The sequence below is a fragment of the Fulmarus glacialis genome, unplaced genomic scaffold (assembly GCF_000690835.1).
Source record: "Fulmarus glacialis isolate BGI_N327 unplaced genomic scaffold, ASM69083v1 scaffold28226, whole genome shotgun sequence".
In the NCBI taxonomy this organism is placed as follows: domain Eukaryota; kingdom Metazoa; phylum Chordata; class Aves; order Procellariiformes; family Procellariidae; genus Fulmarus; species Fulmarus glacialis.
The window spans coordinates 1-66,983 of NW_009217919.1; the positions used below are offsets into that span (position 1 = coordinate 1).

The window sequence follows — 66,983 nt, forward strand, 5'->3', positions numbered from 1 at the left end:
GGGCACCCAGGCCCGGCCTGTCGCCTCAGCTCAGCTCCAAGGAGGCCTCTCCCTGCATCCATCTTCTGCTCTGAAGGGAGATCTTGGCCCGTACCCGGCGCTGGTGCGGAGGGTGCCGAGAGGGGTACGGGGGGTGCTGGGGGGGGGGGTAGGAACAGCTTTTCTGCACCAGAGGGAGGTGTTGGCCTGCCTGGGATCTGGCCATGGATGTGGACCTTCTGCACCAGTTGCCCCATTGACTTTGCCAGTTGTTGGGCATTATGCCACTCGAGTTGTCTTAATAAAAGGCCTCTGAAGCTTTCACGTGAAAAAACACATCACAGACCCTCGAGCAACAGTGGCTGCACGATGTTTTCGGCACAACTGTTTTATGCCACAATGCAACTTGATGTTTGGAGTTAGGGGATATGTGTGCTGCCATGTTGCTTCTGCAGTCTTATTCATTCTACAATCTTTTTGCATCCCTATTCTTGGAGTGAGATCCATGAGTATGTTTCCGTGTCCCATCCGTGCACTCTGTGTCACTCACTTGCTTTTCATTATGTTGCTTTTTTCCCGGAGATGTTTATCTTCAAATAGTGATACTGTGTCGTAGAATGCAGAATGAGAATTTCTAATAAATTGCACTAGAATGAGAAATTCTAATGAAGCTGGAAATTCTGAATCATCTGCCACTTTCCAAATAGTGACCCTGAATACGGGCAAAGTGTATTTTCTTTTCCACCTTTTGAAATAATATTTTTGTTTTCTTCTTGTCATATTCTACTCATGGCAGTAAATGTCATGTCCCAAGCTCTTGCTGAGTGTAAAGCTAGATAGAGTTAATAAATACAAATGTTCCTGAAGTTAAGGTCATAATACTGCTAGGTCTATGTTAGATGCTAAATTCAGCACTAGCCGATATGATGAGGAGGACCCTTCCTTGTGGTCCTAGTCTTCCATAAGTGTTCTAGACGTGATTTCTTCAGCCTTCCGCTGAAACATAAGTTACTGTCTATTAATGGACATCTAGTTGCAGGCATAATTTCAGAGGGACAAACTATAGTCAAGTTAGGCGTTCATTTGAATTCTCTTAGTGTTTATGATTCTGCATTCCAGAATCAAAATCAGAAAGTTGTCTTACTAAAAAACAAAAAAGTAACTTTGTCAGGGGCTGCTTGTTATATAATGCATCAAAAGAAATGCGAAATAATAAAAAAACCCCTTAATGTGTACATTAAGATGAAGCAGCATCTAACATAAGGTGCTTAAGTAAGTTTGATCATACATAATTTTATAAATAATTTTGGGTTTCATGCTACTTCTGTTTTGTGACAAAGTGTTGAGCAGCCTGAAATATGGTATTCTTTTGAATCTTGTTTAATTAAATTTTGGGTGTATCTAGTGCCTAAAACTGCGTTTCTGTCATCAGCTATTCTTTTTTTTCCTTCCACTATTAATTAGTTTAAACTTACAAATGCACACTTTTAGCTCCGAGAAGCTTTAATAACTTTAAAAGTTTATATGTTGTTGCTAATCTCAACATTTTTTTATGTTTTCTTAAAAATAATCTTGAATTTCTGTATAAAAATAATGCATTAACTGTTTTCAAAGGAGCAAACATGATTCAATACTATTAACTTCTTTTTTGGAATAATGAATAGATTTCAAGTTATCGTTGTCCTCCTGCATAACTTAACTACATTTGTTTCAGATCAGTAATGTGCACTCTAAGGAGGCATTGGATATAGTTAGTGATAGAAATATGAGTTAGTATTTAATAATTATGCAATATATATTTTTTTCAAGTTTATGCTATACCGTTTCCAGCTTTGTTCTGTGTCAGTTTCAGTTCAGCCTGAGAACTTTTCCACTAGCTTCAGCTCAGATAGGAGCTTCTCTTCAGTAAGTTACTCCAAGCAATATAGTGTGTTTCCAAGCAATATAGTGTGTTTCCCTTTCTAGGTAACTGCCAATGGTCGTTTATATTATTGCTTACAGGAAAGAAAAAGATCATTCTGTTTTAATGAGCAATGGGAGTCTTGTAGTGGGATATTTATGACATACTTAAAGATTTTTTAAAATTAAATTCCTAATTATTGTATTCATTTTTATACTTCAGGGATGCAATCTGAAAAAATGTAAAAATGAAGTAACTTTTTGTTAAGCTTTCTTTTTTTAATTTGTTGAAAGGAATGTAGCAAAAGGAGATTGGATTTCTAATGTTTGTTAGGTTGATGGGCAATATTGAGATATTCAAACCTAGATAAATGAGCTGGGGAGGTAAGTCCTAACTTCTCTCTAAGCAAATTGTGAAAACATCAGTGGAGTATTAACCCCTGTGTATTTCTTCTCTGAGGTTCATTGGCCTTTCACTTATCTACAAGAGCTGTATTCACACAGCATGAATTTCCAGTAAATCAAAGAAAGATCAAGGCGCCTCTGAAAAATACTTAAGCCAGGGGTTGACTTAGGGGGTGCCATATTCAGCCAACAGGAAGCGTTAGGCCTAAGGACCTTTCTTTATTAGTGCTCTCTGTTTACCAGAAATGTACCTTCAGATGCGAAAAGCCTGCTCTTTCAGCAAAACTGAAGTAACTTAACTTGCTTTGTTTCTGTACATGTGACTATCTGTCCAATTGGCTTTCTTGTTCTTATTTGAACTTGTTAAGTTCAATTGTCCTCACTTCTTGCATCTTTTCTTCTTGTCCAGAGGCTCTCTCCTTTATAGAATCTTAGACAAACCATGGAAGGTGTGGAATTAACTTTAGATATCAGTTCCAGGCCGTTAACTAATAACATCAGCAAAAAGCACGCAACATATGACTTTTTTTAAAGAAAAAATCTCGGCATTATGCTACAGGTATTACATTCTTCCTTATTCTTCCCCAGAACTCTTTGAAACAGATCATGTGTCTTCTAGGAAATAGCACAACCATTCTATTAAGCAGTGAAGTGTGAAGAAGGAGCTCCTGTTTCCCTGTTTGCCACTTTTTGAGGTTTACAACCTTTAAATATTCTGGACTATGGCTTATAGTTTTCTTGCAGAATCTACTGAGCTACTTTCTGGTGATCGCACTTTCTTTATTAGGAGGAATGTTTTTATTTTCCAAATTTTTTCTCCTCCATTCTCTTCATTATTCAGTTTTATTTTTTAGGAGTGCTAAATTCTGTAGCATTACACAAATACAGTGAGTCAGCACACTTTTGAAAGTGGACTGTAAGATCAAGTATTAATTACACCACTTTTGCTTCACCTTTCTTCTTTTGCTTTATAGGAAACTGAAAAAATAGCTGTCCCAGTCTCTCCAGGTGAGTGGGGCAATGATTTTTTCCTTTAAAATACAAATTTTGATTTTATTTAGTTATGTTACTTCTTATTAAGTAGTGTATTCTGTATAGTAACTTCTGATTTTTACTGAAAGCAAAACTTGCGAGTCTGCCTCTATCGAAAATTGTGGAAATAAAGATAGGCTTAAATGTAGGAGGTGATTAAAATTTATTCCGTGCAATGCTGCATGCAAGTATTGAAAGTATAAAAGGTGCCCTGTTCATTTTGATTTGCATTGATTTGTTTGGTTGCATGAGAAAGCCATCTCTTTTAATTTTGAAGTGTTTAAATTTGGAAAACAAAAATAGCTACTTTTTTTTTTTCCCCCTTATCTAAAGAAGCATGTCTGTTAAAATTCTTGTATGGAGCCAAGCAAAACACTAAATTCAGCTCTTCAGGTAACCATTAAGAGAATGCTATTCTTTACTGTGGCAAATATATTCAGTCTGCTTTACTTTGAAAAAGTATGCACCTCAAGTGGAACTCTTAAAGTTGATAAAGACTTGGAAAAATTTTGACCTTGCCCTTTTATGCTTCAGTTTACTATTATAAAATGAAGAAGCTTTAAAATAAAATCTTAAAAATCTTATACTACCTAAAGCAATTACACACTATGATGAGATCTACAGAAAGGCTTATTAAGAGTTAATAATTCGATATACAGTGAGGGTTTGTATCTTGCAGTAAAAAGGGGCACAATCCCAGATCAAATGTAAAGAATAAAAGGAAATGTTGAATAGACATGATCGGTCTTGAGGAAATGCAAACATCCGCAGGAAAATACATTACTGATGCTGTAACTTAAGCACGTTGTAATGTATAGACCCAGGGGAGACTTGATGCTGATGGAATACTGTAATTCTGATTTGTCTCAATTGCCTGATACAGTTTTTGTCCAACTTTCATTTTTTTCAAACCAGAATGTACAGATGTTTCTTGAGTTGGAGCCACATGCGAGTGGTCAGTCTAGCTGCAGAACTTGGGTTTGCATCACATGTAAGCGGTAGTAGATAAATCAGCTACAGTAGCTGGCAGGCTGTCAGATTGCCCTCTATGGACTGTTCAGTTTAGGCGGGTGACACACTTGTGAGAATCTCTTCTTGCTCGCTCGCCAGTGGAGGAATGCTGACATTTAAAAGTTTTAAGGTTTTTCTGGGTTGTGGGTTTGTTTTTTTTTTTTGTATGTTTATAGTTGTCTGTATTTTCTGTGTTCAGGCTGTTTTCTTCCATGGTGTTTGTGTCAGCCCTGACGTTACAGGAGGGCCGTCTCTATATTGCTACAGTATTTAGAATAAGTAATCACAGGGTAAGACTGCACAGCCCATGAGCAGGTTAGTGCATAGAGGTCTTTTGGCATACAGCGTGCTTTATACAGATAAAGCGTTCAGAGGCTTTAGCTACAAGTCTGATGAATCTTTACTAGGTATGTGTGAAGAATGATTTTTCTCAGCAAATTTGGAGAGGTTTTTGCAAGGATTATTAACGTATACATTTTAAACAGCTATTTAAATGTTTAGCAGAAAAAAAATTTGAAACGAGGTGTCAGTTGTGTTTTCCATGCTCCTGTATGTAGGGAATTAAGAAAAAACAGAAGGACCTTTACCTGTAAAATAACCCAAGACATTGCTTAAGTCAGTGTATGATTCTGTTCTTTTACAAATTGTGTACAGGAAGGTATTTTAGAAGCAAGCCTCTTGAGTATGTAGTAATAGTTTCCAGAAAATGTACCTAAGATGTTTAATTAAAGTCTTATAAAAATACACAAATAATTGTTGAAGCTATTTTTGTAGCACATTTAGGTAAACATTAGTGTGATGTTTTATGGAAACATCTTTATTTTTTAAATAAGCACACTGTCCTAAATAATAGTAAATTGCTTGCAAACCTGTTTTTATTTCTCTGTATAATATATATTTTAAACATGTATATATACTTATTTATATGTTTTACTGTACTGTTTGCATTCCAAAAGTGATAAAAGAGGCTTATGACATTTTAAATAGGGGTGATGTGAAAGTATTTTCCCTTTGCGTTGAAAGTATGGAGCAAACACCAAAAAAGTGAGATTACTTTCTGATTTAAGTACCAAAGTTGATTATACTGCCGAGAATATTTCATGGTTTTCCCATGTTCAGCTCTGATCCTGTTTCTCAGTGTAACTCAAAAGAATTCTATGTATGGGTGTCTTTATGCTACTGAAAGGAATTTAGGGTTGGAAGGCTTACAGAAGAAAGTTGCAGTTCAGTGGACTGTAGTAAGAATCATTTCACTGAACTGTTCAGTTTATCTGAAGAGATAAGTTAAGGCTGGAGTTTCACATTCAGGTTGGATTTCTTCAGGAACCATCTTTTTTCTATGGGACAAAGTGTTTGCTGTTGCCTGGGTAACAATCCAAGGTAGCTATAATTCATCTCTATTGATTGGGTTAGCAATTTACATACTTTATTGCTCATTTGGTTGGGTGAGTAACATTTTTGTCAAGATGGCGTTTAAGTTGCTATTTTGGTAAGTATTTTCTAAGTTATTCTTTCTTACTGTAATATTCTCTTAGAGCAGTCAGTCTCCAATAGCCTTTTGAAATCAGAGTGGCAATCACAAACTTCTTTTCTGAAAATTTGCCTTCTGTGTGTTAGTCTTGTTATTCCTGTCAGGCAACAAACAATCCAGAAAGAAAAGAGGAGGCAAAGGATGGGGTTGGTTTGTTTGTTTGTTTTCCCTAGCAGCAACAGTTTTAGTTGTTGGGCTGTAAAGTTAACTGCACTAAGTCTTCTAAAGCTGTTAGAACATTACCCAAGTTTGGATTGTCTTTTGCTATTGTTCCCCTCTGTTTCTAGCTATGATGTCTTTATGGTATACTTCAAATTTCAGAGTTATCTTGGATTGCTCAGAATTTCATCCACTCAAATTTTGAGAATCTCCAAGGATGGAGATTCTACAGCCCCACTGGGCAACCTGTTCCAGTGTTCAGCTGCCCTCTCTGTGTGATGTTTTTTTTGGGTTTTTTGTTAATTTTTCCCCTCCCCTCCCCTTCTACTTGCTCTTAACCTTCTTGGTGTGTCTTGTGAATGTTGCATCTCATCCTTTTATTGTACACTACCCAGAGTCTGGATCTGTCTTCTCTATAACAATACATTAGGTAGTGTAAGATGGCAAGTAGATCCTTCCTTAGCCTTCCTTCTCCATGCTGCACAAACTTTGCTTCCTGATATTCTTCTTGTATGTAATAGCCCGGCCTCCTAACTATTTTGGTGGGGCCTATGCTGGTTTCTTTCCAGTTTGTCATCTGTCTTGAGGGGCTCAAAACTGGACACAGCACTCCAGCTGTAGCCTCATGAGTGCCAGATAAAGGAGAATAATCACTTCCCTTCATCTGGTTGCTATGCTCTTGCTAATTCAGCCCAGTAGGCTGTTAGCTTTCAATGCTGCAAGCAGCGTGATGCTGAATCGTGTTCAGTTTGTTGTCCACAGGAGTTAGAGATTCTGTCCCAAAGCTGCTTGACAGCCACTTGGCCCTCAGTCTGCGCTGTTGCATGGATTTATTTTGTTCTAGGTGCAAACTGCATTTGTCTTTGTAATAGGTAAATACAATCCTTACTGATTTGGCTACGCTAACAAACGTGAGCCCTTTGTTTTCCCATCCTGTCAGATCCAGTTTCTGTTTAGATTTATAATGTCCAGGGTCTTGCTAGAATGCATGAGTGAACTTCTTTTCTCTTTTAAGTGCAAAAATTTCAATGCTTCAAGATACTTTTTTTTTCCTCAGATGTTAGCTGGAATCTCTTTACAAGGCATTACCTCACAAAATTCCTTGTGGCTTGCAGTCAAATAATATTACAAAGATCAGGAAATGAATTTATCTCCAACTTTTTTCCAGTAAATTTGCCAGGAGGATGACACTTTTTTTCTTTTTCACAAGGATTGATTTTTAGTTTATAAATCAGGCATTCAAAATTGACAGGCTTCACAAACCAAAACATGGAACCAGATAACAACTTCATATGCAAATACATGTTTTGGTAATATTCCTTTAAAAGAGAAAATGAGCAGACTAGAAAAGTTGATCTTTACAGCTTATGACCTAAGAAAAATACTAACAGTGTGGATGGAGTAGATTTTATGGCTGATACTATGCACTTGTCAAAGACTGACAACACGCTATAGTAACAGAGTGGAAAAAATGCCCTACATGCACTTTTGTTAATCAAAATCTTCGTCCTTCGGATTAAAAAAAAACCAGAATTGTTTCTTACACCTTCAGACATTTCTGATATGGATATAACTCTTTTGTTCATGATATATATCCATATGTGCGTATTGTAGCCATATATAACTATATGGTGCCCCATGATCAAGATTTAGCAAAGCAAATTCCTTTTGAGATCTAAAGGAGACTGACTCTCTCAGTTTTGAACCTGCATTTAAAAAAATCTGACTGTTGCATAGCTGAATAAGGATAATAAGCTCGTGGGATAGCTTTTAAGTGTCAGTTGAAGTTGCAGATAATGTAGGGATGTAATCCTAAAGCTTCATTGATAAAGGCCTTATTTTTTACCCTGAAGCCTTAGTCATGAGTATTCAAACTTGCCCATAACCTTGTTAATACTCTTTATTGGTGACAGTACCAAGTTCATAATTTGAACAGTTCAAGAAATATTTCATCCCTTCAGAAACTTGAGGCAGGTTATGAACTCTGCAAAGAACAGCAGAACAATCTCCATCCCTGATTTGCTTTGGCATCCTTTCTTTGGGACATAAATGTTTCCCTGAGTTGTCAGTGCCAAAGACTAAACCTGGCAGCCATTCATCTCTCCTTGGCTTGTGATCTCAGCTCAGTATCCTCATTCTGTTGAATGTATATATTTAGAAGTGACACTCTGGAATCTCCTCCACCCCATGTTTTGCTTCTTTGCTATTTAGTGCCCATGACCAAAGACACTGGGATCTCCTTCTTCTTGAAGTAATATCCAAAAAGTCTATACAGTAGTTTTTTACTGTACAGGTGTAGGCAAACGGATCAGGTAACGTGTTCCCTACAGATCTCCGAGGTATTAAGTCTTAAATGATTTGCATACACTTACTTGATGTGTCTTGTGTCTAGTGCTAAATGGTGTACCAGAAGTATAGATTCTTAGGATGGTTAGACAGTTTCAGAAGCCTTGCAACTTTTCATGACCAGCCTGTTGGGGGAGAGATGGATTTATTCTGCTTATGATCTTTAATCATAAAGACATCTTTATTCATCTTTATTTGCTTCATCAAGCTAAGCAGTGTTTAGAACTAACATTGTTAGCTCTCTATACAAATACTCATATTTAAAGATGAATGTATTTCCTCCAGGGTAAAACCACAGATGGGTTGAGAGTGCTTGTCATCTCCTGGCTAATTAGCTAATTTGGTACATTCATTCCTCCCCCTCCCCCTGCCTGCCCTGTTACTTGACCTTAAAATGAGGTAACTTTAGTGTTGAGATTAGTTACTCATCACTATTGGGTTTAGTGGTGTGTTAACGAAATCTTGATTTTATATGTTCATTGTACCAGAACTTTATTATTTTTTGTCATTGGTGTCACAGCATCCACGTACTAGTTTTATGCATTGGCCAGCACAGGTTGGCTCAATCCTGTCTGTGTTCCTCTTTCTCTTCCTGAAGCAGAGTGATGCTACCTTGTGATGTTTGTTCTGTGCTTGCAGGATGAAAGAGTAGAAGCATCTCTTTCTGTCTGAGAGAAGGCTTAATTAGTTAGAGGATGCATGGAAGTAAACCATTTCTTTGAAAAACTGTTGTGTTTCATGGGTGAATAGTGGGCATTATATAATTTATCTTTTCAAAATCATGTGTTATTACATGTTTAGAATGCGTAGTAATTAATATATTCTTTCGATTACAGTTCATTGCCATGAAAAGGAGGATATGATAGTTTGTCCTATGAAACAGGTTTATATGTGAAATCTGGCAGGTACGTGTGTTAGTATGTGTGGTGAGTATGCAAAACAGCACAAAATATAATTAATAGCTATTACTTCTTTCTTAAACATTTTTTAGCCTGTTGGTAATTCAGTTGTATAGCTGAAACATTACTAAAGTACATGTTTTTGTAGTTAAATTTGTAACAGTTTACTTAAAGGGCTATCTGATAACTTATCTTTAAAGATGAGCTGTAAAGATTATGAAAAGACTAAGGAATCGACCACTTTTTTTCATCTGTTGGCACTGTATCCTTGACTACTCGGTATTGTCTGCTGCTTTGTTCTTTTTTTAATTGTGGGAATCGGATCATTATTACAATGTATTTTTATTTCAATAACAAGTTGTCTTACTATTTTTTCAGATACTTTGTGCAATTAGTCTTGTTACGTACGAATACTTGCCTTTCTGATGGAGATGTATGTTCAAAACCTACTATTTCTCTATTGGGTTTTGTGTATCTTCCTGACAGAGCTTGGAATCCAGGCTCTACTTGAATCTCGGGTATATTTAGATTCTCACTGTAGCCAGAATGCAGAAATTCTTGCCCATGGAATATTAAAATATCCCATGGATGTTGATGTATTGATAATTTGTTGCAATATTTGTAAATTCGTTCCATTCTCATTTTAATCCAGGTAGCACAACGACCTGTGGAATATGAGTGATGACAAACCCTTTTTATGCACTGCCCCTGGATGTGGCCAGGTAATGGTCTGACTTGAAGTTATTAACGTTGATCAAATAAAAGTAAAACAGTGAAACATATTTCTAGGGATCGAAGAAAAGGGGACTTCATAATTGGTAGAAAGTATCTATGTTTTGCTGAAAAGCAGGTGACAGCAAGAATTTCTAGCATTTTGTGTGTTTATTCAGAAAATGCTATCCATAGAAGAAAAAACCTAATTAAATTACCCTTTCTGAGCTGAAAACAATTTCATTTGTTAGCCCTGCTTTATTTGCTTTCATTAAAAAAAATCCTAATTTGTATTAGGTAACCTGTATTTTTCAGAATATTTCAATGTTAGTGGGGAGCTCATTGTGAATTGCTTGTAACTAATCTTAACAACTGTGGTGACTGCAAATATTTAATGGCATAATTTTTATTTATGTATATTTTTGCACATAGGAAGATACTAACAGTATGCATACCACAAAATGTATTTCAATTCCTATTGTAGTTTTAATGTATTCTGTTAAATAGCATTAAATAGCATAGTAGATATAGAGCTGAATGTGAGCAGGAAAGTGAAAATATTATTAAGTGTTTTAGCAGGTGGTTGCTTAAAAGGAAGCTGTCTTAACACTTCAATTTAGTAACCTGAAAATAAATGAATTTGCATTATCTGCTGCATGAGATGAATATCCCTGCATCCTTTATATAGAATTAATTTCTTAAACAAGCTGCATTTTTTCATGATATTATCTCTGCTGCCTTTATATAGAATTGATTTCTTAAACAAGCTGTATTTTTTCACTTGGATTTATTTGGATTTTTAGTTCAAAATATTTTTTCCATTTTTATTCTGAAAACTTAGTTTTTATGATGAATGACAGCATTAATGTTATATTAATGGAGCCTTCTGAATTTAAAGCCGGAAAGGACTAAGATTTCTTATTATGTCTAATATGTTCAGAGACATCAAAAGTAACAGAAGAGCACTGCTTCTCCTAAGCAACATGTTTGTCCCCATCCTATTTGAATCTCGTTTTGATGTATGCTCTGTCAGAAGTGTTTGGGCAACTAAATCTCATAGAAGATGCATCATGGGGCTACAGCAATCCTTGATTCCGGTGAAGGAGAAGAAAGAAGTTCATGTACCTGAAAATGGGCAAGACTTCTCCAGATGCCAGCTCATACTGTAGAATAGAGAGAGGAAGTCAGGATCTGGAGATCCTGTTCCCTCTGAAGGAGCCTGTCCGTCACATAGTGGGGACAGAAAGATGTACATAAGTCTTTTAGTGTGATAGAACACCAAAGTTTCTGGCTTATGCTGTATCTAGAGATAAGGCACAGGAGCTATGGAGAGCTGGGCATTTGGAACCCTTGGCAACAGAATTCTCACAAAAAAAGTGCCTGATCTGTATCGCCCTGTCTTTCAGTGATCCTGCATTTTTAATTTCCCTCTCAGCTCCACACATACATGTCCTTTCTCACAGAAATATTCTGGACGACTGTACTCTCAGGTCAACTAAGCTTTCTGTAATGTTTTCTGAGAGATGACACTCGGTGTATATCTGTTACAAGATACGTGTGGAGTGACTTAAATTATTGAGGAATAATCAGAAACATAATTTGGGACTCAAATGTTCACAAAGAAAAGTAAGAATTTGAATATTTTGTAAAATGCGTTCTTTTTAGAAACCTGCATCTTGGGAAACATTTTCTTAGATTATCTCAATTGAAACACTAACTTTACCCACAATTACAGATGCATAGCAAATTTCAGGTCAGTAAAAGTAAGAATATCTATTTTACAGCACGTAGTTTGTCTGCTTACTGCTTTTTTTATAGAATGTACCCCAAATCTAAGGGGAAGTATGCACAAAACTGACATACTTCTGAAAACTTGAGATATTTTAAAAATGCTGATAAGTTTAGTTCTTTCACAGCTTTTCAGTTGTCTGACATTGTTCCAGTGTTTCCCATTCTATCTGCCTCTTATCTTACATAGTAAATGGTCAAGGGCAGGAGCTATACTTTATTTTATTTTTACACTGTTAAATATAGTGAAGTCTGTGTTTGTGATTACAGATCAATTCTCATTATTGTGATAATACACAAATAGTGGTAATCAATTACTAAATATTGTCAAGATCCATTAGTATAGCAAATGGCTGTTTGCTAACGGTTGATGAAGTCTGCAGCACTCTGAAATTTTATCTTGGACTTTTGATGAATGCAGGTACTTATACTACCATTTCTATTACTATTTAGTTACTATGAACATCATTTGAGTTTTATAATATTTCTGCTTGGTACTGTTGACCAAGGAGCAAGATATATCTGCCTAAAAGGGTTGTCTGTTAACGTAGTAACGATAGTTTTACGTGTTGTAAAAATTACTTTCTGTAGAATTGCATTTATTTTGTTCACACTCAAAATTTCAACTATTTCTTAAAACTTTCTGCTGCAGCGTTTTACCAATGAGGATCATTTGGCTGTCCATAAACATAAACATGAGATGACACTGAAATTTGGTCCGGCTCGTAATGATAGTGTCATTGTGGCTGGTTAGTATATACTTTTATAACTAGTTTATTCATTTTTCTGCTGGAATGGGCATACATTTTATGTATTTTCTGTACATAATGCATAGACTTATGTTAAGAGGATATGAAACATTTTCTTCACTATAGTTGTCTGCAATGTGTGCTTAGGCAATATTTTCATACCTAATTAGCTTTTGTCAGAATTTTAAGGCAATATTATTCTCCATAAGTAACTTTTATTTGGATCTGATATATAATCTAAATATTTTTCAATTATCAATACTTTAATAATTGATTAAATTATGTAATAAGCATTCAGTAGGAACACACACTAATAAAGGCTATGCCTAACAGGATCTGTAACTAAATTAAACTGTATTTAAATTTTAATTATTCATTGATATTACTTGTCTCTTAAATTTTAAAATGTGTAGTGTTTTTTACATACTATAGTGACATTAGAAGAATGAGTCAGTAATTATTATTCTTTAAATGGGATAGTAGAAGAAAGATTTTAAAATTTTGTTTTAATTTTAGCTTAAATTCAAAATACTTTTACTGTATTTCCACCTCTGAATTCATGGCATACCCTTGGTCAGTTGTAACTAACTTTTTGTTTGTCCAGGATCGGAAGTAATCACCAATGGATGATTGATTGCATTATAAATTTTAAAGTTCTTGAATGAAGATAGCACATGCTAGTTATTCTAAAGTTATAGTCAGACTGGTTTTTTCAGTGGTGGAACAGCCTAAATGAACTTCACAAAGACTTTCAGACATGTTCAGATTTTTTTTTTTCCTTGTGAGTGGCTAATTTGTTAGGACAAGCAGACAAAAAAAATTGTTACTCCTAAACCAGCAGTTGTACATTTTAAAATTCTAAACGTGATCCTCAGCAATTATACCGTAAGAAAGGAGACCTGTCTAATAATCAGGTGTTTGAGAATGAAACCGTGGCAGTGCCTGTCTCTTCGCAGCCACATTCCAGTGTGTGAACTGTTAGTCATAAATGCCAGCTTACGTTAGTAGGGTGCACATAATACCACTTAACGATATTTTAAATGCAGGTAACTTTGTGGCAAATGTGGTTAATTTTGACCTGTAATAATAGTGAAATAAGGGGAATTTACGTAGTAACAAAAACTTTGTAGGAAGACTTTTTTGAAACTGCTTCATGCAGTAGTCAGCCACATACCAGAAGTCTTACAATTCCAGCTTGACTATACAGGCATCGTAGGAGTCAATACGATCTTGTGTACAATATCACAGTTTACTTCCTTTTAGAAGTTTCCATGCACTTGAAAGTAATCACTGCTGGTTTCAGTAGTGAAGAAGAAGAGAGAAACAAACCGTCTGTGAGCTGTGCACTTTTCTCTCTCTCGCTTTTTTTTTTTTTTTTTTTTTTTTAAATTAAAGCCTTCATGTAGGCCTTATCTTTATTTGAAAATAGCGCCTGCTTGCTCACTGAAGTGATCTGCTATGCTAGACTAGGCACTTGAGAATAGCTTGCTCTGGTTTCTGGATACAGACAGAAGAAATTATTTGATGCCCTCCCAAAGCTGTAAGGGGCTTACTGGTTTGCAAACTTCAGTTGCTTGTCTCCAGCAGGTGGAGTATGCCTTCTGGTTGGCCTCCCTGCAAGGCAGAAAGGAGCCTGCTTGCAAGGCGTTAGAGAGTTCTTAACCACGTCTTCTCTTTCTGTTTGCTTTTATTCTGAAAAATATTTACGATAAGTAGGTTCATAAATGGTATTTTAAAATAAAATTAAAAATAAAATTGTTCATTTCAGATCAGACACCAACACCAACTCGATTCTTGAAGAACTGTGAAGAAGTGGGCTTATTCAATGAACTAGCAAGTCCTTTTGAAAATGAATTTAAAAAGGCTTCTGAAGATGACATTAAGAAAGTATGTTCAAAAACTTTCTCTTCTCAGAGCTTCTACTTTTTTCATATCAGAAATTCCATTAAAAAAGCAAACTTTGGATTTATATATTGCCTTCTAAACTATACCAATAATAATTTGCCAGCTGCTTATATATGTTGTATGGCGAGAATACAAATCTAAGATTACTCTTCTGAAGATTAGTTTACCTGATTAATTTTACGTAGTTAGCATGGACAATGGGACACATTGACTTTGTCTTAATTCTTTAAGTATCTAGTCTATATATGTTGAAGTTAATCATTAGCTTGATTGAAATTTCATTAGGCCCTGAATAAGCACAAAATAAGTCTGAAAAGTAGAGTTTTTGCAGAAAGAAAAACATTTGCAAGAAACACATGTGAAAAGAATAGTATGTGAACACCGATTATTTTGATTAGTTTTAAAATACCGATGTTATTCTAAGAATCAATAGTAATGATAATGAGAGTTAAATACTGACTAAATTTAAAGAAGTGTCAGTAATTTGGTTATAATTACATTCACTATATGTTGAAATCACTTTGCCTAGAAATTATTGATCACAACCTAAACACCTACTTTTTTAATGTACAGATTGAAATATAAGAAAAATTTGGACTGTATCTGTTTAGCAACTTCATGTTTTTATGAGGAACTTCCCATACATTTAAATGTGGTTTCTTCTATCTATTTTAGTACTTCCCAGTCATAACTGGTTAGGGGCCCAAACATTTAAACACTTCTGCAAATGAAAAATTTTGTTCAATGTCCCCTTTGAATAATTTTGCCTTTTGTTGATTACCTGGTTGACTTCCATAGGCAGTGATAAAAATACCTTTTTATACTCATATACACAGATTTTGCGGAATTGGTGTCTGCATTTTCTTTGTTTCAGTAAAGATTTTAATAAATACTTGTGAATAGGATGATTATACATTCCTGACAAAGCCCACCCTTGCTTTGTTACCGCAACTATACCAAATCATGATTTTTAATTTTTTTTTTTTTAATTGGTGTATGCTAACTGTTCTTAAAACACTGCATATGGCAATACTGATTCTGGATTTACTAATACCATATTTTCTTGTAATTCACCACTACCTTGGAGGAGGTTATAGGTATTGCAAAATATTTTAAACGTCTTAACAATTTCTTTAATTGATAATGATTTTCCAAGCTGTCCTCTGTGTAATGAGAAGAAACATGGTCCTGCCATATCTCTGGTTGATTAATATATATAAACAATCATGGCAAGGGGTAGAAAAATTTACCATAATAGCACACTTTCTAGGGGTTGATAATTTAGTTTTTTTCTGTAGTATTTAATGTTCAGATGTGGTATGAAGAGAGATTCCACTTTTAACAGTCTTCCCGAACCATTAGTAATATATTCCATAGGAAAACTAGGAATTGAGTTGAAAAAAAGCATCTGGAAGAACATAATTAGAAGCTGAGCTATGGGGAAGTTTCTTCCAAAAGTATTTAGATAGCAGACTAGACAGGAGTATAGGCTTTCAAATCTATAGTATTGCTTTAAGTATTTTTGTAACTCAATTTCTTTGTGGCATTTCAGATGTTCTGGTGGTTATATCTGTGTAGCAATATAAAACTTGCTTTTTCAATAATTATTTGCTGCAATAAGTTTGGAATTAATTGTTCACAATAGCTTTATTAATTTGGAAATGTAGTTAGGATTTTGTGCTTTGTGGCATGTGATACAGTAATTTATAGAAGGATAATACCTTCCTTTAACTGTAATTTTTAAGTGTAGCATAGTCCTTCCTCAGCTATAATTTTTCTGTGACTCTTGGCAAATGAAAACTTTAAGAGTGTTTTTAATTCTCAAGAAGAAAATCCTGAGTGTGATATGGGTGTTGAAAGACAAAGTGTTACTGAAGATAGGTATTCATGCAGATGCTGGAAAAATAGCCTTTAGTGGTAATGCATCTGCATCAAGATCTTCCAAACATCAGCACCTCCCTGTTGTTATACGGCTGATATTTCTCTTCACTTGTTTAAATTTTCTTGCATATTTTAATTTTTTAGAGATTGAATAATTTTGTTTTACACTGTTGCTCTTAGATGCCTCTAGATCTGTCTCCTCTTGCAACACCAATTATAAGAAATAAAATTGAAGAACCTTCTGTTGTAGAGACAACTCATCAGGATAGTCCTTTACCTCATCCAGAATCTACTACCAATGATGAAAAGGTCAGAACCCTTTTTTTTTTCTTTTTTTCTTTTTGGAATTCCTTTTTCGAATCTTCTGATGATCTGTAAGTTTGTTGTACATGATGATAGCCACACTACTTAGCTGGTTGAAAGGAAAAGAATTTTCGTTTGCCATATTCCTGTGGATACATACTTAGTTTGTTCGATTCTTTAGTTAGCTTTGCTCACCAGAATTATTTCTTTGCCTCACACTGGCCATCCAATAAAGCCAGAAAGGAAATCAAATTTAATATTCATGCTGTGTTAGAAAAGGCTAAAGGGGCTCTTTATTCAGTTTTATGCATCATCATTCGTGAAGAAGCAAAGAAAGTTCAGTTTCTTTGTTTTTTGGTTTGTTTTTTTTTTTTTAAGTAATGTCAACAGTTTGAGACTCTTCATGTGACGATTTTTATGTTTATCCTATGTTTTACCATAAATTGTTTTGTCGAACAGCAGGGGATGTTCTACAAAAATGTACAGGGCTGAATGGGCTGTCTTTCAAAGCTAGGCATTGGATAATTTTGTTTCAAATTTTATACTGTTTAGGCTATAGCAGTATGTTTAAAGGTAATCTCAGGCATTTGCCTGTTTAGCGTTTACTTGAATACTCATAGAAGACTGAGGTATTGTCTGTCACTAGAGAATGTTGCAGTCAAATCAGTTTTATAACTATTGCTCTAAAGAAGAAATAAATGGTTTAATAGTAATGATAACTTCAATATGTGACTTGCAGTGTTTTCATCATATGGAGTTCTTCTGAAGAACACAAAATGAAGCAAAATCAGTGAAATGAATTAATTATTCCTACTTCAATAAATAAAAATATTAGGAGCAGAACATAATAAAGCAATATGGTTGCTCTAGTCAGTTTTTCTTCTATGTGCATCTTCAGTGGGCAGTCTGCATTTGAGGGACTTGTCTACCTTATTCCCAAAAATCAGCAGGACTTTGTAGGATCACAGGGTGATTCAGATTGGAGGGGACCACAGGAAGTTCCTGGTCCAACTTCCTCCTCAAAGCAGGGGTTAGCTCTGAGATCAGACCAAGTTACTCAGGGCTTTACGCAGTCTGGTCTTGAAACCTCTGAGGAGGGAGGCTGCACAGCCTCTCAGTGCAACCTGTTCCAATGCCAGGCTGTCCTTGTGGTGAAAGTGTTTTTCTTTGGACCCAGTCTGAATCTCTCTGGTTTCAGCTTGCACCCCTTCTCTTACCCTGCCAACAGGCACCAGTGTGAGAAGAGCCTTAAGTGTGTGACAGAAATTTAAGAGACTTTCAATTCAGATTTGTCTTTACAAAGCTTCGCCAAGTTTTATTAGTTAGCAAGGATTAGTAATCATAGGTGATCAAGGCAATCATGTAGTCTCAAAAATAGTAAAAGTAGTTTAAAGGAATACGTGTAAAGAGCTGCTTAGATTAAGCAAATCATAGTCCAAATCTTAAGTCTTCTTTATTTAATTTCTTCTTTATTTCAGAGGTTAGTTTGTATTTTCACTGTGAATACTTATTCTAAGTAGTCTAATTTTGGCAGGAGATAATATTAATATCTTTATACAGTAGTGGTTCAGTATCTCATTAGCATCATTACAAGTGAAAATTATATCTCAATGCTTGGCAGTACTTATAAACTTGTCCCATTCATGATGTAATTTCAGTGTTGTCACTGTAACAGTGCTGAAGTGAAAAGCTGCTGCTGCTCAATGCTGTTCTGATTGTAGAGACAAGCTGAGCAAGGATGAGGGTGCTGGTTGGAATGTGCTGCTGCTGAATGTGGCCTACAGAAGTTGAGAAATGTGAGCAGAGTGTTGCTGTTTTCTCAGTTAGATTTTTATATTCTCCTTCTATAGTTGTATTGAAGGAGGGAAGGTTTGTTTTTTCAGGGCATAGCTGGTTTTAAAATATATATGCCACTCTAACCATTTCATTGGCTGAATATATTCTAGTAGCCTTAAATTGTTACAGCCTGTTAATGTATGTGCAAGACAGTTGTAATTTTCCTTCTAGCTGTCAAAGGAATTTCTTAGAGACTCTTAAAAAAATTATGCTTAAGTCTTTTCCTAGTTTTCCCAGAGTCCACTGAGTTCTATTAGGCTTTAATAAGAGTTGATACTCTGCTTTGAATAGACCAAGATATCATTAGGAGTATATAAAGCCTTTTAGCCTTAAAATAATAAGCAAATGAAACCTAATTTATTCTTTGAGAGCTTTCAAACTCATTATAGTTGCTTATTAACAGTACTTTAAAGGGTTACCCTCAACAGAGTTTCACAAGTGGCTTAGTTGTTTTCAGATAGCTAATTGCCTAACTGAATTATTTTAAAACCAATTGTTTTCTTAAAGTAATAATCAATTACAGTATTAGTTCTGGACATACACATTTCTGTATAAAGAATTCTTGTATTCATTGATAGCATTAGGAAGTTACTGCATGATACTTGCTTTTAGATACAAAATGCTTGCAAATATGCATCTCTGAAAACACTTCTTAAATGAAGTAACTGTCCTCTTCTGTAAAATATTTTCCAATTCAGTAGTTTTTAGTTTCAAGAATAAAAGGGCTGGAGAGGTCCTTTCAATAAGTTTCCAGTATCTTTGAATAGGCTTAAACTTCTTTCTTGTAAAGGTGGGTTAAGGTAAGATCACTTTGGCATAATCTCATGATTTCAAATTCATCTCTATTTTTCTTGTTCTTTAGCAGAATATATTTACAAACTATTTTATTTCAGACAAAATTTATACTTCATTAGTGCAATGCTTTGATGACCAATTAGTATCTTCTATCAGACTGGTATGCCTGTGGTTTTGTATTTATATGCTAAGAAAATGACAGTTTCCCTTAGATCCATACTTCCTAAATCTGCAGTTTGTGTTAGTGCCACATCGTTGCAGTAACTAGCACATGCGTGCATTTTTCAGTGTGTAGCATAGAGCAAGTTAGTGTAGTAAAGTAGTAAAGAGGAAGTTGAAAATACTTTGTTTTCAACTGTATAAACACACTCATCAGTAAATGTGTTATTCTTTTAACGGTTGACGATTTTTTCTGATCTTTTAGACAAAGCACAAATGCTGTCTTTAATAACACACAGAAATAATTGTGTGCATGTGAGGTTTCTATTTTCAGAATTTTATAGATTTATTTCAGTATTTTATACATTAATCTTCTGACCATTGCTGAAATCTGGTTTCTATACAGTACTTTGTCTAAAAGTTGCAAATTGCCTTTTTCCTGGTAGAGAATCAAGCCAGGGAGAGACCCAGTTTTACAGTCAGTATTTATTAGAACACCCATTAAATAAGCTGTTGTTATTAATAGCCAATAAGTATTCACAGAGTGCCATAACTTATTTGCTCACTCGTACATAGTTATCTGGTTGCAGCAACAGTTGGGAGGCCAATCCCAGCTGCTTGCTCAGAGGTGGAATGCCGGTGACTTCTAGGTAGGTTTTCAGAAAGTGTTCAAGGTCAGGTTGGATGGGGCTCTGAGCAACCTGATCTAGTGAAAGATGTCCCTGCCGATGGCAGAAGGGTTGGATTGCAAGATCTTTAAAGGTCGCTTCCAACTCCAACCATTCTATGATTCTATGAAAGTCCTTCAAGGGCTCCATTCTTTCATCAAGTGTATATATAATCCTGTAGTCTTTGTTTGTATATAGCAGCCACCGTGCTTTTGGATGTTGTCTGAATTGTACAACATGTTCATGCTAGGGTATAGATTCAGCTGGTGTTCTGAGTTTATGAATCATTGCAAATTCAACAGGGCCGGTTTTCTCTGGAGCTTATCCATTCTTGGGAGACTTTCACACACTGCCTCTCAGCACTTCTCTTCTTGGCCTTCTGTATTTTGGTAGCTATTTCCCCATCCGCACACAGAGGTACTTAGAGAAACCACTCGCACAAACCCGTACAGAAGGGGCTGTTATGGCATTACTGTTGTTGAGAATGTGTGAATATCTGGTTAGTCTCCATGGCTGCTGTTAGCCAACTGTCTTTTTCCCCTTTTTAATGGAAATTAGAATTACTTTGCCATAGCTATTTATTCTGTGGTGTTGATATATCTATATACTTTTATATATATGTGGTTGCCATGTATGAAGATTTTTCGGGTGAAAGGAAGAACAAGAAAAAGAGCTCCTACACCTCTGTTGGCTGCTGGGGGCAAACATGGGTGTTCCTGTGTCAGATCCCTACAATGGGAATGGACTTTCTAGTGGCTCCCTGCTCACAGTAATGAGACGGGTAGTAGTGGCAAACAGCAGGCAGGAAAGGGTGAAGCTGAAACCAGTGAAGAATCACACAATATTAATTTCTGAATTGACCATTGCCAAAAGATTATCAGGGCAAGTATTCTCCCGTTATATCTTCCTCTAATTTCCCACAGTCAAGCAGTTCAGTCTCCTTTGTGTTTTCGCTGTGGCTCTTCTCACTGAATAAGATCTGTATAGCTGTTATACCAAATTCCTTATTTGCAAAGAACTGTTTAATCCTGTCCTAAGAATATGCATTAGTCAACTCTTCCCAATTTTTTTTCTGTTTCTGTTTTTTCTGTGGAACTCCATTTCATACTGGATGTTTCCTGCTTTTGACTGAATGCTCATCTGTAATTCTAGGTACTGTGTTCAAATATTGTAACATTTATAAATACACCAGATTGATACTAAAGAAAAAATTCTTGCTTTCCTCAATACAGCTCACTGTTATTCTCCAAAAACTCTTATTCAATGTAAATAGTCTTTTAGGTCCCTTGGGGAAAAGCCTGAATGAACTAACGAACCCTGGTGACAAATCTAGCCTCTGAGCTTTTGGTGGGAGAAAATTTCATCATCTAAAGTCCTTTCTTTCCTAAAGCCCACAGTTTGCCAGCCCACTTACAGTTCTATGAAGTGCTCAGAGGAGCACATACATTTTGCAATGGATGTATAAGAAGAAAAACAATCTGTAAGACAGCTAAGACCTTACTACTTAAAGCTTTGTGGATGAATTTTAAAAAATTAAGCTTAATTCAGAGCAAATGGTAATCAATGTAGCCTATACGACACAGGTATGAGATGTTCTCTTTGAATTACGGTTTAACAGTGGAGCAACTGAAGTCTGCTGGTCTTAAGAGTGTAGTTTTATGTGCCATTGATTGCAATAATGTCAAAAGACTAAATAACTTGGAAGAATCCTGTCTGAAGGTAAATCTGAAGTCTGGCAATATCAAGGGTTTCCTGAGAGGGAAAGCGTTAATTACAATAAGGCATTTCTAGGTTTCAAAACAGCAAATGCAGGTACTACATTCCAGTTGATAATGTACTTTACCTGATTGCTAAGCTAAGAACTATAGTCAATTCTGTCTACTATTTACTTGCAACTAAGAAAATTTAATTTCTGTGCTGAAATAATTTCTTCTGCATCAGGATATACATATATTTTGCAAAGCTATGAATGTAACACTCCAAGTATTTTTAACTTAGTAGCACTCTAGTTAAGAGAAGTACATGGGTAAGGGATAAAGGCTTAAAAAAAAGACGGTTTTTTTTTTTTCTTCTCCTTTTTACTAAACCATAAAACTCTTTTGTTTCTCTTGTTTAAATCCAGAACAATGGACTGAAACAGAAATGTACATAAGGACACCATAAAATGTTTTCCTTATTCAGAGTGTGTGTAGACGTGATGGTGCTGATAGCGCCATGGGTTTTCTTGGCAAAAAAAACCTTAATACCTGATCAAAACTGAATTATAAGTAATAGTAGCCTTAGCATAAATTGAACCAGGGCTTGTCATAAAACTAAAATCACTGTCGTTGGAACAATTTCACTTCGATGGTTTAAATGATTCATCCGAAGGGGGTTCTTTGAACGTTTTTAATTGTATAACTGATTCTTCTTGCATAATGTTATAGAAATTCTGATTTGTTCCATCAAACTGTGTTCATTTAACAGCTGGAATTAATGGTCTGTAATTGTATTTTAGAAACTGATTAATCTTTGTTTTTCCTCAGGAAGTGTCACTGCAGCAGACTGCACAACCTACATCAACAATAGTTCGTCCAGCATCGCTACAGGTTCCTAACGTACTACTTACGAGTTCTGACTCAAGTGTTATTATTCAGCAGGCAATACCATCACCAACGTCAAGTACTGTTATTACCCAGGCTCCATCCTCTAACAGACCAATAGTGTAAGTTACATAAATCTTAGTAAAATGTTTTCTTACAGAATTTGAAAATATTTTTGTCTTGTTTTCTTTCAGTTACTGCTTCTGCAGTTAATGTACAAATTTGAGATGCTTTAGTGTAATGTGGTGCTTTACTACATATGAAACATACAACTTTCACTACATGTGAAATATAATTCCATGTTCTCCACATCACTAAGTTCATATTTTTGATCTCCAAATAAATATTACATTACAACTGTAAACAAACAAACCAATTTAAAGTAATGTGTAAACTTGTTCTCTTCTCTCGATAAGTTTTCTTTTATATAGTTCATTCCTTTTTCAGTCCAGTTCCAGGTCCTTTTCCTCTGCTGTTACATCTTCCTAATGGACAAACCATGCCTGTTGCTATTCCTGCATCTATCACAAATTCTAATGTGCATGTCCCTGCTGCAGTTCCAGTAAGTAAGCATGATGCTATATTAATTTGAAAGTGGAGCAGATATGCATAAGTGCAGCATAGAACTTAGTTTTAAGCAGCTTGGTAGTTGTTTTGGCTTCAGAGTGTAGTGCTGTCATATGCTCTCTATTATCATAACATACTCAGGTTTTCTTCATTTTTATACTTTATCTGGTCAGCTTGTTAGACCTGTCACCATGGTGCCTAGTATCCCAGGAATCCCAGGGCCTTCCTCCCCACAGCCAGTGCAGTCTGAGGCTAAATTGGTAAGTGAAAAACTCTGTTATTCCTCAAGAAGACTAACTTGAGAAATTAATTAAATTCTATTGCTTTTTAAAAGAGCTTTAGTTTTCTTTTTTTAGTCTAAATTCTGCAATTACAAATTTAATAAAGACAGAAAAATAACAGCTGTGTTTGTTTTACGGTTATTTCAAGTTCCAGCCTATGTTAGTTCTGTTGTTAATGGTCATTTTGATCTTGCTTTCAATCATTCTTTTAAATGAACTAGTTTTTTAACTAAACTCCTTCTTGCTTCTTGTATTGGAGAATAGGAAATGTTAGTTAGAAGAAAGACAAGATTAGTAGCATGTTAACAGTGAACATCACCTTCAGAGAAGCATAATATGTTTCCTCCCAAAGGATATGATATTTCTTTAAAAAACTAGGAAAAGAAAAAGTTTTTTTAACAATGTTTTCAGAATCTCGGCTGAATATAGTCTGTTTGGCAAGAGTTTTATAATTAGATATGTATACTGACATACTTAGGAAATTGTTTTGTGTGGAAGTTGTTTCTGTTGTGTCGGGGCAGCTTTGGGGGTTTGGGGATTATTTGTGAAAATCATGAGTAAAACAAGAAGAAAGTTTATTTTGTTTTTTTAAGATATAAGTGATCCAGTTATGGTAGTAGTTTGAATTAATCAGTTTCTTGAAAAATTTTCTGCAACATTAGGTAGTTGCTTCTCTGTTTTTGCTGTCTTGTTTGTTTGTTCCAACTGTTCTAAAGCAATAGAAAATCTATTATTGAACAATAATTTACCCATTTATGTATTTACAAGATGCCTCTGTAAACAGTATGTATCTTGCGAAGGTAGTGTTCCTCTTCTGACTCTTACTTTGTGCTAAAAAAGAACCAGGGACATCTGCTAGATAAAATATATTTTTGTACATCAATATGGATAAGTGGGAGGATGCCCTTAACATCCTTTGATATCTCATGTCTCTTGACCTAAACCTGTGGTCTTTCTTTCCTTACCCATTTTCTCTCCTCAAACCACAATATGAAAAACAATGAGTCTGGGAACACTAATTATTCTGCTGTCTGGAGTAATGGGATTCCAGTATAGTGGGCACAGTAGACCACATGCACCAAATACTGAAACTATTGTGGAGAGTTGGTCACCAGTGCACTGACTTTTCCTAATGCTGTCAGGTCTTCCTTCATTTTCCTCCTCTGTTGATCACGATGACTTCTGAAATAGTGTAGAGAGGGATGGAAGGGAAGATGGTCTGTTTCTGTGCATCCTTGTCCCCCTAAGAATGGGAAAATGGATCCTTTAATACCTGAGGAAATATTTAAATGTAACCAGCTCTGAAGAGATGAATTTATCGTAAATCCAGGAGAGAAGAATGTAAGGAAGTGAAAACAAGAACTGTTTTCTCAGAAATTGCACATTCCTTAGAGTCATAAGACTCATGCGCTGAATTCAGCTTTGTGAAATCCAGGAGGAATTGGTTCCAAACGATTTTATAGATGGGCAAGAAATTAGGATTTTAAGCATATTACTGAGTGATTTGCTCTTACAAAGCTTTAAAGGGGGGAAGGAAATACATGTATGTGGTGAAGACTTTGATCTCATGTTGGAAAAAGCAATCACTCAGATGCAAAGAAAAACAAAGATCATTAGACTTAAAATTTAACAGTCTCATTAGTCTTCTCGTTAGAATTTAGCTAATATATGCACTTCAGTGATTGCTTATCTTTTTTTTAAGTGAGACTGTAAAAAGGGTATTTGCAGTATTTCTTCTTTCCTTTCTTGTCGCTTAATATGAAGCATGAGCAGAATTCAAGAATATCAGAATTATGTATATTTCTTATGCTCATTTACTTTTATATAGTGCCTATTCACAAAAATAAAAACCTTAATTTCTTATCACTCCTAAAGTAAAAGCAATTTAATGAGAAACTTTATGTAGAAAAGCTTCCAACAGGAAGACTAACTCACTATGTCATGCGATGCATTGTTGGCAGGTACGTGATGGTTTATTAACTGTGAAGTTCCATTTAATTTTTAAAATTTAAGTCTTTGTGATGCCAAATCCTTGTTTTTCATGTATCTCTTGAAAATAATTTTGCTTGCTACATACTAAATTCTGCAAAGGTATGGTAATCAGGTTTATTTTTCACTTGTGTTCCTGGTTAAGCCAACGGAAGACTTACTATTTAGTTTTACAGCTACTTGTTTGCTTTTTATTTCATTAATAGTTCACATTTAAAGTTGAAATATAAGCTATTGTACTGAATTAAATTTAATAAGTGAACAGTGTATGTTTCATCACAATATACTGCAATTCATGGATTTATTGGTATGTTTAAGTTAGCAGAACACTGGGAACGCTTCCTGTGTCCTTTTGCCTACCATAGCTACATTTCTGCTTCAAGTCTATCAGCCTAGTATTCTTAGTGTCTTTGGGACAGAAAGCTGGATGAAGGGGCGAAGCTGTGATATTCCCTTCTCAACAATCAAGGCCCAGGAGTCAGGATTTTTATATATCTTTGGAATTTTCTTGGCTGGTGCTTTATTTTATTTATTATTTGGATAATTTTTGTGTTGTTCTTTGTAGACAGACCTTGCAGTCTCACGGATTTTTTCATACTGTATTATAAAATGTACAAATAGAATATGTAGCAAATATAAAAAACATGCTCGAATAGTTTCCTAACATTGCAACTATTCCTCAGATATTGAGGTAAGTTTGGTAGTGTATGGGATGCAAAATTTGGAAAGTTAACGTGTTTTTTCGTTATCTCCAGAGGGTTTTGTCATATATGCTTTTGGCCATCATTGGTTGAATCTTTCTTTTATTCAAAGACCATACTTCCCTAATATGGTATTCTGCATTTTCTACTATCATATGTATGATAATACTATTTCAAGGTATTCTTAATTGACACGGAACTACGTGCTTCAGAGGTTGAGTAAAATTCTTGAAGAAGTGTTTGCGGTATCTTTGTCACTTTAAGATGCAATATCCTCAAACTGCTGAATTGTTATCAGATACAGATCTGTCCTGTATAGAAGGCACATCTCCTTATGTTTTGGATGAAATACCTGGCACAAACCAAGGCAGGAACCAGGCACTTTCCTTTGTTTGTGCTTTGTGCCTTTCTTTACAGAGGCTATTTCTGCAGTTTATTTCTTGCATGACATTTCAAGGAACTAATATATTTTAGAGTTTTGTAATAAGAAAAGCACTTTTTGCTCTCATTTCATTCCTCATCTCAATCATTGATTTCTCTTACCTGTTTACAAAAGGCTACTGTTGTGTAGACAGCCTTTTTTTTTTTTTTTTTAAGTGAAGGTGAGAAGTAATTTGGTAAAAATCAAATTAGAGATTGTAGTGCCATTATTTCCTAATGCTATGGAGTTTAATTATTTAAATACGGATTTGAGGAACTTAATTTCTATATTTTTGTTTATGTGAAAACAACACACTTTTTCTTCTATTTTGATGAATACCTGTTGTTTCCTTATGAGTTGCATATACCAAATTGTGCATAGAGTATCATATATTTCTTTATATAAAATCACAAACTTTAGTAAAACAAACTGATGTTTTGATTTCTAAAAGCTAAAGCTTAAAATAACTGGCAGAAGACGTCTTTGGTAATGTGCATAGGATGGTTTCCTGTAACACGATTAATATTTTTCTTCAGCTATCCTAGAATTCTTAAAACCTTTTGAAGATAAGGGAACTAACATACTTGATGGGTATTTTTTTCCCCACTATGGACAGCTTTTGGAGACCTTTTCAGTTCGTAAGTGGGCTCTCTTACGACGTTTGAAAGTGGTTTTAGATTAGAGTGTCCAAGCTTGATGCATAATAATCAGAACTGTGTAGTTATTTCCATATTTGATAAAGTTTTCAGTCTGAAGTGTCAAAACTCCTTCAGCATGGCAGTTTTGGTTATTCATATGAAGCGAGTTACTGAGATGTCACTTCTAGAACTCTGTTTTTCTTTGCTGAAATGCTCTTTGCTCTGAGTTGCCTGACACTAAATGATCACATGAATTCCACAGAGGAACAGTTGCATGTGTGAACAGGTTCGCTGAGTGAAATAGCAAATAGAAAAATGTATACCAACTGCAAGGAATAATGACTGGGAGGGGGGGAAAAAAGAAAAAAAAAAAAGCCATGAGAGACAAGAATTTTTAAAATGGCTATGCAGTGAGCCGTATCCTTATGATTGTGACATTATTGCAAGAGGCTCTCGACTGAAACAGCTGAAATTCAGCGGAAGAGTGTGTTAAGCCCAATCATATGTGTCTACTTCAGCACTGAAACATACACAGTGCTATATGTGTTTCAGTGCTATGGGATAATTATGTGCAATTAGATTGCATTTTAATTTTATTGTCCAATATTGAAGTTACTGTAGTGAACATAGCTGCTCCATTCACACCTGTGAAAGGCACCGTTACTTTAGTTTTGAACATTCTCGGATCCTTTTTCTCCTATTGCTTGTAGAACTGAAGTGAAATATGACTAGAGATTTTATTTAGACACAAGCTGTCTTTTACTACTATTCTTTTGAAGATATCCTCGTATCTTGTACTGAGAATGACATTCAATAGGAGAGAAAATGAGTTTCAGATTTCTGTGGCACACTTAATATAAATTGTTAGTTTTTCTGATGTGACTCCATATTTGTTGTTATGCTAAAGAAACTAACTTCCACATATTTAAGTAAAATCAAATGCAAAAGTCAGTTTTGTGGTATTTTAGAGAGGCTTAGAAGTAGATGTAATAGCTGCGTTTAAAAACACAACAAAACAAAAATACTTCCTTACTAAGATAAGGATGCATGATTCTAAGTATTACAAAATTGCTTCTGATCTCTTTGTGAGAAGATCTGTAATTGTGTGCTTTCTGTATATGAAATGTGAGCCACGAGCTACTCCTAGTTGTAAAACATCCTTTTTTTGAGTGTACAGCTTGTGGATGCAAACTTAATGTTCAGACCCTTCTGCATAGATTGCAGAAGTTTCTGAAGAACTTAAAAATTGCTTTAACACTGAATGTTTCCCTCCGTCTCTTCCTACCCATATAAAACCTTTTGTCACAATCTGAGAAATACCTTGCACACAGTGGGCAACCAGGAGGCTTTCTGCAGGAGGTTTCTACTGAGAAGTGACAGAGGGCAGCTTGGCAAATGTTCAGAAACCGACATTAACTTGCTAGAGCCCGGCATGGGACCTTGTGTTCAGCAGAATTCTTCTGACCTGTCTCTCTGCATGCCGAGCTAATCAGCAAACACCTAATGAGCCTACTCTAAAGAAACAGACCCTCTCACAACCTACTTCATTTTCATATGTTCTCTGGGGGTGGAGAGACAAGACTTCATAAGGACTGATGATGCTGCAAAGACCACAATAATGATAATTAACTTGCTGAATTTAGAAGATTATGCTGTTAATTAGTTGCAAAATAAAGATAAGTAATAGAGCAGCAGATGGTAGGATAACACCCAGGAGAAGGAGGGTTATTACTCTGATGAGCTTTTGTGGCAGATATGAAATATGGATCTGAGTTTTTCACAAATTGTTTCTGGAGAATATTCTCTTGTTTCTTGAGCTCTTGATGGAATGATCTAGTCCTACCAAATTTTGACAGATGTGGTGAGGATTTGTTTTCAAGGATATACATGAACAATAAAACCCTGCCAATAAAGACTTTAAAAGCTATTAAGCTATTTGAAAATACCACTTTTAGTTTGCCTCTAATAACCAAATAATATCAAACAAACCTTGGTTGTCATCAGGTTTCCCCACATAATAATGGGAAATAATGCTTGTATACATTTATTCTCATACTTGTTTCAATATATTTAATTTTTAAAACTGAGATTCTCGTCGTATTTGGGGTAACTATCTCACTACTCACCAGAAGCACAACATCCATATAGTATTTTACTTAAGCGTTACCTTCTAAAATATGAAACCTTTTAAATACATGAGCTGGATATCTCCTTGTGAAAATCTGTTGATATTCCTCAGATTTTCACAATATTTCTGCGTTTGTGGATGATTTTAATCATAATTATTTCAATTTCAACTTTTAAACTCTGTAATATAAAACTAATACAAATTATTTTCTATTTCTGCTTCCATAGAACGTTACATTTAACAATGTAATTTTCAAAAGGAGTTTGTTTACTTGTAAATTTGCAAAATTATAATGTTTAAATGTTAGCATTGCAATAGCGAAAGTTAAGTCCTACTTTGAGTGTTTGCACGTTCATTGTGCCTGATGATAGATCTTTTATAATGTAGATAGGATTGTGCTATTTCCTTCGCTTTCTACTGCCATTTTCAAATTAAATGTAAAATATACAAATTTAATAGCATGAACTTCCTTTCTTTTTAGGTTAGCTTTGCAAATATTTCTTTAATGCAGAAGTAGAAAGAATGGAGCTAAACAATAATAACAGTTACTTGCCTTATGTGCACATTAAAAAACCAAAACAAACCCTAGTTAGTTTTGTTTCATCTCCCAAATCTTCTGAACTTGTGCTCCCTTTCATTAAGGAAATGGATATGCTAGTGAAAATTTTTCGTTAAGTAACCGACTTTAAGCAAACACTACAAAGCATTTCTAGGAGTTCATAGACTCTGTTGTTTTGGGGTGTTTTTGTGGAGGATGCTTACATCAAGATTTGCTCATGCAGTCACGAGCAGAGTAGATCAGACACTAGCCATAGACGTACTAACTGTATAAATGTTTATGCTCCGCTGCCATGAAAATTAGAAGTTAGCTTGTTATCACTGAATTTACATATTCAGACAGTTGAGTTGGATAAAATCTAATAATTTTTACTTCTCATGGCAGTGGAAGAGGAGTATGCATGTGGTAAGTTGCTATGTCTTGGTTGAGTAATTTTTGAGACAGTAACTTTTAAAAACCACCTAGTATGATGGCTTGAAATAAAAGAGAGCATACCTTTTAAAACCTCACCAGAAGTTAAAATAGACACATTGTAATTAATTTGTTACAACTAATTTGTCCTGTCACTACTGTCTTGATTTTTGACTCCTGGAAGTTTGTCACATCCTGCTAAACAGCAAGTTATGATACAAGAAATACTTCTAAAGTAATTCAGATAATAAATGAAAATACATTGTGAAAAATCAGATGTTAATAACTTACAGAAAGGATATTGGATAAAACTGTCATACTAACATTAAATACTTGCTACTTTCTTTAAAAAATTTTTTTAAAAAAGTGATTTGGAAGTGATGTGTCTCCCTGGTAGTCCTGGTGGTAGCTTACAAAATTTTACCATTTAATCACCCGGATCAGTTAGAATTTAAAGGGGGGAGGGGAGGGAGTGTGTGGAAATCATTTTATCAACCTTTCAATTGTTGTAATTAGGCCATAGAGTTTGGTTTTAGTAATTTTAGTTAGACGATTAGAAAACACTTAGGTCTTTCTGTGCTTGTTTAGCTGGGGACAGGGATTGTTTTTCCAAGGTGAATTAGGAAGGTACAAGTTGATTCTTGAGTTTGTTTTAATGCTGTAAAGAAAGAGTTAAAACTACTACTGAAGGGCTTAGGGTTTTCAGAGTACTGTATATATACTAAGAATTATAGGCATGTTATCTTAAAAATTTTTGTCATCCTGCCCTAATGCCTGCAGCTGTCCTAAATTCTTGTTGTTAGAGCTGAGCACTGGGGAAATTACTGTAAATTTGTCTTGTGTACTTTTCTGAAAGCACCTTCTTCATTCTGGGAAACTTACAAAATTGATACAAAAATGAGGTGGGGAACAGAAGTTAACACCAAATTTTTATGTACAGTTTAACGGTCCCTATTTGGGGTAACGTGTGCTGTTACATTCTATCTAGAGCAGTCGCTACGGAAGAGACTTACTACAGAAGTCACTGGCTAAATATCCCGTAAGAGCAAGCCTGCAGAGGAGTGTTCGAGTTTCTTGGTTCTCTTAGTAGTCCTCAAATGGGATATCTACTGGTGGTGGTTAGATGCTACAGCCAACTATATGGATTTGATAGTTGATGTAACTTGCCATATTGCAGACCTGAAGATTTTTTGCAGTTCTGACGGAGATAATCTGCAATCTGTTGTTCTAATTGTAAAATAGGATCCAGGAAAGCCTATCATCATGCAAGGTAGGAGAGAGCTGTCCCTATATTCCAATGACTTAATTATTGAGAGACATTGGATACTACAGTTTATAGAGAATATCTACATACATAGGTGCAAAGTCTTCTGCTTATTTTGAGCTGGCCAAATGCAGCCTAGCTCCAGCACTTTTAAGACATTCTATTAATATTAGTACTTTGGCAATACTCTGTTCATATTCCAAAATATGATGATACAAGTTATCAGAATTTTCACAAACTGTCATGTATTAAGTCATTAATCTTTTCTTAAACTTGCATTAGATTTTTTAAAAATCCAGTGCTCAGTAGAAAAAGTCTTTAATACTATTTGTCTAGTAAGGTAAATTCTTAAGTAACACAGAAAATTTCATGATAAATTACACAATACTAATGAAATTTTAAGAAAGAATCTGGAATTACAAGCAGTTGTATCTACTGAATGTTTGTATGACCTTTTATCACTTAAGATTAAGAATTTGTTGCAAATAGAATATATTATGTCATAGTTTTAATAGATTCTACCAAAAGTTGAGTGAAATAATGTTCAAAAGGTAGTCAATAAAATGCTTTGAAATACTCTATCAAGTTGTCAGTAACTCTTGAATGTATTATATACAGCTGAAATTTGAAGTTACTGTTCTTCGTAGTGGCTGTGTGCAATATAGGAAGAACTTCAAATATTTTAGCAATTTTTAAATATAAAATAACATGCCGTAACAGTTATCTTGCATATTTCTGTATAAATAAAAGCTAATCTTTACATACAATCTGAAGCTTGTTATTGTTTTGTGCATTACTGAGATGTTTCAGCAAAGACCTTGGCTTTTATATAATAATTACTCATAGGAAGGATTGTAAAGGTTAGTATTTGTAAAGACCATGAAAAAGTGGAGTCATAACAAACTATTTAAAAATGGATAGAGAACATCAGAATTTTTAAAATGGAAGAAGTTTGTGTTCTGTTTTTTACCTATTTTTCCTCATGTGTGGTTGTTTTCTTTCTGATCTGTGCCTTGTGTACCAGCCACAGCAACTGTTTGTTCATGGCCTTCCTTATCGTCTCTTTGTGGGCACAGTTCATCACAAAGGAGGCTTTCTGTTTACTTCTCCACACAGCTTACCATTCTTCTCTTTCCGAGATCCTATGCAAAGCCTCATTGCTCTTGTCATGCTTGGAAGAAATTGTCGCCTATTAGTAGGTATATGCCTAGATCACTGTTGAAAGCCTATAAAAAGAAACAACTATTTTAGAGTTGGCGCTCCTGTTTCCAAAATGCATGTAATTGCTAATATAAATCATTAATAACGCCTCAGGTTAGCGTGATAGAATATTTCCTTTTTTTTTTTCCCCCTTGTTTTTTTTTTTTTTTTCTTCTGCTTGCAGAGATTGAAAGCAGCCTTGACCCAGCAGCACCCTCAGGTAACAAATGGAGATACTGCCAAGGGACATCCAAGTGGGTTGGTTAGGACTCAGTCAGAGGAACCACGACCACAATCACTACAACAACCTGCAACTTCAACAACTGAAACACCGGTATGACAACAGAGTGGACATGTACTTCCTGCCCCCTTCATTGTTACGCAAAAAAAAAATCTTTTTTCTCTACTCTTGATTTGTAAAATAGAGGTTAACATGAGCTACCGACTTCTCTTGGAGTCAACAGTTCTGTAGGAGGGGTAAAATGTTTATAATTCTTACATGTTATTAAATGCTTCTAAAATGTATTATCCAAGATGATAATTTCAAAATAAGTATTGTCTACCTGCTCAATTTTAGAACTAAGTCGCCCTGATTACTGCAGTGTGTTAACAGGAAATTCTGTGGTAACTGAAAATTGTACAACTGGTTAATATATATTTGAAAAAAATAAGTGCTGTTATTTTTTATTTATATTCCATATTTAATATTTTAGATCATAAACACTTAAGAATTTTTTTAACTGCATTGGGTATCATATTTATGTTAATTTGCTTGAAGGGTCTCTACTGGGCTGCCACAAGAAGAGTCTCAGCTTTGTGATTAAGTGTACTGTGTAATCCCAAGTACTGAAAGGGGGGACTCTAAGTTTAGGAAGGGTGTGCTGTGCCTTTGGGATGATAGATGAGAACAGGGGAATAAAGGACAAGAACTCTTCAGTCAAACTCAAAGTGGGAGTGTTGCTGGAGGAAAGAGATACTTCCATGGGTGAATCCTGGAGGATTGCTGCTCTTCTACTTCAAAAGAACTTGTTGGAATGTGTTTTCAAAATGCTTTTAAAAATCTCTAAGACCTGCATCTGCGGGGAAAGCCCTCAGATTCTTAGACTAGCCAGTGAAATCAAAACCAAATATGTTTGGAGCAAAAAGAGGAAAAATATTACCCATTGTAAAATGATCTCCTCCTTAAGGCTGCTGTTCTCCCATACTACCTTAAGTTTTTTAAAAGAATTATTTTCATAATACCATGTAGCAGAATTTTCAAGATTAAAAGCTTGCTGTTTGGTTATTTTGTGGTTACTTTATAATTCAAATCTAAAAAAAAAAAATTGCAAGTGTTTCATTCCTAAAAGGCTGATTTGAGTTCCCAGGGTTTTTTTTATTATTAGCTATCTAGAATTTATGCCAAATCAATATGCCAACTGATACATGTTTGCAGTTTTTAAGTTAAAAATAAAACTTCCTTACTATGCTAGACTGAATGTGCACGTGCACCAGTGAAAGTCATGGAGACAGTTATATTCTGTCTATCCTATCGCTTGAAAGCATTTTAAGATCCATTATATTGTTATCATAATTCATTAGATCTTTGCCTAGAGTCTGTATGCAGCTATGAAAGGAGTATAATGTATAATTTAAAATACTGAAATATTTTGATCCTGTCATAATATGTGGGTGGATATAAGGGAAATTGATATGCAATGGTGGGGAACGCATCAACAAGTAGGAAATTGCTATCTGGAGATCTAGGGATCAGTGAGTATCAGCATTGACAGCATTTGTCAAACAGCTTATATATATTGGGCATAAACAATTGTGTAGTATTTCAGTTGCGACTAGGTTTGTGGGAAGGTTCAAAAGTAGAAAATTTATTTCCTGCTAAATGTAACTTCTAAAAGCTATTTTGGTTGAAAGAGTTTTTTAAAGTTTACCTTCTGTAAATACTTGTGTCATCAGAATCGGTAAAAAAATGTCTGAGAGTCCTTTTAAAGAAGTATTGCTTCCAGGATTTATTCAGTTGCCAAATGTAAATGTCACATAAATTTAACTCTTTGAAGTGAGTGGCTTCTTTTAGTGCAATTTTAAACCAAAGCTAGAGCCATGATTAAAATGTTACATGTTAATGTAACATGGTAAGGAGTGTGAATACAGTAAAATATTTTAAAACGTAGCTGTAGAGTTAAATGACATAGCTTTCCACAAAAGAAATGTGTATAACCTGAATGTATTTAGAAATGTTGTGAATACTCTTCTCAAGATGTGACGTGTACTTACAGTCATTAATAATAATATACTTAGAGTCATTAATAGTATTATACTTAAGTCATTAATAGTATTATACAGATAACTTCAATACTTTTTGCTGTTTTCAGGCATCACCAGCTCAGCCTACGCCACAAACACCAAATACAGGTGGTCGGCGAAGAAGAGCTGCCAATGAAGACCCTGATGAAAAAAGAAGAAAGTTCCTGGAGCGAAACCGGGCTGCTGCTTCCAGATGCCGACAGAAGCGGAAAGTCTGGGTGCAGTCATTGGAGAAAAAAGCTGAGGACCTGAGCTCGCTAAATGGCCAGTTACAGGTATACTTTCTATTTCAAGTAAAAATGTATAAGCTTTTCGATTCTTGGACAGTGATCCTGGATCAATGGAACTTAAATTTTGCATGAAATCTGAAATAGAAATGGTTTTGTAACTGGTGGCTCAGGTTGGAACTAAAAATTCAGCATTAATCTCGTATAACAGTAATATAAGAATACAAGAGAATACCCAGATTTCAAGATGTGTAAACTTTAGGATCGTGCCCTTTTGTCCTTTGTCCATTTTAAATAACTTTCAGACTGTGATACTAAACAAGGATGACAGGATGTGTTGGAGTAAAGGCTTATCAGCAAAGTAAAGCCTTACCTTAAAAACATCTTGCTCTTAATAATTTGTATCACAGCCTGAGTTATTTAAATAAGATTTGATTTTATTTCCTTTGGTTCTTTTTAACTTCACTTTTTTTCCTTTAAAGTGAATGTAGTGCTCGTGAAAGGTGCCAGATTGACTTCACTGGAAACTGAAGGCCTCTTTTGTCCACAGAACAGGTACAGCACAGGCAGTGGCAGTGCAAATTTCACCACGCTGCCCTCCCAATGTGCGTAAATCCTATAGTGAGGGAAGTATACTGTAAGAGGGTAGTTTAGTGTATGTTGCCAGTCATTTTTCCACCTCATCTGAGGTCGTCAGTTGTTGGAAACTTGTCATATGGACACACTTTTCCCACCTGTAGAACGATCCATGACCCTTCTGTTTAAACTGCTATTAAATGTTAAAGCATACGTTCTTAATGTTTTCCAGCAGTACATGAGAATTGGCACAAAGTATTGTTTCAAAATATAAAGCCTAAAAGCTTTATTTTGAGAATTACAGAAAGGAAAAATGATGTCATTTCCTAAATGAAGCGTTCATTTAGAAAATGCAATGGAAAGTATTTTGATATTTTAAAGTTTCACTTCTTGTTCTTTTATCAGAGCTGTTCACTGAGTCAAATTCACAGATCTTTTCCTTCCTATTAAAACTTGTCTTTCATGCTTTTTGAAAAAGAAAACATCCCAGCTTGACCAATAGGAAAGTAGGGCATGTTGAGATTACTTTTTATCATGTAATCGAAATTGTAGTGTATCAGTAGTCTTCATGTTCACGTCTTTAGAAATACTCAGCATCCCAGACTGTAAAATGTAAGAAATTCCTACTTAAGCACACAACGTGAAATCATTTCCTGTGTTCCAAGAATCATGACACTGTGCACCAGCATTAGTTAAATTTCTTGCAAATACATAGTCTTCTCACACCTGTTCACAGCCTTTAGACACGTTCCTTTAATGCAGTCACAGTCCTCGCTGTAAATCCATTAATTACAAAATGGTTTGTAGCACTATAGCTTAAATAATCTAAGAAACAAGTGAAGGTAGACCTACAGGAAGAAAAACAAAAGAACAAAAAAGATTGGCTATATTTCAGTTTTCTTAGTGAAAGTAATTTTTGATATTATGTGAACTGCCTTTAACTTTTATATACCATTTTTTATAACCGAAAACGATGTAAGTACCACAACAAAAAAAGATTTCCAGATTTCCAAGAGTTAACTCAGTAACAGTGAATTCAAGAGAGAGAATTTTCTTATGGTGTGCCAAAAGCAAAACTGTTAACTGTGAAGAACAGAATGACTTGTAAAGAAAATTGAATGTCAGAGAAATAATTAAACTGTACTTTATGTGAAAACATTAATCAATCCTATATTTCATAATAATTCTTCACTTGACAGGCTAACATAGCTGATCAGCATAGTGGGCAGTAATGACCCATGATTACTTACTTTATATTTAATAGTAAATTTAATAAGTTTGGAGTTTCGCTTTAGTACAGTTTTATAGACTGAGTGTTAGGGTTTCGTAGTTCATATTTTGTTTAATATCTAAATGACCTGCTCAGCTGAATTTACTGAGATGTCACATTTCCAAAAGTAGGGTAATACCAAAATGACTACTTTGCATTGCTTCACATAACAATTCTGACTTAACGCAGTTAGTAGCTTTCTTGAAATGTCTGTGTCAGCGCTTCTAATGTCAATGTCAAGGTTTTTAAGACTGGAACTCTCTAAGAGTACATACAAATTTTGAAGAGGTTTACTTGGTTTATGTCTATTTCGTTCCGTAGTTTTCAGCTTTCTGCCTACTTTCTTCTTTTAAATGTTTGAATGTGATTCCTTTTTAAGCATTATTTTTCAAGTTTTTGCTTAAGGGAAAATTACCATCTATTACATCATGCCAGTAACATATTTAGGTTAGGTTGGCTGTCTTTATTTTAGGCTCTGGTGTGTAAGGTTTTTTCATGCTTCCAACATTTTAAAGTTTATTTACTGTTTGATTTTTGTGGACTGTGTTTTCTACTAATATGTTGATTTGTTTATTGATCTTAAATTTTATATACCACATTGGGTTGCGTCTGTGCCTTGCACAATACTGCAAGGTACTGCAGTAGGGTATTGCTATATAACGTATTAAGGAAGTATTGACAGTGTGTCCCCAGTGGCCACTCAATCGTATTGCAGGAGCAGATGCCAAAGTTCATTATACGGTCTCTATTTGGTCCCTGTTGCTTTAATAACCTTAGAGGGCACAATATTAGTAGAAGAATGGCCTGTCTTCCTCAGGGGGTCACTGTAGGTTTTAAAGGATCAGCAATCAGTGGCAGTTTGTACTAATGCCGCAGAAACTGCTTTAGGAAGGCTAAATTATGAAAGAAATGCCCGTTAAGTAGAGGTCCTTATCCATACAGGGGTATCTTGTTGAAGTTACCCAAAAAGAAACAGGAAGAGCAGTGTTTAACTCGACTACAGACAATCCACTATCCCCATAAGTCACATCTACCTGTCTCTAATGATAGTTTTGGTAAATAATACCTCACAAATACTGTCCCACACCTGGCTGAGTAAGGATTAATCTGGTCTCACTATTACATAGGCATTTTGGATCCAGGGAGAAATAGGCAGATACAGAAGAACATACTGTACACTACGTGGTATACCTTCGTAAGAATACAGAAGGCAAAATATCTTTTGAAAAATGGAGTGCAGGTAAAAATAGATATGCTTTCCTCCAGAAACCTGCTTTCTAATGTTAGCACACTTTGAAATGTGGGAACATAAAAATTCTTCTAGGCAGTATGTGAGGTGTATTTCATGCTTATTTAAAGAAGTGTTGATGCCTACACTTGACTTGGTATCTCATTAATGAGGAGGACCTTTCCAGTGCGAAAACTGAAAATAATCTTTCTTCATGCCAATGGTTGAAGTGTTAGTTCTTGTTAGCCTGTTTCCATAAAGACCACCACATGTTAACATATTTTGAATGAGATGGAAAGACTTGCTATTGTCACATACATAAGAAAACCACAATGTGTATAGAAGCTGGTTCTAACAACCCCCCGTTATTACCAGTCAGAAGTGCTTCTTACTGGTAATATGTAAACGGCAACCATGGATTGCCTTTCTATGACATTCCACGTACCACATGTCTAGCAGACATACTCTATTCTGCTTTCAAGAATGATTTGTGCATTGCGTATAGCGCTGTTGGCAAACAGTGTTCATGTTCTTAACGATGCTAGCTATGTATTCAATGAGAATACCTCAACTTTTTTAGTATAGGAATGCTGGTCCATTTTTTTCAAATCTGCTTTAATATAAGATAATATATTTGCTTTTTCTATTTCTGTTAGCAAAATTCTTAGTATTTATAATACAACTGACATGAATCTATAAACTGCCTTTTCAAAAATTTTTCATAAGCGTTCGTTTTACTTACACTGACTTCATACTTACATGTGTTGTTTGTGTATAAAATTCTTCCTTAAAATGTGGGAGATGACGGTAGAAAATTTCTGAAAACTTTTTCCCGATTTGATCACTTATTTTGCCAATGTTCCTTTAAACTAATAGAAGTATGTTTAATATTCTTGGACATTGCTGCTTCTGTAGATTATCAAGAAGTGTCTCAAAACTACATCAGCACTTTCTTTTTTTCCCCCCAACTATGTCAGTTCTGTGCAGCTGCCTGCTTGGCATCCAGATTTGTGGCTCCTCAGTAAATAACATGGTGAACTAAGAAGAGACTGAGAGCTGGAGGCAGAAGTAGTGTGATTTCTTAACAGCCCAAGATTTCAGGACATGTAATGGCAGCTGGTAGAGATTTTGTGGGGTTTTTGGTTGGGTTTTTTCATTACAACCTTTTTTTTGTTTGCAATCACATTTTTCTTTCATTAGAAACGTCCATGAAGTCAGATTTTGGCTTTGTTTCAGCTCTTGTTTTTGTTTTAAATATGAAGTTTCTAAAAGGGATATTTGGCACAATAAAATGACTGAATAGAAAAGTAGTCCTTAAGAGTTTAAGAGGATTTTGCAAGTATAAAGGCTTGAAATTTTTTGTCTCTTAAATGGAGAGAGAGGACACAGAGGAGCTTTTCTTTTAAAAATCTGGTAGTTACGGTATTTATAAACTGTATTACTTATTACTAATAAAGTCTGTTCTTAAAAAATGTTTTCCTTATTTTGGAATCATCTCTTCTCTGACTGCATTACCTTAATTTCTAGCTTGCAAGTAACTAGATTGACTTTCTTGTGTTTTTTTCCCTGCATAATTTTATTCGGAATCCAATTTTCCTGTGTTTGTTTTTTCTTTAACTTGTTCTCAAATGCATAAACATATGCATTTACCAAACAATTATGTCATGTGTGTAGTATATTATGCTAATGTGCCAAAGTTCTCACAGTTCAAGTAACTTCAAGTATCAATGGAAAGGATTTATATTTAAAAGAAATTAACCCATGGAAAGCATATATCGTGGCAAGATATGGGTATCACAAAGCATTACAGATAACTTGATTCTGTAGTTACATAAACATTTTTTACTGTTTTAAGTGAAAATGGATCTATCAAAATGCCATACCGTTCTTAATTTGGATTGTCACTTATAATGCACTTAATGTAGCACTTCTCATCTGTAGATACCAACCTACTTTACAGGGAGGGTAAGTATCACTGTCCTCCATTTTACAAATGGGGAAACTGAAGCACAAAGAAGTAAAATGACCTTGCTCAAGGTCACCCAACAGTGGAAAGGCACAGCCTGGAAATGAACCCAGTCACTAGATTCTGCAAGTGCTGTCTCCTAGATTACACTCTGCTTTAGTGACATAAGCTGACATGTAAGGATTTTGTCATTATTATCAATTTTTCCTTCATACAACATATTTATGTATGGTTGCCAAAGAGAAAATTAATATGGAAGTCAACAGAAATTTACTAAATTATTTTCCATTACATGAGATTTTCTTTTTCAAAGTCCAAGTACAAATATAGTCACCAAAAATCATTCTGCATTGACTGATTTTTTTTTTTATTGTTATTTTTTTTTTTAACCTTTTTCTTAATGTTGGTTGTGGCATCTGTTAAAATGTGGGTAGTTAAATGTAGGTTTCCTCTGATTAAAATTCGTCACAAAACCTTGCAGAAGAGTCTTACGGTAGCTGGATCATGTGAATGAGACTATATGTAGACTCTGCATCTGCAAACTGAAAAACATATGTTGCATTTTCCAAGAAAGCATTTCCTAATTTAAGAAAATGATAAAATAAAGTTAGCCAAGTTTCAGCTAATATTTAAGTATTCTGAGATAAAAGAAATGTATATATTTTTGCAACATATACCAAATGGAAACTTCTTGTATTTTGTCTACCCCTAAATGAACAACTGAAAATCCTATAAAACTTAATACTTACCTTCAAAATGTGTGTAGTTGGAGCCTGGTAAAGTACATAACTTTCTTATCCTTTAGAATGAAGTCACCCTGCTGAGAAATGAAGTGGCACAGCTGAAACAGCTTCTTCTGGCTCATAAAGATTGCCCTGTAACCGCCATGCAGAAGAAATCTGGCTATCATAGTGAGTAATGTTCCATTACCTATAGCCTTAGGCTGCATCAATGAAATACTGCCAAAGTGAACTGAATGAACATTAAAATTGAGGAGTGCAGTTCTAAAATTACATTAAAGATTTAAAAAAAAAAAAATCTCAAAGGTTATTGGAAGACAGGAATGAATATGTGATATTTAGAAATACATTTTTAAGTCTGTTCAGTTGAAGTGTTGCATAACACTGAAGGTTTTATGTTGGTTTAATAAATGCATATGATAATTAGCATTTAAGGACTATCGGTTACTACACCTGCTTTGGAAAATATAATTAAAGTATTAAGAGCACATGATAAACCATTTTTTATACTTTACCTTAGCCTAGTACAATGAAAGGTCCTTGTGGGTTTTTTTTCTTCATCGTAATGAGATTTCAGTGGAGGTAATATAACAGCTGTCCTCATTTACCATAACATCCAGGATCAGTCAAGCCGTTAAAATAATCAGATGCAGGTTCATGGCTCCTACTGTACAATGTCTTCTAGATTGTTTTGTTTTCCACATTAAGCAGCTACTTTTCTATTTTCTAGGGTATTTTAAAAAGCAGTTCTAATATTGAAGGGAATACTGAGACTTTCAGTAGCATTTTTTTTCCAATACCTATTTTTACTTAAAGGTGCTCATTTGATTTTCATCCTTCCAGCATTTTAAAGGTTAATTATGCTTTCCTGACTTGTAACTTCATTTTTGGATATGATACACAGTGCCAGAACCAGCTGCTGCTGCGGTAGAATAAATGGCCAATTTTGTCCATTGTACACAAATTTGTTACAAATAACTGAGCTGGGAATGCATTAGGCAACATTCATAATATATAACCCACAGCTTTCGTTTTTATGATTTAGTGATATTTCAGGATATTTGTAAATGTGAAGATTGTTTCTGCCATATGTAGCCACTTCATTTTAATTTGCCAGTGTCAGTAATTCAGGAGAATAAAGGAACATTTTGTATTGCATGCAAACAGATCCTCAGGTGCTTGCGATAAAACTTAATGGCCACCATCTTTACTTGTAGTCATTGTAAGCAGTTTCATCAGAATGGGCAATATTTTTTAATTTAAAAGATTCAGGAGATTTAGCAACTCTCTATTGCCATATATATTTAGAATACTGATTTTGTCAGTTTTGAGCTTATAAATCTTGGTCCTTTGATCTCCAGTCATTTTGACGAGACAGAGAATAGCATCTTGGAGTAAATTGGAACAGTATAGAAATATGTTTGGGATTTATATTAACAATGATTGCTGCAGGGATGAGGCCATTATGGCTCCCATCTGACAGAACAACATAATTTCATACGGAAGCTACTAGGGGATAACATTATGCATGCAAGGTTTTTCAAAAAAAAACCCAAAAAACCAAAAAACTGTAGGTTTCTTGAATTTTGATGTTTTGAGGATGCATGTTGCTGAATTGGCATGAAAAATATGTAAACATAAGTCTTAAACTGGTAAACTAATTACGTGCGAAGGATTTCTTCGTCGAAAAATTAACGAACGACCTGTTTAGTAATGCTTATTTTCTGCCCTCAGAAAAGGACTGTAAAGTTCCTAATTTACTAAAGAATGCAGAATGAATAAGAACTAAAATACTAGTCAGTGGAAAAAGCCTACATTTTAGAAAAAAAATAGAACAATAGTAAGCAAGGAGATTGGAAGCATAGCTCACCTAGTTTCTTGAAAAATCTCTTTAAAGTCAAAGTTCAGCATGCATGATAGTTGTAACGCCATCCTTCTGAAAGGATTTTGTCGCATTATCTCCATGTGAACATTGTTAGGAAAGCATGTTGGCTAAGTTACTTACCCACAGTACAATTTATGAGAGGAAAAAATGGTTTCAGTTAATACGTTCATGAAAGTGGTGTTCATAGGAAGTATTTTTAAATAAACATACTATGTTCATCAAGTAATCTAAGTTGAATTGCTTCAAAAAGGTATTGAGTGGTTTAACAGTCTGTCTCTGTGGAAGAAATTGAAGACACCAGATTACAGAGCTCCTGCAGTGCTGAATACTGTGCACTGCTGAGACAGTGCTGGTTTATACCATGCAGATCGTGTTTTAACAGCTAAGTCCACTATTTAATGGGGTTTCATGTATGATGCACTTAAATAGGCACAAATAATCTGTTGCTTTTCTGGCTATTTTTGGCACCTACTTTTACATATCTTTTAAGATCTTTTGGATTTCCCACATTTTTGTCTCAGGCCAAGTGAAAAGCACGACAGTGCAGATACCCCTTTCTTCTTCTAAGATTGTTCTTGGGACCCTATTTTCCGTATTTAAAAAGTCTTGTGCCTGCTTCAAAAGAGGGTGTCATCAGGACAGAGAAACCAGAAAAACGGTTATTGTGCTTTGAGGCAGTATGGATGAATTCCTGTTGCAATGTTTGTGTTTTCAGCCAGTTTAAACTTTTTTATTTCCCAAAGAAGGATGCTATTGGTTCTGAATGCATCTTTAAACACCTGGGGGTGGTGAGGAAAGTGCCGTGTATAGGAGAGAAAAAAATGCTGTTCATTTATTTATCATTTTAGCTCTTCTATACCAGATCATTTCTAAAAGTCTTCTGCAATACTCCTATATTTTCTCAAGCTTTTTCTGGACTTGGAGCAGGAAAAAGGTGAAAACTGCTGAGAAGGAAATGTGTTGTGAAAATTAGAGTGGTAAAAAAAAAAAAAAAAAAAAAAAAAAAAAAAAAAAAGGAAAGGGTTTTAGGAAAGGGTTTTTTAGGTATTTTTCATATTTTTCAAAAGGACATCATAATACTGAAGAATATTTTTACAAAACTGAATATAAAGGAAGATAAATAGAGGCTGCAATGTAGATGGTATTAAATGGGGTTTTTTGTGTTCTTTCTCTAGTTAGTTTTAAAGAAATGGTAGAAGGTGACTAACCAGTTTCAGACCTTGAATAATTTGAACCACTCAAACCACTATGTTCCTACAGCCTGTTCCAGACAGGCGGCAGTCCTTCAGTGACTGCAGGGGATATTCACAAAGGCTAACTGACTGGAAATGAGCATTTCTAGGCTTGAGTCCCTCTATAGTCCATGGATGGCCTGATGAGAATTACTATGAGGCTTCCTTTCTAGTGATTATCAGGGGACCGAAAGGAGTTCTGGATCACATGTCAATGCTTGCATACTCGCTCCTATTTTGGTTTTGGTGGGGTTTTTCTTCGGAAGACTGAAATCCCTCTTTGTTTGCTTACCTTACTGAAAGCTATTGGTAAGCAATGCTGAACAGCAAATGATGGCAATGTTTGACGACTCTAAAAGGGTACTTTTTAGTACCTCCTCAAAAGTTTCCTCCATGCTTTGCTTGGTATTTTTTAAATCTTATATATCGCAGTCTAGCCCACATTGTGTTCTGTTACCAAAGTGGGTCACTCCTTCTCATGACACAGCCTGTCTAGGAACTATGTAGCCTTCAGGAAAGTTCATGTGATGTAGGTCTGTAAATTTTCAGCCTTCTAATGTACAGCACACGTTACTTCTGTAGATTCATTTCTAATTTGGACTGCACGTTTTCCTTGGTTTGAGGCAAAGCTGGGGAAGCCATTAAAAAGCTAAAATGCCTAGGCTTTTTTCTACATTGTTAGCTACATTATGATTCTGGTATGTATCAGTTGCACTTTTGAAACCACAGTCCTGTGCCTGGCAGTTCTCTGGTCAACTAAGAAAAAAGAAAAAAAATCTGTCAGAATTTAAATATAACTTTGCTGTGTTCTTCTAAAAGCCTTTGTTCTTCATTCCCAGTCTTCAGGCTTAAGAGAACAAGTCACCTTTGTAATGAGGTGACTTGAAGTATCTTCTATATCCATTGAGTAGATTTTTTTGTTTGGTTTTAATTCTTCAAGTGGAGTACTGTATTCGGTTTCTGGCCACTATTCCTGTAAAGTTAGGGCTACATAAGGAAGGATTTTGAAGGAAATCTAAATAGCTATTCTTTAGGGTGGCATCTCATTTCTAAATATTACTTTGTAGTTATTGCAAGGATTTACGCTTCCAGTCAAATTTATTATCATAAACTAGTGTTAGGTTTGTATTTTATATAATCACCTGTCTGCTGTAAGCTTCCCCCCTCTAGCCCCTGGCATCTGAAAATACCTGAATCATGTGCTTTCGTCTCTTCAGCACAGCATGTTTGTTCATCTGATCAACGATACGAAAACTTCTGTTGTACATTGGTGATCATAAGTATTCTCATAACTGTTTCTTCCATTGCATATATGGCCTTCCTGAGTCCATCAAAATCAGAAAATCAAGCCTTTTACATGTCCTTTACCACTGTGATATTATTACAGACATTTCTTTTGAGTTAACAATGTATATGTTAAGGCATACAGAACAATGGAAGACCTTCCTTCTCTGGCTGAAAGATAATGATCTACTTTACTTCCTCTCTAACTCCTGCTTGTGGCATTTAAAACTAACTTTTTTTCTTGAGGATAAGGAGGATTTGGCCAACAAGGAAGTCAGCGATCAGGAAAAGAAGCATAATAGGAAGATTGAGATTCATACGAGAATAACACAGTTCTGAAGAGGAGGAGCGGGTGTTAAATCACTGAGACTATTCGATACACATTGTCCCACTTGCTGCCATTTCATTCTGTCTGAGGGAAGAATATGCTACTCTCATAATTAGTAATTCAGTATTTTTCAGGAAGTGGCACTAGAGTTTCTGTTTTTAACAAAGTTTGCATGTGTTCCTTCTTACTTGTTTTTACATGAGATCTTGTAGGTCTTGATAGAGGTGTAGCAAAGATGAAATCCTGTTGAATTGTGTTAACTGAATTGGCACTCGTTCATGTTCTTTCTCTTCTTGAATGGGCAAATCCTACTAAGGATCTCAAATGTCTTTCAGAACTATTTTAATTTTCTTCCTCTTGCTGTATACAGTTACCATGTAACCCTAGGATATGTGGTAATTGTCAGCAGACCTAGCTTAATATCATCTGTCTCTATCTCCTTTAATGCCTGAAAGATATGGTTTTGAAAAAATGCTGTATTTGTAAAATAGTTGGCCTCATGGATAAGAACATTATGATACTTTCAGATTATTATGTCCATGCTCTTGTAGTAGAGGTTTAAGAGAAATTGCTACCTTGTTCGTGTAGGCAGTATTTCTTAGAAAGAAATAGAGCAATTTTGCTTGCTTACCCGTCCTTTTTGACCTTACCATTCGTTTCCAGAAGCAGTAGTTAATGGAACTGTTGTTTTCAGGCTTTGAAGAGGAGTGTGTTCTTAGTATGCATGGGGTTGCTCAAAGATCTTTATGTTGGGGACTTGACTTGCTAATTTAGTGAATTTTCTTACCCGTAGCTAGTATGTCGTATAAACCTCAGTACATCATAAACTTCATTTCATCATTGTTTGTTCATGCTTAGTGTTCCTTTTAGTTGCTGCTATTAGCCTGGTTTTCTGTGGAAACGAGGCTATGATACCACAGTGTTGTTCATCTTTTAGTGTTAGTGTCATCCTTTCCCATCCCTTCTCTTCCCTGGGTAACTTCTGAATTTGTAGTCCAATCTCAAGCAAATCTGAAAGGGATTGCAAAGACAAGTCTAGAGGAAATCAAGCTTTGTTCCATTGCTATGTCATAAGCAATAGTTCATGCTGCTTCTGTCTAGGTTTGTGTGTATCTTTCTATATTGTTATGTTATACAATAGTAGCATTTTAAAAGGGACTTCCAGTATTCCATCTGTATACTGGGTTTAAGTCAGCATATAAAACTATTGTGAAAACTGCTTGAAAACATTAAGTAGCACAAAGTGATACAAAAAAGTTATAATTGAATTCGGTATTCATACTTTTAATTTTGAGTGAAAAACAGTAGGCTTGTTTTCTTTTTTGGTTTTTTAGTCTTTAACTCAGCTTTTTGCTTGACAGTGTTTGCATAATGCCTTGGCTAACTTTTGCAACTCTGGAAAAAAAGCATTATTTTAGCATGACTAGGATGTCTGTGCAAGAAAGACATTTTAAATCATGCTCATTTTGTAAATTCTAGTTCTGCACAATGAGAATTCTTTTTTAATTTGTTTACCCTCTGTCGTGAGAAAAAATGATGCAACTGTGTGGCTAATTCACTTCAGTTTTGTGGAGAACACCTGAAGTATTCTTGAAGATATTTTTAAAATCAGTTTTAACAATTTTAAATCTTATTGAGAGGCATTTGTACACTAAAGAAGTTACTGAACTTCACTCTGTTAAAACAATGTGGGTTGAAGATTTGTGGAAGTATTGTCCAATTAATTTAGTGGTGTAAATAATATTTTTTCAGATATCATATTCATGATCGTAAATTAATTACTGAATGCAGAATTATTCTCATTTGATTACTAAGCGAATGCAGTAAATAGTATACGTTAAAAATCTAAAACAATTCATATAGCACCAAGAGGTCTGGTAGCATTTTTAATCTATAAATATTGCTTATTGATATGAGCATTCATCATTAGAATTAGGCATGGTACCCCCCAGCTGATTTACTAGGCAGGAAATCGGACGATTTTAATCATGACTTTGAAGATGTGAAAATGTTCTTGTTTCCTGAATATTCCATACTGCAGTCCATATTTTTTGCTTATAAAGTAGTATTTTCTTTAAAAAATTAAAATAAGATTGTTTTGCAATCTGTGCTGCATTACACCATGAATTTTAATTATTTAGGGGATGATTGCTATTACCTGGGACATGGTGGAATGGATTCCGGGGGAAAAAAAAATGAATTTTTCTTCTTCAGCTGCAGATAAAGATGACAGTTCGGAAGACATATCAGTGCCAAGCAGTCCGCACACGGAAGCTATTCAGCACAGTTCTGTCAGCACTTCCAACGGCGTAAGCTCAACTTCCAAGGCCGAAGCGGTGGCCACCTCCGTTCTCACCCAGATGGCGGACCAGAGCACAGAGCCGGTGCTTTCCCAGATCGTCATGGCGCCTCCCTCCCAGTCACAGCCTTCAGGAAGTTGATTAAAAACTTGCATTGCATCAGTTTCTTAGATATACATTTGTGACTTTAAAGGGAAATCATCAAAAGACCAGTCTCCATCTAGGAGAAATTGTAGCTTAAAATTACTCATTTTTAAAAATCCAACGTAAATTTGGCTTTAACGATTGGCAAGTGAAGATGAGACAGAATACCAGTTCTAGTCTCTTTGCAAAAGACTTTTTTTTTTGAGTATTAGTTTTACTAGTTATTTTTTGTGCTTAATGTGTAAAGTGTGTGTACAGTACAATGTGGTTTATTTCATTTTTAATTTGGTATTATTTCAACAAACGTTGGGGTGAATTACTAAAGGTCATCCCCAAGACTGTGATAGTAATATTATGTGACATTTTTATACCAAAGTTCTGCATAGTCCCTATTGACTTTGTAATGTTAGCAAGGTCATAAAGCACTAGGCAAGAGAAAGACAGTAACAGTAAATTTGCTTTTAGTCTTTTTGCCTTTTTGTTGTTTTGCACATTATGAGAGGAAGAACATGGGGAGAAAAACGTTTGGGTTAGTTTATGTATAGCATTTTGGTTGGCTTTTTATCTGTTGGGTTTTTAATTTGTTTAATAGGGCCAGTACAGTATATGAGATACAGTACTCTTATGCACATACCTATCCTAGATGAGGATCATTACTAAATAGATTTGATTTTTTTTTTTTTTAATTTTAAATTGATGTCAGGTGTTTTTTTTTCCTCTCCAACACTTTCATTCTGGGGGGAGGAGAGCTTTATTTCTCCAGTCAGAATAGATATCTGTAACTACCCTTTGTTGCTAGGCTGAAACCAGTAACCATATTGTAAAATACAGGGTTATCAAATATGGAATACTTAGTATTCCAAAGTAGGTTGATATTTTGTGGATTTTTGAGTCGCAGACTAAGGAGTTTACTCATGGTTTTGGATGCCAGAAAAGCCTAAAATCCTTCTTCAGACAACTCAAGACTTTTTTTTTTGTCATTGTCTTGTATTTGCAAGCTAACTTGTACTTAATTCTTGTGTAAGCACTGTCATCTTTTAGTAGCAAAAATTTTGATACCTTTCTTGTGGAAAAAAAAAAAAATCAGTATCTACCGTATCTTGGAAACAATGTAATTATAATGTGGTGTGTGTGGTGTGTGCGTGAGAATGGTTCAGTAGTTAATGCCAGCAGTCTTTTGCTTGAATGTTTAAAGATGCCTTCAATGTGATGCTGGCTGATAGGTGATTGCAGTTTTAAAATGTTATTTACTGTGCGAACTTGGATAACTAACATTCCATGATGTAGTTTGTTTCTGATGAGATGATTGTAGGTACACTTTTTCCTCATTATCCAATCATCTGTAGGATATTGAGTTTTTTAAATGTGCCATTATCTATTTTGATTCTGTACTCATGTTCAAAATACAGTACAATATTTTACAATAGATTAAGTTGTTTAAAAAAAGTAGATGTGTGCTTTCAGGTCGGAAAACTTTGTATAATAGCAAAAACAGATGCATAGTAGCAACTGGCAGTAAAGCAGGATTCCATTATGTATATAACAAAGATTTAATGCATTTATAATGGGTTGTGTAGTTCATTTGCTCTTCCTTCTCCACACTATACTATGTGTTTTTAAGTGTCAGTGCCATCAAGTTTCTATTTGATTTTGTTTTAAATCTAAAAATGTAATTGATCCACAGGAGAATCGTAATTTCTACAATATATATACAACCATACTATAATGAAAACTGGACAAAGAAGTATCTAAGTCATATATGTATCATTGCAGGGCTTTAAGCATGAAAATAGTAGGGATTCTAAATATTTTGTATTTTAAAACTAAGAAAGTTGAGTTGATAACCTCATGTGTTTAAAAGTCTTACTTTTTCCAATTTCAGGATAAAAAGCTGTAACAGTTATTGAACATTTCCAGGATGGTGAAATACAATGGACCTCTTGTGAGAAGGAAACTAATTGCAAAGGCACAAAATGTGAATTCTGCAAGAAAGCTATACAGTCACTTTTCATTGTAGTTTTGGTGGACTAGATAAGGCCTCATTGATTATACTATAATTTGCTCTCCTGAACACAAAGGCTTTTAAATCATATTTATATAAGTGGAGTTTTTTTGTAACAAAACTGTCGCGCTTGTAAAATAAGTCTACATAAGTGTATAGGAGATGTGTAAACAGTTAATGAATTTAACAGTGGGGCTGGAAAAAGAACCATTAAAATCTGTGTTCAGCAAATAGAGAAAAGTTATTAGTCGTACTACCATGGATTCCGTTTTGAGACGTATGTCACACTACTTCTGTACTTAGCATTTTGGGTCTTTACATTTGACATGTTTCACAAACTGTACTGTTTTCTTCTATGTGCAGTTTGCATGAGTAAATCATCAAAGAGAATAAAATCTATCTTTAAGTTATGTTCCTATTTTAATGAAATTATAATTGTTCTAAAAGGCAGCATTGTCTTCAGACTTATTTCTTCATCCTTGCAATTACCAATATTTTTCTGGAAGTCTTTAATGTCAATTTAATGTTATGTAAATAAGTACACATATATTTCCTTAGAAAATAAGCCAAATTCCATTGCTCGGCAGTTGAGTTCCAGCAGCTTCTGAGGAATCAGCCTTGGGTCGTTAGTTCCAGGAGCCCAAGGTAATCCGCAGATAAAGGAGTTCTTAAACATAGCTTGGTGATCCCAGATGTTGCTTGGCCATTTCTGGTTGCCGTGAGTTCCACAGCAAAAGTGTGTGTAATCAGAATTTCCAGCTAACTTTCAGATATCTTAATCTTATCTTAATGTGCATGAAGCTAGGAAAAAACAGCTATAGTCAGATGAACTGCTCACAATTTTGTTGTGAAAGGTTGAGAAAAGATCATGCCCTCACGTTTGATTTTTAGAATATTAAAAATGATTTGGGCATATTTATGAATGTTGGAAACATGATGTATGGCGTGGCACATCCTGTTACGTCATCGTTTGAAAAGCTCTTGACAGAACTCTCGTACAGAGGCTTTGGAGGGGAAAAAGAAGGGTAAAGTTGCTGTGTACTTGCATTTATTGCTGACCAAAGGAAATAAAATTTAAGCTGCACACAACTTTGAGCCCAATATGAGAATAGTGCCCAAGGCCTCTGTTGCTTCATTTTGTTCTTTTTCTGACACTTGTCACTCCAAGGAAGAAAACACAAAGGCTGTATAACAGGGCAGCTGCGGGGGGAACCAGCCCCCTTTTTATTGTCTGCACTGTAAAAAGACTCGGTTTTATACCTAACTATCCAATCCAAGTAAGCTTTTTCTCTTTAAAATGCTAATAGAGGCTGGGCAAAGAAAGATATTACACTGATGGAATGAGATGACAGAAGTGTGGGATGAGTGGTGATTTCAGCTACCAGAATTACAGAAGTAATTTGCTTAGAGACAGACACAAACATTTTAATTGGTCATCATAAATGATAATGAGGAGAAAACATAGTGAAATTAAGTGTATCCTAATAAAGTAAGGTATGTTAAATTGCATGGAAGGAAACTTCAGCAATGCTTCTTGACATGATTAATACACTCATGACAACGTGTCTAATGAAGGTTGTTTGCATTTGTATGCTGCCTGTTGCTTCCCTCGGTAGAGGAATAATTTAAACTGCACTCATTTACATTGCAGAACAGTGAGTCTAAGATTGGCTTACACTAGTCTTTTCCTTTACATTTATTTTTAACCATCGTATCAACAGTAATACAGGTATGATTTATTTAACCCGTGTCTTGTATAAGACTGTGTAGGGTAGGTCCAGATGACACTATCATAAAATAATTTGGATTTTCAAAGTTTTATATTCTTTAATAGTAAGTCTCCCGACCTTTTAATTTTAATTTTAGATTTTAATACGACTTTTTTTTCTTTTTTTCTTCATGAAATTTAAGATCATGACCTTTCTTGTTCTTCACTTTCTTCCTCTTCAAAATATTTTTTCTTTCTGTGTGATGAGCCCCTGAAAGTGCGTATATATTTAGTGTGGAATTTCTTCTTGGTTGTGTTAACTCCCTATAACAAACTTTCATTTCAAGAAGTTAGTAGTCAGGAAAGGAATTTCTGCACACTGTGTATCTTGTCTTCTTCAGGTAAAATAGATAGGAGAAGCTTATGAAATCTTGACATTGACATCTTCCTAGAACAAGATACATTACAAAATACATATTTAGTTCTGGAAGGACGTCCTGAATCCCCAGTATGGAATATTAGTGTTGCAAAAAATTTCATTACAGATGCTCTGCACAACTAATGAGAGCAGGTTGTACGCTGATGGCTTCATAATTGTGCAGGAAGAGTTTCTAACTTCCTAGGTGTGGGTTAGTGACAATCTGATTACATGGCTGTCAGTAGAATAACAAGACACACAAACTTGATCCAATTTGAGTAATTATTTTATTTTAAACCTTGCTCAAAGCCTCTATCCCTCTTCTATGACCGTTTTTATAATGATGATGTATGTTGTTCCAAGCACTTTTTCCTATTCATTTTTGGGGAAGAGGACAGAGGGGAGAGAAGATTCTTAAATTTTTAAATAAACTACCTGTACAGAATTTAATCTGGGAATGAATACTTCATCAGAAAAGTGTTGTGAAATCATTATGCAAGTATAGTTATTGTTTTTAATCCATAGGTAAAGAGACAGTAGCTTAAACTGCATAGACTGATTGGAAATGGTAACATGCATAAAAGGTACAAAACGGCTTGAAGCAAAGAAAAGTAGTCGTGCTTCTAGGAACTTTTGTTTGTTTGTTTGTTTTTAATACCCACAGCAGAAACAGAGTAGAGTAGGGAGCAGGCAGTATTTGTAAGCCCTTTGGACAGCATGGCCTGGTGATACTTCAGCTTACGATTAATGAGCTTAAAGGATAGTCCTCTGTCACTTAGGGAGATCTGCCAGTGCCAGACTGAGAAGATGAGCTTCAGGAATGAGCGCGCTGTCACACCGATACCTTCAGAGGAACAGAATTGCAGGTAATCAGGTTTTCCTCGCCTAACTCTCACCTAGGGCTAGCTTAATACATCGAAGTACAAACACGAGCTATTACAATTCCATTTAATACCCTCTGTCGCCAGGTGGATTGAATGCAGTGAATGCAAGTCTGGTGGGTGTGTTCAGCTACCTGTAAGACAAAAGTTAAGGACTATTTTTTTTTTTTTCCACTGCCTAAAAAGTTCCTGCTCTTGTTTCGCTGCAAGCTAGTTGGCATGGTACATAAATAGTGTTTCCCTCCCTTTGGCTGAATCACTTGTTCTAGATCATTACAGAAAACAAAAATACTGTCCTTGATAAATCACTGGATTGATGCATTTTAGAAACTGAATTATTTCAAAAAGCCTACTAATTTGTTTATGTTTAAAAATAAAATGGGAAATTACATCCACGTCCTACATCTGGGATTCTAATCAGGGGAAAAGGGAGACAAGTAAAGAGAGAACGAGCCCTCTGCTTTAGTAGCAAAATAAACTGCCTTTCTGAATAAATTAAGAAAATGAAATGGAGGCAAAAGAGTCCACACCATTTGCCACCTATTCCTTCTGAACAAGAAGGTGCTGCGTTTCACCGCTCAGTTACGCCAGCCCTTTTCTCTGACACGCTCCCGGACACGAAGATGCGTCTGTGGTGACCTGTTTCTTCAAAATGTTTACAGAGATGTTAGGAATGTTTTGACCTCACTTGAGGTAAGTGCTATAAACATCCTGTTATTTGTGACCGTGTGTTGAGAAAGATACCCTTAAAGGCGATATAACATACAGCACAGTCGTTCCAGTTGTCTATAAAATGCCAACAAACTTTATAGTCAGCACGGTTATGATTTCAAAACAAGCAAAAGGCTAACACTTCGGTTTTCTTGTGTTCTGTCCTCCCTTTCAGCAGAATTGCTTTAAAGGGCTAATGATTTTTGCTGGAAAAATAGATAATCCTTGTAAATGATGAGCAGCTGCTGTGTATTTCACTGGAGGAGAGGAACATTTTGAACACTTGATCATTTTGTTGAATATTTAATGAATCTCAAGCTAGTAAGTTTACAATTTATGACTTTCACGTATGTGTGAATATATAAAAGATTTCTTTATGCTGTCTCTAGCAGTTTACCCAACTTTTTAGAGCTCTGATTCTAATAGGACATTAACTCTTTTTTCTTCTGTGAATTATGCAGCACTCTCTTGACTGCTGTGTAAGAAGGTTGCTGGCCATAGATCGTTGAGCTCTGTTTCCAGTCATCACACAAGTGGAATGCCATTTCTGAGTTGTCAGCACAGTTGTATTTGTCATTTCTGCCTATCGTATGGCACAGCATCGGCTTCCTTGGGGTGGAAACACGTTATACTGACTTGGATGCTTCCCTCCTGCAGCCTCTTTAAGCCGTAAGTACCAGTTTGTTATAAACTCTGGCCTTTTCCTTGTTCCAAAGGTCTGGCAAAGTCATTTTGTTTCAGGGAAAGAAATGCATGAGCTTTACCTGCTCTTGTAATTTCACGTCTAGTTTAGATTTTGTTGTGGTTGTTTTCACCTCGCGGAGGAGGGCACACCCCACGTAACGTAACTGCCCCTCATGACATTCCCGGCACCCAGATGTGTTCGTTAGGGTGCATAAAATCCTGTGGGTCTTGTCTACCTAAGAAAATGTCACCACTTTGGCAGAGTTAGATTGTTATAAACACAAACTTTTAGAGAGTGTAAAGTTTTGTTTTGACATGTCTATTGATTTATTTCAGTCCAGCTCATGTCGCTGGAGAGTAGTATTAAGCTAAATTTAAAAAAAAAAAAAGTGCACGTGTATATTTACTAAACCAATACAAAGCCACATAAAACTTTGCAGTACACCATTTTTTAAAATATGTGACTTAGACCAAAGCAGCTTTCCTACAATGACAATTTCAAAGAAACTTGTGCCTATTTTATGAAGAGGTGAAGATTAATTTTACCCTAGTGAAGTTGGATTCCTTCTGTAGTGAGGCTTTCCCAAGCAAGTATGAGAGCAGGATCTGATTTAGCCAGCTGCTAATCACCATCAATGCTTCTGTCAGTAAATACAATTTAGTCAAAGAAAACTTGAGTGATGCACAGACTTTCTGTGCATCATGATCCAGCGATTATCTCTCTTTTTTTCTTCTAACTCAATATTGCATTTCTTTCTAAGGCCCGAAGTTACTCCTCAGAAGTCACCGTCATAACTAGAGCCTTACAGTAGCTTAGTCTAAGCAGGGAAGCTTTTTTCCTGAATATTTTCTCAATTTTATTCTGTAAGTGCTGAGAAATCTGTGATATTAGTGTTTATGGGTTATGTGAATGCTGCCATAAGTCTCCACCCTGAAAGATTTTGATAACGTGGCTAATCTGCCAACAGCCGTTCGGCCCCTCGGCTGCGGCTCGCAGCAGTTACCGCGGCTGTTGCCGCTGGAGCTGAAGACCTGTTAAGAGCAAGGGACCTTGGTGCGAGACCTCGGCTTTAGATACGTTGAGTATATATTAAAAAACACTTGAAAGAGAAGTATTTCTGAAGCATGTTGGTATGCAGTTTTATACTACACAAAAAACACAATTGTTTTTCAAATCGCATACTTGGCGTATCTTTTGGGTTCTGTTCTGGGGTTTTTTGACTGGTTTTTTTCCTTTCAGAATTTCAGTGGGAAATTGTTATGTCAATATTCTGATTGCTGCATTTTGCTGTGATGAACTGTTAAACAGGCTGCTATATGCCCAGGGCAGCAGTACGTATGATGATCTAATGAAAAAACATCCTCATGATACTGTGTATATTTGCATGCATGCAAAATTAAATTAAGTACATTCATTGAAGGTGTTCTGACTTTCTGTGAGTGAGAGTTAACTGTACTCTAGTCTCTTTTAAGGAAAAAGTTAATAGTTCACTTCTTGGTCCCCCGTTTTGCTGCAGAGTAAGGGAAATCCTCTTGCTTGGTTTTAATCTGACATTGAGAGGCTTATGGACGTTAACCAAGCTACCTACATGTCACCCCAGGTTGTGCCCAATAGAACTTCATTGCACCTCTGGGTACGATACGTTGTACCCTGCAAAGATTAAGAATGGAAATGTCATCTTGTACATCACAGCTTGTACAAGCTGCAATTAAAATGAACCGGTGCAAAGTATAATATTCATAAGTGAATATTATGAAATTATTATTTCATAAAAATCAACTTGTAACAGCTCTTTTCCTGAACGGGAGTTATTCTTTGTAGTGCGATCTGTATTAAAGCTTTATCCAAAAATAACACAGGAAATACTGTGTACAGTTACTGGAGCAAGGCATTTCTGGCAGATTTCCATGGCATGCTCAAAGTCTGTGAACTGGCCTACATTTGTCTTTCATTTAAAAACGTGGATAAGATTTTTGGTAAGTGCTGACTACAGCTCAAACCCCTACCTACTGAGCAGAGGGTTGAAGAGAAGAGTCACAAGCTATAGTTAAATAAAGGGGATTTATAAATTTGCAAGAAAAAGTGTCTTGTGCTAGTGATGTCTTGCTTATACAAGACAATGGATAATAAATTATTAACCGAATGAGGTAAGTAATTCCATTTCCTACTGTTTCCTGCTGTCTGTGACAAGTAATTGGAAACCTGGGAGGTTCTAATTTCTCAGGAACAAAATGCCATCTAGTGGCAACTGCTAAATATTTTGAGCAAATACATTCTTTATATTGTCATAAAGTTTTTATCTTTATTTTCCTGATATTCTACATTTTACAGCACATAAGCTCTTGAGAGAGGAAGATGGAAAGGTTGGGGAGAGGTCCAGCCCCCCCAGGTCTGCGCCTGCGGCGGCTGGGACGCCGCGCTGCCTGCTGCCCCAGCTTCAGGGCTCCCTCCCGTCCGCCGCGGCCAGCCTCGGCAGGTAGAGGAGTTTTCCCTGGCTGGGGGTTGAATAAACTTTCAAACAGAGTTGGCAGGCTGCACCTTACTGTTACTTGATAGTAAAATACAAAAATATTCATTTGGCCAGTGCTGTACGAAGAGAAGCTGAAAGCCACCTCTGCTTCGCTGGCTGTTCATCCGCTTTCTGCCGGTGGGAGGCTTTTCCCTCTGGTTCGTCATCTCTCCGAGGAGAAAAGGGGGAACCTCTGCTCTTCTGATGAACTACCAGAGAATGGTACAAGCCTCTTCACAGCACAATTTGCCTGCTCAACTCCTTAGAGACGAACATAAGCTTTTAAAAAATATCAGAATTAAAATTTGGCCTCTAGAATAGGCTCTTGAAAAAGTAACTGCCATAAACCAGCTTCTAGAGTTGAATAACAGACTTTGCTTGTACAGCAAAACAAAATAATTAAAAGCCAAACCAAACCAAAAAACCACTGAAACTGTATTTAAAAGTTTCATCAATGTAAACCGGGGATAGGAGGCAGCAGTCACACCCTGCATGTGGTCTGAGCCCGCTGACGGAGATACTCCCGCTCCATGAACAGAGCGGTCTGAGGAGAGCTCTGCAGTGTTTCACCTTTCTATGGCTCTGCACTCCATTGTGACAGGGGGTTTGCTGCTGCTGTTTACGGGTCTGCTCTTTCCATGCACTATTTGAAATTCTCCATCTACTGGCCCATGTTACCCTGTTCCCTTGCAAGGCGCTCGCAGCGGCGGTCGCCAGGGCTGTAATTAGAGCGAGGGTCTCTGACAGGTATTCTGCAGGCTGGTGCAGAAATCTAATCTGCCTGCTGACGTTATTGTAGAAGTCGATGAAGATGGCGTGACATCGGTTTGACGGGCTGTGAAGGAGTTTGTGGATGGATAAAGAAACCCTTCATTTTGATTCTCGTTTTGCACGGTATTTGAAGTAAACTGCAGCAGAGTGAAGAGTCTGATTAACAAGGGCCCTGGCAGCACAGCCCCCAGGAGGGTCACTGGAGAGTTCAGCTGCTGGGGACTCACTGCCCTTGCTGTGGTGCCAGCGCTGGCACTCGTGGCTCCTCCGGCCCCCAGGGAGCCGCTGGCCGTCTCCCCGGGCCATGGCACCAGGCACAGCCGGGGCAGCTGCAGGGAAAGGGGAGGGAGCCCCAACAGGACAGGAGCAGCACGGCGTCAGGTGGGAGTAAATTGTCGTGGTAGACGGAACAGGAAGAGTTTGGGGAGTGTTGGCAAATGCAGTCTGAAAAGCGTCAAGAAATCTGTCTTGTTTGTCCTAGCTAAAATACGTGAGGAAATCCCTAGATCTGGGACAATTTCTTAAAGCTAGCGTAGCGGCTTTCCCTGAGTAACCACCGTGGTCTTGGAGGTGGTGTGGCTGCATCTGCCCTTCACTCTCGAGTTTTCAGAGCAGCAGGATGCTTTGAAGAGGATACGATTCTTCACAGGCAGAAGGAAGGTGTTCTGTTGTGCGCACAGGAAAGAAAAGAAATCTTAAGAGCAAATGGCCATGTGATCAAACCTTGAAATAAAGGGGAAAGAATAGTGAAAGCAATCTGATTAGTAACGATCCATCTGAACATTGCATCTATGTTTTCTGAAGCTATCAAGCTAAATACAAATGTAAGTGAATCAGTATATAGTACCTACATGATGTTTTTCATTCCTTCAGAGAACTGGACGGACCATAGGCAATGTTACTTTTAATGGGTTTTTTGGTCTTTATATGGGTAATGATTATATGCTATAAAGAGGAAATAAATTTTAATGCTGTATAACATGATAAACTGGATTAATGACTTTGATTTTGACACTCTCAGAGAATAAGCTAATTGGATTTCTTTCCCATGTTCCCTTAAAACAGTTTAAGACACATTCTTCTTAAAAATATGTCCATCTGAGAGCAGAAAGGAGAGCAGTTTTCCCTTGGTGGACCAAAGAAACTGTTTTCTAAGAAGAAGCAGCAAATTGGCCGTTGAAACTGCTGCAACCAACACTGCAATGGTGAGGGCCTGGGTCCCCCTGGTCGCGCACTACTGTACAGTGTTTGCCCAAGAGCTTTGCTTAGTTGCGTCTTTTCAACACATATTTCCTTGACGAACTGGGGTTTAAGGAAAAAAAAAATGCTCTGGAAACTGCTCCTCTTATCAGTGGCTTGTTGCTGCAGATAAAATCTGAATTCTGAAGTCACTGTATTTGCACAGGCTGAAAGCATTGGTATCACACCTCTACTGCGTGTAGAAAACCACTAAGAACTGAATGTTGGACGGGCTAAACCAGGAATTAGTTTCCTGTATCTCTGTTTGACTGGGAATCGCGTGAGTTTACAGTTGAATATGTGAGGTTGAATTCCAGATCTGAGGTTGGTGCGGTGATGTGCAAGTCAGATTGCAAGATCAGTTGTGTGATCTCTGATGTTGTTTAAAATAAAACTGCTGCATGCACAGCTGAAAAGTTGCCAAGTTTTAGTAATTGTCTCTGGCATTGCCAATTTAGGACCTGGATATCTGCTAATTTAGTTTTGCTTTGTTGAGGGGCTTTCTACATGTCTTGGTTAACAATAAGCAAAATGTGCACAACCATGGGATGCAATTATTTTATTGTTAAAGGAAGAGGAAATAACACTTTTTTCCTCCCTTTCCCCTCCCCTCCTCCCCCAGAAAAAACAGTGACATCAGGTACAGAAAGGCGAAATTTCTCTCTGTGGCAACCACATAATAAATTATGCTTTTGGGCACAGATAAAAGGGCTCAGAAGGGATCAGATAATTTTGTCTTTTCATGAAGAGTCTTATTGTTGTAAACTTACAGTTCACTAAAACTATTGTGAGACTAGCAGATCAATTAATGAATAGTGAAAATCTCAAATCCTAATTAAATCACACTATTACTTCCAGGATTGGTTTATCTCCTCTCCAGGAATACTTGATTTAAACAGCTTGTTTAACAGGAAAAGCTATTGATCCCTTCAATAACACTTTAGAATCATTAAGAGGAAAAACTTTAATCTCCTTCAGCTCTTTGAAGTTGCTTTGGTTAATGTCATCTCCCTGCGATCCTGAAGAGCTAATGCTGGTCTTGAAAGATATTATTCGATGTGGCTTTTTGTGCCCTGCTGCCGTTACCTGCCTGCTCGCAGGGTTAGCTGTGGTAAGTGCAGTAAAGCGGAAAGGTACCACCAGTGCATGTGCTTGCTTGCTCGGTTTGGAAGGTTTTATATTCTGCTTCAAAAGTCTTCCTGGTGGAAGAAAACACACCTCTCGTAGAGATTCATTGAACTGCAAATTAGTTATCCAGTGCTTCTGCTATCTCAGCACTTTGAGACTTGGACTTAGAAGCATCTTCAGGTCATTAAAGTTCATTCTACAAAGGCACTTGATAACCAGATTGCTTATGTCTATACAGCAGGAAATTCTCAGAGCATTTCCAAAGTTCACTGCTTATTCATATAGTCCGTTTTCTAAACTATTACATAAAATTCAGCTTCAAATTTCACATAGTTTTCCTTATCATGGCCCATACACCCTTGTTCATATAAAGCACATAACTGAGCTTTAAAATACCCTTAAATGTTTCATGTGCTCTAAAACTTGGACATTCTTTCAAAGAACCCTAAGTATCCCATGCAACTCTGTCTGAGAAGCAAGTTGCATGGGATAACTAATACCCTCCTTAAAAACATTCTTTTTGGATGGCTTCAGTAACTTGTACATTGGCTTCTCTAAGAATGTAGAAATCACTTTGAGGGCTCTAGTATTAGAAAATCAAATAATTGCACTAAGAGCGTGTAGGTTCTATGTAGAACTTCAGAATTGCAGGTTTGGGTTGCTTATGAGAAGATTTAATTTCTTTAGCAATTCTTCAAAGCCATCCAGTGGTTCTAGAGGTGGATCCAGTGGATCTGCATGAAGAACCATCACCAATTCTGTGGCATAGCTTATGGCTTCAAGTAGGAGATCATCTGCTCAAGGTTAAAGACATTTTGAAAGTCAGGACTAGAAGTATCTTGCAGATTTTTTTTGCTGGCTAGCTTGTTCTTAGTTTTTAGTGTTTATAGATGAAATTATACTCATAACAGTTTATTCCTAAGACTATTTTGCCAATGGCTTGCCTTCTGTTTCTTTACTTGCAATTTCCAATTTTTTTTCAAATGTATACAAGCACTACTTTAACTAATGCCTTAATTTGTATTTCTAAGCATGGTATAAAAAGGAAATATTATGAAAGTTAAAGAGAAGCTATAAGCTACATTTTACAGCCAGTATAAACACACTTGGGTGTTTTATAGCCATCAGTATTATCTCCTTTGACACTTGAGGCTTGTCCCTAGGAGACAGAAAGCAGAAACTTCCTGGAATTTCTTTAATTAGCCTGTTCATTTCACTTAATAAAACAAGCAATCAAAACCATATTGTGTTTCCTACGCAGGACTCTTAAAAATGTAACTTAGACTATGTAGCTCTTACATCTGAGCAAAAGTGCAAGCAATTTTGAAATTTCCTAATATTTTAATAATTTTGTTAATAACTGATCTCGCATTAGAAGTCTGTGCTGATGGGGTATGCTAGTAAGTGTGCACACAAGCAATAGGAAAGCTCGTAAAAAGTCTGGTGTTAAAGTATATTCAGACCAGCTGCAAATAAAAACGCCTTTTTGCAGTTATGAATAGTTTAGTCATTCGCCTATTTTGATGTTGCTTGCTCTAAACATCACCTGGAACCTGTTGGGAGAGGAAAGCTCCGAGTGTCCGCGTAAACCCCAACACGCTGAGTGACCACAATCCATGGTGAGCATTAGGGTGACCAGCACCTTATTTGCGCGCTTGCACCCTCAGGAAGCTCACACCCTAATGGAAGGTAAGGCTCTCTTGGTTTTGGTCAAACCTAGCAATTTATGTGATAGTGACTGCAAAAGAAATTTGGGTAGCTCCTGATTTTCCTTTTCCATATAGAACACTTCATTTTTTAATCCTTTTCCAGCCTCCGTCCTTAAACATGTGGGAAACAGGAAGACCGGTCCTTCCTCAGCACAACTGTCGTGCTGGAAGTACCTGTAAATTTGTCTTTAAAAGTATTAGAGGAGTTCGTTGATGTTTATTGAATAAATAATAAGGTAAAGGTGAGAGCTTGGAAGAAAATAGGAATGAGGTAGTTCTTGACGTGAAAGACAGGGCAGGATACCTGTCAGAGAACCTGAAAGCAGCCACCTAATTCAGAGGAAAAGATGGTGCACTGCAGATGTACCTAGCCCAGCATTTTCTGTTCTCCAGCCTACTTACGTCGGCCGTGTTAGAGCAGAGATGTTACTGAGGGGGGCAGAGGTGGATGTTCTTGGAAGGTGCTGCTAGTTTTGTGTGTTGCATGGGAAAAGCTGGCTATGAAGAGTAATTCAGATGCAGGTTTTCTTTTTAATGGAAATTACATCAAAGATTAAGATCATATGATTTTGCCAAGATACACAGATAGCATCTACTATATCCTATCCATAGCACCTGTTCATGATGTGAGTCTCATCACATTCCTGCACAAGTCTTGGAAATCCAATTAAGTTGGAACCATAATGTAAAAGTCCTTAGGAGTTATTTTGGAAAGGACTTTGCTCAGGAAGCATAGGCAAGAGTAAGCTTTTTTCCCTTCGATGCAGTTTCATTAAAAAATGGCATAATGTCTCATAACATCAGTCTAAACACAGCAAACTGTTTAGACGTTAAGCAAAAGGCTGTAGTTTATTTTTAAAATTAAGATTTTGCTCCCGTGCTGCTTCCCCTTAGATCTTGTGGCATTCACTTCTAGTGTAACCAGAAAAAAATCTAGCTCTAAAGGTTGTTGTTGTCACCTATGTCTGTTAAACATTTTTTCATGACACAGAGAGCCAAAAGCAGGCATGTTAAGCCCATTTTTCATTTCATTGACGTACATCACCTGCTGTGTACTAAACTGCTCTAATCCCTCTGTTATGGGATATAGTGCAATTCCTATTGATCAGGATAGGATGCCAAACGTGAGTTTATAATGTGGTAGTTGTGATTTAAAACAGAAGGTATGGTGGATATGTTACACATATCTCGCTTTCTTTGGCAATGATCATAAAATTCAACACGCAAGTTCCTCCTAGTAACTGTTACTTTGCTGGTCTGTACCCTGTAGATAAAAGAAAAAAATCAATTACCACCAAAATCTACAGACTAGCACAGATCCCAGTAAAACACTGATTACGTCTGGTTTGCAAAGGTTGCTCATAGCTGTTGTACTTGATGCAGGGATTCTGTCTCCCTCTGTGCCTGCACAGTGTTGGGTAATATTGTGTTTAAATGACACTGCCATTAATAATGAAAAACAACAGCATCCAAAAGATAAGCTCAAATGCCAGTTCTCTCATCAAAGGGAGAAAGATTACCCAAAATGCTGGTAATGTGCAAAGACAATTCTGGGTTTGGTGATAGGCTTGATGTTATGTTCAAATAGCTGTCATCTATATAAACATTAATTTTAACTAGGAATCTTGGTAGTCAGTCTTCAAACTTTTTATTGATGACTTTTAAATTAAACAGAACAATTGAATTTATCTTACTGAACAAGTGGTAGAAATCTGCCTTGCCGTTTTCCAAGGAGTAAATGTTCCATTGCAAATACTGTGAACTCCGAATCTGCTCAGTAAGGCAGCCCTTGGCCGCCTCCCCCCAGCCCCACAAACTCCCAGCGATTACACATTAGAAGCTAAATTAAATTCTGCACGTGACAAGGCTTCTACAGTGCTGTTTTCCTGCTGTCAGGGGAGTCTGTTGCAGGAAGACACTAACTGTGATAAGATGCTACTCCTATTCACCAGGTAACATCTCACCATGTCTACACTTTTACTGCTTCCCATTAATACAGGACAGCTTTAATTTATGGAGTTTTTTTTCTTCACACAACATTATATTTACTAGCTGGGAATCTTTCTTTACAATTGTGTATAAATCTTTAAAAGTGTCAGTGATTCATTTTAAAATCTCATTTATCACTATATGATTAGTGAATTAGTTAAGGTTTGAAGAATAAATGTCTGGTAACCAGAAGCAATTTTGTACCAGACCCTCAGACAAGGTGATGGATCAAAGAAGGGTCACTGTGGGAAATGGGCCATTGCTCCTGCAGTGCTCAGCACCAAGAGTGAGGCGGCAAAAGGAGAGAGGCCAAAACAAAAAAACCTAAACACTGGAAACCAACCCCAAATCCCAGTAATGAAATTTTACATGAAGAATGAAGCAGTAGTAACTGACTGCAGTATTTAAAGAGCTTTGAGGCTTGGGAGACGAGGCAAGAAACCTACTGAAGGACAACGAGCAGGCCAGAAAATAGCATGTTATGTATACATTTCTCTTCTGGAGACTTTATTCTTGAGGTACACTTTGTAAATACACCCCCAAATATCCCTGCCAGGTGGCAAGTATAATAGTGCTTTTTCTACAGAATGTGATGCTAACAAACCAACTTTGAAATGGAGGGCTTTTCAAGGGCTAAGGATCCAGGGGAACAAGTCACCAAGCTCATCCTTGCTGCCGTTTAAATCAAGGTCGTGCAACGCGGGGTCCTCTTTTGTCCTCTCCCCTGCAAAAGAGCAAACGTACGAGCTGGGGTCTCTCTGAAGGGAGAGCCCCTCTGGCTGAACAGGGCCAGGCTGGGGCTTTGTGCTCGCTGCTCCGGAGCATCTGCGTTTCCTCCCCTCGCCCCTGCGCAAGGCGAGGGAGGGTTAGTGCGCGGGAGGCTCCAGCTCTCTTCTAACGAAATTCCCAGAGTTGTTGTTAAATCATTGTTATTGCTGGTGCACTAAGATGTGCTGGCCTGATAAGGCATTATGTAATTTTAAGATAATGTTGTTGTTAAACAGAAGTCGCCATGAGGATTTCAGTCTGTTCAAAAAGCAGGGTGTGGGGGAAGGGACCTTCACCCAGTGAACTTCGGGCTAATTTTTCTTCTGATTTGCACCTTTGATTTTTTTCCTGCTGTGTCAAGGCTATCAGCCTTTGCAAAAGCTGGAGTAAGATGGTGCATACCGCGTATGGCCACTCTCCTTGCTACCCCCAGCACCTTTCTTGTGCCAGCACCTGCGAGGGCCAGCCGAGAGCTCTGGGTGTGAGCCTGCCCGTGAAGTCCTTCCCAAAGCTGCTTCTGTTCTCTGCAGGCTCGGGCCAAAACCAAGTAACTAATCTAATCAGAAATAATGATTGAGCTCCATTTGTTTTGAAAACAGATCAGCTGCAGAACTCTTCCTGGCACAGTAAAATGTGACTCTAGTAACCAACTGTGAAATGACCAACACACTTCCCTAGGTTTTAGCCATAACTGCATTAATAGCAAAGGCATTATTAGACAATTGAAATGACTAATCAAATTACTCAGACTGATCCTAACAACTCTAGTAGTGATAATGCCTATTATGAAAAATAGTGTTACTCTCTCTGGATGGGAAAACATTTCTAATGTAAACATGCAGTTCAATAGATAGCAATAAAGATTTTGGAGTAGTGGAAGAGTAAAAGCTGACTATTTAATTGAAGGAAGTTGGAGTGAAAGCTTGGGATTTAGTTCCAGGAAATGTAAGCGAAAAAAAATCTGCATGAAGATCCAACTTATTTCCAAAAAGCAAAGCAAAACACTCTGTGCACACAAGGGTCAAATCATGTAGGCAGAATGGCGAAGATTTTTGTGTGTTGCTTTTTTTCAAACCATCTTTCATCTATTTTTAACTTTCTTTTAGCCCTGCAATTAAAATATTATTTCTCAGTAGTCTAGCTGCTCAATAAACTTTTGCACTTTATACTTGCAAAATGAAAATGTTTTGTGAAATCAGGTCCATTGTGCTAGAATTCATTTGGGAAGGAATAAAATGAAGGAAACAATTACTCTGGGATAAAATGTTTATTTTTTTTTAACTTTGCACACTAAGCAAAATATATCAACATAAAAACCTATGTTTTGAAATATTTGACAGACATAACAAAACCCCACGTTTTTCTAGTATTAAATAAGATTTAAAGATACTGAAAACTTTCCCACACAATCTTTCCCTTTTGTTCTTCACAAAAAGATTAGGTAGAATTTGGAGTATGAAAACCCATGTGCAGCTAACTACATAAAACACCCATGATGTGACGCTCATAAAATCACCTGCACAATCTGCTTGCGCTGGCTGATGTCTCTGAAGCCTCCACTGAAGGTTGTGGATTTGCACAGCTGTAATGGATTAAATTTGAGTAAACAATCTGTGTCAATCGTGCTCAGGCTGGATTTGAATTCTTGGCACACACAGCTTGCATCTGACAGGCAAAGTAATACTTGCAAGTGAGAAACTACTGTATCACTAAACGAAGCGGGTCTGATTATCCTACCTATGCTGGGGAAGATCTGCTGAGTACTAACTAACCTCTGTTTTAAATATCTGTTTTCAGGTTAAAAATGCAGACTCTGTAAATGAGTTACACCGGGCACGATGCTGTCTTTTCGATTAAATGATTTTGACTCTGAAATTTACAGTCCTGGACAGTGAAAAACGACAGCAGAGGGGCTGGCTGAAATTTCTCACACCAAAACGTTTTGAGGGCAATTCCACAGTTTTGCTCTCTTCATGCTCGCTGGCATTGAAGTGGAAATTTTCATCTCGCTTTAAAAAGTCATGTTTCTCACAAGACCCTTGTGAGGTTCTTCTCCTGTACCGGGTAGGCGCAGCCCTGCCAAAGCTGAAGAGGCACAGGCCGACCCTGCTGGGCCGCTCCCCGGGGGCAGCCCGCCCCGGGCCGGGGCAGCCCGGTACCCCGAGGCTGGTTTCCACAGAGAATCTC

At 36.3% G+C, this 66,983-nt stretch overlaps 1 protein-coding gene across 2 annotated transcripts; it reads left to right on the plus strand.

Moving 5' to 3' along the window:
* Positions 1 to 9,196: 9,196 nt before the first annotated feature.
* On the plus strand, positions 9,197 to 50,731 carry ATF2 (activating transcription factor 2). Of its 2 annotated transcripts, XM_009579865.1 has the most exons (12): positions 9,197 to 9,267; positions 9,914 to 9,983; positions 12,413 to 12,509; positions 14,278 to 14,396; positions 16,476 to 16,604; positions 22,582 to 22,760; positions 23,086 to 23,200; positions 23,379 to 23,465; positions 32,982 to 33,131; positions 35,167 to 35,373; positions 41,171 to 41,276; positions 48,049 to 50,731. In XM_009579865.1, the coding sequence occupies exons 2-12, from the start codon at positions 9,936 to 9,938 to the stop codon at positions 48,273 to 48,275; spliced, it is 1,464 nt and encodes a 487-aa protein (XP_009578160.1). In that variant the 5' UTR covers positions 9,197 to 9,267; positions 9,914 to 9,935; the 3' UTR covers positions 48,276 to 50,731. The 2 variants fall into 2 exon arrangements, with proteins under 2 accessions (XP_009578160.1, XP_009578161.1); XM_009579866.1 differs by lacking the exons at positions 9,197 to 9,267; positions 12,413 to 12,509 and having other exon boundaries at positions 9,959 to 9,983.
* The last annotated feature ends 16,252 nt before the right edge of the window (positions 50,732 to 66,983 follow it).

Bases quoted from the DNA above. Each gene is read 5' to 3' on its own strand.
- ATF2 (XM_009579865.1), top strand. From the start codon at position 9,936: ATGAGTGATGACAAACCCTTTTTATGCACTGCCCCTGGATGTGGCCAG. The intron at 23,201-23,378 runs GTAAGTAAGCAT...TTATCTGGTCAG, and splicing joins ATGTCCCTGCTGCAGTTCCA to CTTGTTAGACCTGTCACCAT. The intron at 35,374-41,170 runs GTATACTTTCTA...CTTATCCTTTAG, and splicing joins CGCTAAATGGCCAGTTACAG to AATGAAGTCACCCTGCTGAG.